Consider the following 72,089-nt stretch of genomic DNA (forward strand, 5'->3'; position numbering starts at 1 on the left):
CAGTTCTTCATGTCAACTGGGTTCCGCAATTGCGATCATCATTACTTTAATCGCCCTCGTAAGTGATCCTTGACCTCAGCCCGCCTTTTAAGGGTTATTTTGTTTTAGCTCCTCCCTTATTCCACTTCTGATTTCACCCAATCTTGCAGCCATCTACGCGAGGACCGAAAAATCTGCGACCCTCGGGGGTCAATACGAAACACTGGCGAGCTTGCCCCCAAGTGAGAAAGACTATCGCGCACTCGTGACGGACGAGACGATGGTATACTGCAAGCTGATTTTCCCAAATCAGATTTTGAACTTGAAGAGGCCCCGGGGGCCGCCCCCAGCTCGCGACAACTGACCGACCGTCGTGGAGGAGATTGCCGACGACGAAGGTGAGGAGGAGGGCGACGGGGTTCCTCTCGTGATGAACAGGAAGAGGACCTTTGAGGTTGCCCAGAGGATGGGCGAGGAGAGGGTCCAATCCGGAGCAGCCGCGGGTCCTTTCGGCCAAGGTAATCCTTACTTATTTAAGAATGTAGATAGGGCCACTGCAGACCCCCGGCTAGTTAGGTTCAATCCTAGGCAGATCATCCATCGTCACGGGAGGAACTCGGACCTGGACACACTCCTCCTCCATTGTGTTGACCGGCTCGTGCTGGATCACCAAGAGAGTTGGCGTAGGGGTACCGTAGTAGTAGATAACACCCTAGCTTTTAGGTCGATCATTTTTTAGGAGTATGGGACCAACTTACGCACGTGGCCGTCGCTCCAGAGGGGCATCTATGCTCCGGGGCTTAGGCAGTATGTAGAGGAGTCCAGCCCCGAGTCAGAACCGGACCTAGAACCTGCGCCAGTTCGTGAGATAATCGCCTTAGGTTCTTCCAGCTCGGGGGGTAGGGCTCCCTTAGCATTCATTTACTTGTTGCTTTTAAACTTTCGCTTCTATTTCTGTATGATTGGATCCCTGTAATAACCATGTTTTTTGTCCTTGGCAGAAGAGATGTCTCAGCTCGGAGGTAATCTGCGGGGCGTGGTCTTCGGCGGGAACCCCCCAGCGGGGCCAAGGTTGAAAAGGCTTCGAGAGTCCAAGAGCTCGGCTGGGACCTCCACCAAATCCCCGGCTAAGGAGAAGGAAAAGACCCCGCCATCCCAGGTCGAGGGGGCGATCCTCCCTGTTGCCTGAGCAGGGCACATGCCCCCACCGCCCCAGCGGTCTCCACCAGCCACCCAGAACGTGGTACTGGAGGTCGGGACTCCAGACGTACGCATCCCGGTCGATCCCCAGGATCTTGGAAGGATCCCAGAAGCATTCCGGGGGACGGTGTATGAGTCGGCGAGCTATGTCATCGGCCGCTTCTACAAACTCAAAGAGAAGGATCTCCGGGCTATCGAAGCAACGAGCCCGGTCCGAGTCATAGAGTCTTCGCTGGACATGACCCTAACGGTAATCTGCCCCACTCTTTTAAAGCTGTAACACTTGCACAATTCCTTGTTTCTCCGCTTAGCCAACTTATCATTCCTTTCTCACAGGGCATTGCTGCCGCTCATCGAGGTATCGCTAGGACCAAGGCTAAGCTCGAGGAGATGGAGGTTGAGCGCCAGGCCGCCCTCCAGGAAGCTCAGGCGGCGAAAGATGCGCTGGCGGCTTCGAAGGCCGAGCTAGAGAGGAGCCGCTCTGAGAACCGAGAACTTAAAACCTCCCTTGCCACTTCACGAGCAGATCTCGAGGCAGCGAAGACCGAGGCCCAGACTGCCCGGAGGCCGCCTTGGAAGCCGAGCGGGCCATCTCGGAGCAGTCCATGCAGGACCTGTTCTATCACTGCTGGGCCCATAACCCGGATGCGGACTTTTCTTTCATGCCGCCGGACCTCTGGGCCTTTTTGCTGCCGAAGCTCCAAGCCCGACTAAACAAAGAGGTACCTCCCTCGGAGACTGGAGAGGCCTCCGTCGTGGCGGAGCAGGGCGAGACCGTGACCTCCAAAGGGCCAACTGATGGGGCTTAGGACACTTCTCTTTGAGCATTTTGAACTATTTTATTTTGTCTTTGTAATTTTTTCATGAGGTGTTTCCACCTCGAGACGATTTTCCTTGCAATTTCAACTTATATATTTTTTCATGCCTTTGGCTACGCTTCATCTCTTTATTTTTATAAAGTTAGTTCGGGTTAACCGTTATTTATATCCCGAGCTCTTTAAAGAAGAACCACGGTCAATACATTTTAGTTATCTTCTAAGTTTTATGACCTGGTTAAAACCAGGAACTTATTTTGAAAACTTAGTCCGTGTCAACTTTTATTCATATCCCGAGCTCTTTAAAGAAGAACCACGGTCAATAAATTTTAGTTAACTTCTAAGTTTTATGACCTGGTTAAAACCAGGAACTTATTTTGAAAACTTAGTCCGCGTCAACTTTTATCCATATCCCGAGCTCTTTAAAGAAGAACCACGGTCAATAAATTTTAGTTAACTTCTAAGTTTTATGACCTGGTTAAAACCAGGAACTTATTTTGAAAACTTAGTCTGCGTCAACTTTTATCCATATCCCGAGCTCTTTAAAGAAGAACCACGGTCAATAAATTTTAGTTAACTTCTAAGTTTTATGACCTGGTTAAAACCAGGAACTTATTTTGAAAACTTAGTCCGCGTCAACTTTTATCCATATCCCTAGCTCTTTAAAGAAGAACCACGATCAATAAATTTTAGTTAACTTCTAAGTTTTATGACCTGGTTAAAACCAGGATAGGACTTAGTTCGTGTTAACCCTTATCCATAGATAAGAATCAACATCCAAGTCGTTAAGGAGACCTGGTTATATCCAGGTACCATATGCCCCCCAAGTAACTGGGAAAGGGTCTTTCGTGGTTACTTTAAAATCACACATGCAAATAAAGAGAAACATTTGATTTTTATTTATACATAGAAAGTGGCCTTCCAGGCCTTACAAGTGAATCATTGATAGTATTTCTTTAGGTGGATGGCATTCCAAGTTCGCGGGATCGCCCCTCCATCAAGTCGAGATAACTTATAAGTTCCCTCCTTGATGACTTCGATGACCTGGTATGGTCCTTCCCAGCTCGGTCCTAAAACCCCCTCTCTGGGATCTTTCCCGGCCAGGAAAACTCTTCTTAAGACCAGATCGTCGACGCTAAAGGCACGTTTTTTGACTTTAGTGTTGAAGTAGCGAGTGATCTTTTGTTGGTAATGGGCGAGTTGGAGTTGTGAATCTTCTTGCCTTTCATCGATAAGGTCTAGCGAATGACATAGGAGCTCATGGTTCCTATCTTGGTCGTAAGACCAGGCTCTATGCGACAGGACTTTAACTTCCACGGGGAGGACTGCTTCACTCCCAAAGGTTAGGGAGAAAGGAGTGTGACCTGTAGAAGTCCGATGCGAGGTCCGGTATGCCCACAAGACTTGGGGGAGTTGTTCTGGCCAGACCCCCTTTGCCTCATCCAGCCTTTTCTTGAGGCTTGCCTTTAGAGTTTTGTTGACAGCCTCGACCTGGCCGTTCGCCTGAGGATAGGCCACGGACGAGAAGCTTTTCACGATCCCGTGCCTTTCGCAAAATTCGGTGAACAGGTCGCTGTCAAATTGAGTGCCGTTATCGGAGACGATCTTCTTAGGTAGGCCAAATCGACAGATGATGCTTTTAACCACGAAGTCTAGCACTTTTTTCGATGTTATTGTCGCCAACGGCTCTGCCTCGGCCCACTTGGTGAAGTAGTCAATGGCTACCACGGCGTAACGGACCCCGCCCTTTCCGGTGGGCAGGGCGCCTACTAAATCTATTCCCCAGTCGGCGAATGGCCAAGGGGACGAAATCATTTTTAGCTCGACCGGAGGAGCTCGGGCAACCACAGCGAATCGCTGGCACTTGTCGCACTTTTTCACATACGAGATTGAGTCTTTGGACAGAGTCGGCCAATAATAACCTTGCCTGAGAACCTTTACGGCCAGGCTCTGCCCCCCAGTGTGGTCCCCGCAGAATCCTTCATGAACTTCCTGCAGGATGGCCTTCGCTTCACTTGGAAGAATGCACCGGAGGAGAGGTAGGGAATGCCCACGTCGGTATAACACTCCCTCGACTATAGTATATCTAGGAGCTTGATAAAGGACTCGTCGTGCGTCATTACGCCCTTCGGGTAACTTGCCCTCGACGAGATACTCAAGAATGGGAGTCATCCATGTCGGCCTAATGTCAATCATTTCAATCTCTGCCCAATCTCCTTCTATACTTGGTCTTTCCAAGAATTCTACAAGCACCAACCTCAGGGTTTCTGTCTCCCCCGAGGTGGCGAGTTTGGCGAGAGCATCTGCGTTGGCGTTCTGCTCCCGAGGTATCTGTTCGACCGACCCTCGCCTAAACGCAGACAGCTCGGACTTTACCTTTGCCAAATAGGCGGCCATCTTGGGTCCCCGCGCCTGGTATTCGCCCAGAACCTGATTCACCACGAGCTGGGAATCGCTGAAGCACTGGACAGAGCTCGCCTTTAGCTCATTAGCTATCCTAAGTCCGGCCAACAAAGCCTCGTACTCTGCCTCGTTGTTAGACGCCTTGAACCCGAACCTTAGCGCCGAGTGGAATCTATGTCCCTTGGGGGATATCAGAATGATTCCGGCCCCGGAGCCGCTCTCGTTAGATGAACCATCAACGAAGATCTTCCACGACGAACGCGGGGGGGCGACCTGAGGTAATTCTTCCGATGGATTCTCCTGGAATCCCGTGCATTCCGCCACGAAGTCGGCCAAGGCCTGACTTTTTATGGTAGTTCGGGGAGTATAGAAAATCTCGAATTGACTGAGTTCGACCGCCCACTTTAGCAAACATCCCGATGCTTCAGGCTTTTGCAAAACCTGCCTTAAAGGCTGATCGGTCATGACATGCACAGAATGGGACTGGAAATACGGCCTGAGCTTTCGTGAGGCCGTGATTAGGCAGAACGCCAGTTTTTCCATCACTGGGTATCTTGATTCAGCTCCGAGGAGTCTCTTGCTGATGTAGTAGACTGGTTTCTGACCCTGATCCTCTTCTCGTACCAGCACAGCACTAGCTGCGTCCTCAGTGACGGCCATGTAGAGGAAAAGAGGTTCTTCTGCCTTGGGTTTGGATAGCACAGGTGGTTCAGCCAAATGCGCTTTCAGGTCGAGGAATGCGCTTTCGCATTCCACTGTCCACTCAAATTTCTTGTTTCCCCGGAGCAGGTTGTAGAAGGGCAGACACTTGTCGGTTGACTTGGAAATGAACCGGTTAAGCGCTGCCACCCTTCCTGTGAGGCCTTGGACATATTTTCGCGACCTGGGGGAAGGAAGCTCGAGCAGTGACCTGATCTTGTCGGGGTTTGCCTCGATCCCTCGGGTATTTACTATGAAACCCAGGAATTTCCCCGATGCGACGCCGAAAGTGCATTTCTGAGGATTGAGCCTCATGCCATATTCTCGCAGTATGTTAAAACATTCTTCCAGGTCGGCAACGTGGTTGTCGACAGTCTTTGACTTGACAAGCATGTCATCTACGTACACTTCCATGTTTTTTCCGATCTGGTCCGCGAACATTCTGTTTACTAGCCTTTGGTAGGTCGCTCCGGCATTCTTCAGGCCAAACGGCATGACCTTATAGCAATAGACGTTAGTCGGGGTCATGAAGCTGGTATGCTCCTGGTCTGCCGGATTCATCGCGATCTGATTGTAGCCTGAGTACGCGTCCATGAAGGACATTAGCTCGTGCCCCACCGTGGCATCCACCAGCTGATCGATCCTCGGCAATGGAAAGCAATCCTTGGGGCAGGCTTTATTCAGGTCGGAGAAGTCGATACAGGTCCGCCACTTCCCGTTTGGCTTCGGAACTAACACGGGATTGGCAACCCAAATGGGAAATTTGGCTTCGCGGATGAAGCCACACTTTTTGAGCCGGGCTACTTCTTCTTCAAGGGCTTCGGCTCGGGTCGTCCCTAAACGCCTCTGCTTTTGAGACTTGGCAGGGACGCTTTTATCTAGGTGGAGCGTGTGCATGATGACACTCGAATGGATCCCTATCATGTCTTCGTGCGACCATGCGAATACGTCTAGGTTTCTCTGCAGAAATGTAGTCAGCTCCTCTTTTCTTTTGTCATAGAGGTTCTTTCCGAGCTTAACCGTTAGTGATGGGTTTTTTTTATCAATATTCACCTCCTCGAGCTCCTCAATAGCATGGAGCTCGGACCTGTCCTCGCGTATCCGGGGGTCAACGTCCTCACTTATGGCGAGCTTTTCTTCTCCGGGAACCTGAGGTTTTTCAATCTCAGGGGCCGCTTTGGGTCCCTGGGATTCCTCTTGGCCCTGAATGGCCATTGTTAGCTGCCCGGGTTTAGATTTTCCCTTCATAGAAATGTTGTAGCACTCCCTGGCAGCGAGCTGATCGCCCTTGATAGTACAGACCCCTGTTGAAGTAGGGAACTTCATGGCGAGGTGCCGGATGGAAGTAATAGCCTCAAAAGCTATGAGCGTAGGTCGGCCCAAGATGGCATTGTAGGCAGCGGAGCAGTCAATGACCACGAAATTGAGTAGTCTGGACACTGTTCGAGATTCTTCTCCTAGGGTGATCACCAGCTCGATCGTCCCTATCGCTGCTGATCCTTCTCCCGAAAAGCCATACAGCATCACCGAGGTCGCTTTTAGCTCGGCGACGGTCAGGCCCATCTTTTCTAAGGTGGATCGGAATAGGAGGTTCACCGAGCTCCCATTGTCCACCAACACTCTCCTTACTTTCCGGTTAGCGAGCTGGACTGCTACAACCAAAGGATCGTTATGAGGGAATTGGACATGGCATGCATCTTCTTCTGTGAAAGTTATCGGCTGTTTCTCTAATCGTTGATGTTTCGACTGACGCTGCTCTGGGGCGAACTCCGCTCCGTTGTGAGCTTTTAATTCATTCACATACCTCTTCTAGGTGCCTCTACTCGTGCCAGCCATGTGTGGCCCTACAGAAATGGTGGATATCTCTCCCTCGACCACGGGGGGAAGGATGTCCTGATCTACCCGAGGCCCAGGCTGGATGGCCGGGACCTCCGGAACGGGTCGACTTGCCGGGACCCTGTTCCGCGAGTACTGCGCCAAGGGGCCTGCTCGGATGAGAGTCTCGATTTCATCTTTGAGATGCCTACAGCCGTCGGTGTTGTGCCCGACGTCGTTATGAAAACGACAGAATTTGGAAGCGTCTCTCTTTCCCTTGTGGTGTTTCAATGGCTCCGGCCTCTTCCAGGGGACCTGAGTAGCGTTGGCCAGGAAAATATTTTCCCTGGACTGGGTGAGCTCGGTATAAGTTGTGAACACGGGCTTGAATTTATCCACAGACTTATTCTTCTTCTGGCCGTGTTGGCTATTTTCACCATGCCCTTTTCTTTTGCCACCACCAGGCTGGTTATTCTGCGCGACGTCGGGAGTCGTCACTATGATCTCCGTCCCCGTCCCAGCGGGCTTCTCAGGGACCTGGCTGGTCCCTGCGGCTGAAGCTTCAGCTTCTTCTAAGTTTATCCACTCTTGGGCTCTGTTAAGGAATTCGCTAACCGAGCTGACTCCCCTCCTTTGAATATCTTTCCACAGGTCTCCGCCGACCAGGATTCCGGTCCTCATGGCCATGAGCTTGGAGCTATCGTCAGCGTCCCTTGCTCGAGCAGCTACATTTGCAAATCTGCTCAAGTAGGCTTTCAGCGTCTCACCGGGCTGCTGCCTCACGTTAGCTAGGGAATCGGCCTGGACTCGGGCGGCCTGAGAGGCACGGAATGCCCTCTTGAAGTCAGCCGAAAAGGTCTTCCAGGAGCTGATTGACTGCCTTTTACTCTGCTTGAACCATTGCCTGGCAGGCCCAGTCAGTGTGGAAGGAAAGATCAAGCAACGCAGCTCCGGCCCGATGTTATGGGCCATCATTAGGGTGTTGAACATCCCTAAATGGTCAGACGGGTCTCCGTCCCCGTTGAACTTTGACAAGTGGGGCATACGAAAGCCAGAAGGGTATGCCGTTGCCGCTATATTGGGGGCGAAGAGTTCCATCTCGTCCCCTGAATCATATTCGTATTTTTCTTTTTCCGATAGGAGCTTCTTCATCAGTTCCTCCATTTGAGTTAGGCGCTCTAGGGTTTTGTCCTGAGATCCTGGGTTATTCCGGTGTTGTTCAACAGCTCCGGACCCGTTGTACATATTAGGTGGGTTGTTGCCCCTCCTATCTTGAGACAGGTTATTTGGGACATTCCCTCCGTTACGTACTTCGGATCGGGCTCCCACTGAGCGGGCCTGGCTACCATCCCTAACTCGATCTTCTCTGTGAGAATTGAGGCGGTCTCGAAGGTCGCCCCCCTGAGTAGTCTGGTGACTCTGTGCCGAACTTAGTTGTTGACACAGGTCTCCTCCCGAGAGATTACTCCGTCGACTACCGGTCCAGTGACTCCTGCTGGACAGGCTCGGGGTGCGTCTTTGGCGGCTACGACCTGATCCTTCCCCTGGCACCCTGCTGCGCCGGGAAAACCCAGCTGACGGCGGGTCTCCCCTATTACCCCCGTAGGCCGGGATGTCCCGGACGGGCTGAGGAGACGGATGTCTGATTGGAGAAGGAGGATGCCTGACTGGGGAAGCGATCCTAGTTCCATCTGGACGAATCAAATTTGGTGGGGGCCTCTCGGCCCTGCCAGCTTGCTGATCTCGTTCTGGGCGAGCTGGATGAGGTGCATGACGGTCTTCGGGGACGGGCTGTCGTCACTGGCCCTCCCCGGCTCTTCTTCGGGAATTTCCTCGATCTCTCCTGGGCATCCTCGAGGAAGGCTGAGAGCTAGGAGTTGACGTCCTAACCGAACGGCTGTATTTGTGCTGTCCGGTTCTAGGCACTTCCCTGAAGTTTGCCTCCTGATGGTGTGATGAAGGGGTGGAGTTGGCTGCAGGGAGCCTATCCGAACGGCTATGCCTGGATCGATTACCTCGGCGAGACTTAGGAGCCTCACCTTGCCTCTCTCCAACGTTAACGTTGGTTGCGAGAGGGGGTAGTCGGTCCAGAATATCCCGGATTTGCTGACCAGCGGCTGCTAACTGGCTCCTCAGCTGAGCATTCTCCATCTCCACCGCAGTATAATAACATGGGTCCGGATTAGGCGGCCGGGGCGCTGAACTACCCGTGTCGTCTTGGCCTGCCGGCTGCTTTCCTGGTCTCTGCTGGACTTCAGGAATTTGCTCATCAGGAATGGCAACATGGTGGGCCTCCTGCCCATCCTGCTGTTCGGCCTCGTTGCCATGTCTGGATCGGGTAGTCACCATAGTTGGATGTTGGTGGTAGTACTAATCGAACTTGCTCTCAATGAAAGCACCAAACTGTTGACGTGGTTCTTCGCCAACAGGTAATTAAGAGAAGAGAAAGGGATTAGTACTGAAAGTAGAACCGTCACAGATATGAAATCTTATAGGATGAACTAGGTGACTCGAGACACTTTTTTTAAGTGGTTCGAAGGTTAAAATCCTCCTACTCCACTAGTCAATATTATTGATATCTTCTGGGTATTTGGTTTACACAGTATATAGTTCTTCAAAGACTTTTTTTTCCAACCCCTATCAACTCCCAGGGTCTCCATATTTATAGGAGAAGGCACCTGGAAGTTGGTAGGGAGGTCATCCCGTGACCTTACCATTTGTCATATCAACTCTGTGACACTCATGATTAATTCCTAAACCTGACACATAAGTGTGGTCTAATCAGCATGGAAGGAGAGAATGGGCCGCACGGCCCAACCCAGCTGTGGGTGTCTGATACGCACGTTCTTGCTGCGTATCCGAGAAGTCAGGGGGATATCGGACATGTGATGTCAGATATATGCACGTTTATCTTGCGTGTGTTGACTTCGTAGAGGGTCAGAGCTTCGTGGGCAGCCCGTGCCATGAGAAGCTCGTAATACGAGCTTCTCCCCTGATCTGACCTTCGGCCTTCTGATTCTGGGCAATTTCGGCGAGCTAATATCCTCGGTCTGTGGCGCCTCGGACTAAACTTGACTAATCCGAGGCACGACCTTCTAATCAGTCCGTGGGAAAACCAGGGCGTACACTAATTATTCTATAGTTTTTAATATTTAAATTATTTGAAATTTGAAATTTGTTAGCTAGATATTTTTATGGATATTTGAATTTGTTTCACTGTTTTAAGATATTTTAGGATTGTTATAACTATTATTATTTATTTTTTTTAATAATTTGTTAAAATATTTGCTTATAGTTGTAACAACACAATATATTTTTTTGAAAAACATTTAAGATATTGATTTTAAAATTGGTTAAATTTTGAAAAATATCACATTTTTTAAATAATGAATAAAATACTATTTTTTTTAATAAATGTGATTTAAATTAAATTTTGTTAATTGTTGATAAATCCTATTTAAATTAAATTAATATTTTTCAAATTAACCTAAACCAAGTTGATTGTTGATAAATGAAATTTAAATTAACTTTTGTTAATTGTTGATAAATTTCATTTAAATTGACTTATTTTTGCAAAATATTAATTAATTCGAATTTTGGATCAATTCTAGAAAATTAATTGTGGTATTTCTGCAAATGAAATAAATTGTGGTGTTTTTGCATAAATTCATAGATTTGCTCATATAGTAACATGATTAGGCCCATCCAATTATAACACATCTATTTGCACTATATGTGGTATTTTTGCAATTGGGCTTAAATTCATATAGTGGCCCATATATTTGTTTAATATATGGATTTTGCCAAATAAAATATTCATAAAATGATAGGTTTTATTTGGACCCATTAGAAAATGTAAAGTTTAAATTCCTCTCTTGTGGGTGATTCCACTTGTGAAGACTCATTTGCTTTGCATGACTATAGTGGGTCTAATCAATTAATAAAAATTAATAAAACGAAGGTTTAAATTCCTGTCTTTTGGACCTTTTGTGGAAGTTAGGGGGCCTTAGTAATGGGAACGACATACTGGACCCAACCCTCCTCCATGCAAGCTCAATTGTTTTGGCTCATTTGCCTTAGTTTGACTTAATTGTATAGGTTCATTATATTAGTTAAACCAAAATCTTGATTAGCAAAAAATTAATTCAAAATTAATTGAATTTGTTTCAATGTGACACTTTAGAATTAATAGGAAATTATAGGACTTTGTTTTTTAAAATTTTTAATCTTATAATTTTTTGGGGAATCATAGTCATTAATTTTCGAAAAATAATAATAAAATACTCAACTTAATAAAATAATGAGCTTGTTTTAAGAATTGTATTCGATCTCTACCGTTGGTTTAACAAGGTCGATAGCTTAATGGGGCCTCGAGACACTTTGATTCGTCCCCCTACGGAAGGTGTTCATTAGAAATTTTGACAAGGTTAGATTTTGAAAGATAGATAATTATAGGTTAAATTCTACTAGGCTCACCCCTACGGTGACTACTAGGATTAAATCTATGATTATCGAAACCGTGGGTCTAGCTCACAAAATAAGAAATTTGGTTTTCCTATTTTGATCGAATAGTAGATTGTTAATAATGGTGTCCAATATTAAATAATTTTACAACTTTATTTAACAAGTGGTATTTTTTTACTCTCGCCAACCGGACAAGGATATCATAGATTAGTTAAAAACCTAAAGAAATAGAGATATGATTATTTTTGGTATTTTTTTTTTCTCATATCTTACATATTTTTGGTATATGTTGTGCTATTTCTTGAAATTTGTGTGTAGAAGTTTTATTGAGCAAATGTGATTGATTTCTGTTTTATTGATAATTTGTAGTATCATTACAGCTGCGTCTACTCCCATCTTTTCTTAACTTTCTATGGAGAAACTCACTGAAGAAAACTTCGTTAAATGGAAACAAAACATCAACATTGTGTTGAATGGTGACAACTCCAAGTTCATCATTGTAATGACCCAAATTTTCTAATAAGGTTTAGGACCTAGATTAGGAGGCCGGGAGGGCCATAATTGATTTATTATGCCATTAAATGATCATATGCATGAAAATGTGAATTATATCATTATATGATGATAAATGCATGCATATGGGTCCACTTTTCATTATTAGGGCATTTTGGTAATTTGGCCCGTTGAGGGCATCTTTGTATATTTTCATGCATGTTGGTGAATTATGAATGAGGCCACATTATAATGTGGATTTGTTCGAGCTACTTAGCATGAGACAATCTTTGAATGCAAGTTAGCAGTTTGGTCATAACGAGGTTAATTTTGGGGCTCGGGGTGAGTCTTGAGGTAATTTGATGATTAGTATATTACCGGTAATTAAAGGGTAATGGGATATGATTTATTAGTATTTGAGAATCTTGGGAATAACAGGAATTGAAGGACGTTAATTATAATTAACGCGATAGACGGGAAATGACGATTTTTGCCCTTGGTGGCTTAAAAAGGAAATAAATAGGCTTGGGGGCATTTAGGTCATTTGACCTTAGGATATGTTTAAAATAAGTTGTCTGTAGAAACCTTAGAACCAAAAACAGAGCTTCTTTCCCTCTCCCGTGATTATCCTCTTCTCTCCTTCTTCCTTTGAAATTTTGAAGCTCCTTTTGAGGATTCAAGCTAGGGAATCAAGCCTTGAGGGTTTAGGATTGTGTTCAACCATTGAAGAGGGTTTAACCTTGAGCTTGAGGTAAGATTTATAGCCATGGAAACTCTGGTTTTTACTCTATTTTCATTTGATTTTCAGTTGGAATTTTGAAGTGGATAGTTGGGAATTCATGGAAGTTTTTGGCAAAGTTTGGTTGGGTTTTGATGCCTAGGACTTGTAAAATGGGTTTTTGGGTTCATTTGTGATTTTGGTTGAGGTTTGGAATTAGTTCTTACAGATTGGAAATTTGAGAAGTCGAAGGGGAAAAACTAGGCCTGAATCACCATGGTTCTAGCGCTACAGCGCCCAAGGGAGGGCGCTACAGCGCTGTCCAGGGCAAGTCAGCCCTGCTTGTAGCACCTAGGTGTCAAGGGACAGCGTTGTAGCACTACCCTATTTTTCCAGGGTCCTATTTTTTGTACTTGTGTGGGTTTTTGGCTCGGGGTTTCAATCCCTAACGCTCGGGATCGAATCTACTAACCGTTTGAGTATGATTCGGGGTCTCGGTAGTGAGGTTTAGACCATGAACCTTTTATTATTGATTTTATTGATGGATTTTCATATTTGGTTATGACTAGGTGACCGCTAAGGGACAAAAGTATTGATCATTCGCAAGGGTCGTTCTTTTATTGTTTCACGCTCGAACCAGAGGTAAGAAAACTGCACTCCGTATGTGACATGCATGGTTATTAATGAGGCATGTTGAGTGCTCTATATTTGGACATTGATTGCATATTAAATGCTTAGCAATCTTGCTTATCTATGAATGGTATTGACTTATTAGTCAGAATCGGCAATGGTTTCAGTATTGACTATGAAGCTGTGACTCATTAGTCAAGTTCGGCAATAGTACTGAGCACTGGTCGTATGGTATTGACTTATGAGTCAAAAATGGTATTAGCGTGTTTAACGCAAGCCAAAAAGATTAGATCTAATCGACATAAGCATTATCATCAGAAGCATGAAATGCTTGACCGACCTTAAGTTTGATGAAAAACAAAAGCGCTTGTCTAGTCTAAAGGCTAGTTATTTAGAGCCAGAGCCAAAAGGCTAAGGTGACCTACACGTCACATGGCTAGGAGGGTATGGGACCTCAGAGATAGACTTATCAGTCATCTACACAGAGATATACTTATCAGTCATCTAAACAGAGATAGACTTATCAGTCATCTATTTAGAGAGTGACTTATTAGTCAACTATTCACAAATAGACTTATCAGTCATCTACACAAAGATAGACTTATCAGTCATCTACATAGAGATAGACTTATCAGTCATCTACAAAGAGATAGACTTATCAGTCTTCTATACAGAGATAGACTTATCAGTCATCTATTTTGAGAGTGACTCATTAGTCTCCTATACAAAGTTTGACTCATTATTCACCTATCCAGAGTGTGACTCATTAGTCACTTATTTAGAGTGTGACTCATTAGTCACCTATGTCAGAGAGCGACTTATTAGTCAACTATTCGGAGAGACTTATTAGTTGTTTACTTCAGAGAGACTTATTAGTCATCTACCTCAGAGCGAGAGACTTATTAGTCATCTACTCAGGGCGCAGGACTCCACAAACATTTATTTGTACCTGCTTGCATGCATGAGTAAGGTTATTACTGTTAGGCATGCATATTATGACTTAGTAACATGTTATTACTTGTTCATGAGCATATTAAGTTTTCTTGCTGAGCTTCGGCTCACGGGTGCTATGTGGTGCAGGTAAAGGAAAAAGAAAGCTGGACCATCCTTGAGTTGGAGAGCTTAGGTGACGATGTGTACAAATGCGGCTGCTCGACCACCACGGCTGAGGGTTTAATGGGGAACTAGGGTTAAACCCTATTTTGTCGCTTAGGTCGGCTGGTTGTAAATATTTTACTATAATTAACCTTTAAATTATATTTTGGGATCCCAATGTATACAGTAAATGTTTTAGTGAAACGTTGTATCTTAACAAAAAAAAAATTAATCCTAAACCGTTAATCATACTTAGTTACACGATTATGACCAAATGACTTAATTAGCGAGTATGGAACTGTTTAAATGCACACCGTAATGGTCCCTGGATAGTAGGACGTTATAAGTTGGTATCAGAGCGAGCCAAGGTTAAGGGTTCCTGAAGACAAGTTGGGCATGTACACTCGTCACTAAAGATAGCATCACTTAGGGAATGGTAACTATTTATGTAGTTATGTGTTTAACTGCTTAAATTGAACGTGAATACTTTACCTGCACATTGTACTAAGGAGCATGAGATTCTGATAGAGCCTGACTCTTGACTATTAATATGATTATATGATTACATGCTTCGTGAATATATATGAATGTGATATTTTCATGCTGGAGTTGGAAGCATGGTGTGTATGTTGAAAGAGCAGGGGCTATGAATTGATGAACGAATGATAGGGGCGTGTTTTTAGCACTATAGTGGTTTGTGATTGTAGTATGGTATAATTGTTCCCGTGGGGAAGGCTTTTGAATATGCTCATCATGTTTAATGGGTCAAGTTATTGACTGCAGATTCAATCAGCAGGTATGTATCCGAAGCAGATAATGAGACCTGGTGGTGGTTATACCGGGGCTAGGGATTACAGCCAGGGTTTGAGTTCTTCACCTGCCCCTCAAAATTTCTAACAGGTGTTTACAGATATGCAATTAAGATTGTAGAGGCAAGAGGAAGATATTAGGTGTTTGAAGCAACAACAGAATCTGTTAGGGAACACCTCTTCCTTTGTTATGCCAGGAGTGGCACCAGTTTTGGCTCAGCCTAGGGTTGAGAACAGGTGGGAATTTCTTTGTGGAAGATTCCAGGAGTATTACCCTCCAGTCTATGAGGGAGGCCTAGATCCATTCAGAGCTGAGCAATGGATGGCCATGATCAGGTCCATTCTCAATAGTATGGGGGTGGTAGGTCACGATAGGGTGATCTATGCTACATATGTATTGTGGGAAGATTTCCGGTCGTGGTGGGAAGTGGTATCCCAGACACGAGATACAGCTGTGATGGACTGGAAAGAATTTAGGCAACTGTTTAGTGAAAGATATTATTGTGATGCAGCCAAGACTGCTAAGTTGAATGAGTTTCTGAACCTGGTTTAGGGAAATGCAACAGTAACCGGATATGTTAACAGATTTGATGGGTTGGCCAAGTTTGCTTTTGATATGGTACCCACAGATGTAGCTTGAAAGGAAAAGTTTATCCAGGGATTGAATCCCAGAATAGCTCAGGGCGTTAGAGCCGCCCCAGTGCATGAAATCTCTACCTATGCTTAGGTGGTAGGTAAGGCTCTTGTTATTGAGAGCACAAGAAATCAGATTGAGAAGGAGAGTGTCAGAGAGCACAGAGCTTAGACAGTGACACCTCCGTTTATTGGAGCGAGTAAGAATAAGAACTATAGGACTTATCCAAAATGCGCTCAGTGTAAGAGACTTCATCTGGGAGAATGCCGAGCAAAGGCATGTTTCTTATGTGGAATAATTGGGCCTTTCATGAGGGATTGCCCAAGGCGAGGGACAGATGAGCAAAAGGGGATGGCCAGCTCGACTCCAACTCGAGTGTTTGTTCTGAATTAGTCAGAGTTGGAGACTAAGACTGAGGCTGGTTCCTCAGGAGTGGCAGGTCAGCTTTTAGTTCTGATTTTTTTTCATATTATGCTGACTAATTTTGGTGCCATGTTGTTCCTTGCTTTGTTGCATATAGAGAGGCATAGAGTTGTTATGCAGATTGCATGGTTATGTTGTGATAAGAATGTGATACTCTATTGGTAATTTTAAGAGATGGGTTAGGTTATGGTGGAAAGGACTCATCAATTGTTTTTGATAGAGTTGGTTATGACTGACTTCAGTATGATCCCGGATATGGATTGGTTAACCAAGTGTGGGGCAATGCTAGATTGCAAGGAAAGGATAGTAAATCTTGGGTTTGAAAGTGGGAAACCCTTGTGGTAGTTGGCACCGTGCATGGATTTTGTATGCTTATGACATCTGTATTTAGAGCTAGAGATCTATTGCAAAAGGATTCATAGAACTTTTAGCTAGTGTGGTGGATACCACTTAGGTTGTGCCACTGGGATCAAGACAGACTGGATTAGTCTGTGAGCTTTTGGATGTATTTCCAAGGAATTTGTCAGGATTACATTTACACAAAGAGATAAATGGTGATTGGATTGGTGTCGGGGACGGAATCAGGTCTAGGGCTCTGTATTGAACAGCTTCAGTAAAGCTGTAAGAACTAAAGGCTCAGTTATTGAGTAAGATGGTATTCTGCAAGGTGGATCTTTGATCTGGTTATTACCAGCTAGAGATCAGGGAGAAGGATATGCAGAGGACTACTTTTTTATATCAAGGGCACTGGGAGTGTTGAGTTATGTTTTGAGGATTTGGTTAATACCAAGTTGTTTTTATGAATTAGATGAACAGAGTATGCAAGGATTATCTTAATTGGATTTGTGATCGTCTTGATCGATGGTATTGTGGTATACTCTCTGTGGAGATTTGCCAAGTTCAAGGAACGCCTTAGAGGGCAGGAGTTTCCTTGGATGAACAGGATATTACATGTGCTTTCGAAAAGAGTTATGAGTCTTCTTACAGATCAGAATCGGTTTGTAGGTTATTAGGACACCTCAATGATAGGAAAAGATGATTGCCTATGCATCATGTTATTTGAAGGATATGACCAGAACTAGAGTAGAGTTACTGGTGGGCCAGGTGGCCAACATTATGTTTGAGTTACTCTAGTGGAGAGGATCAAAAGAAAAGCAGTTAAGTGACCCACATATGGGGAAATTGAGGGGAATGTCTTAGCTGGATTAGCTAAGGATTATACAGTGCCAGGTATGAGTTTATTGTGGTATAACGATCAGATTTGGAATCTGATGGACACTGGGATTAAATGAATCTCATACTACTCTCTTATTCTCTTCATCCAGACATCATGAAAGATGTATTAGTATATGAAATATTTATAGTGGTGGCCTGGGATGGAGAGGGACACAATGGAATACATGACAAAATTCTTAATCTGTTAGCAGGTCAAGACAGAGTATCAGAAACCAGTAAGGCTATTGTAGCCTTTGAGTATTCCATAGTGGAAATAAGGAAACATCGCGATAGGTTTCGCGGTGGGGCTGCCCAGCATGAGTTGGTTTTGGTCATTATGGACTAGGTTTAAAGTGATCCCACTTCTATCAGTAAGGATGAGTAATACAGTTGATCAGTATACAGATCTCTATGTGAGAGAGGTAGTACGCCTTCATGGAATTTGAGGTCTATCTTATCAGATGAAGACTCTATTATTACTTCCAAGTTTTGGGAAAGGTTGCAGAAGGCGATGGGTATATAGTTGGAATTTAATACAGTTTATTATCGTCAGACTGATTGTAAATCAGAGAGAGAATTATCCAGTTATTGGAAGGGCATCTTATGAGATGGGTGAGATATTATATCTGGATCCTGAGGTAGTTCAGAGGATCATTGAGGATTTTGAAAAGGTTAGAGCATGGATGCTGACTTCTCAGAGTAAATGGAAAAGTTATGATGATTTGAAAAGCAGGAACATGGAGTTCCAAGTGGAAGACTGTATCTTCCTTAAAGTATCACCATGGAAATGGGTGAGGAGGTAAAGGCAAGTTAAGCCCTAGATTAATATGACCGTTTGAATCCTAGATAGGATCGATCAGTTTGCCTTTGGATTGGCCTTATCTTTGGCACTGTTGGGCGTATACAGTGTATTTTACATTTCCATGTTGAGGACATGGGTTAGAAGAGACTCATGTGTTGAGTTATGAGAATCTGGGGATTGAGGCTAAGTTATCCTATGAGGAATAGCCACCTCATATTTTAACAGAAAGAACAAGGTTCTGAGAAGCAAAGCTATACCTTTAGTTGAGGTATAATACAAAAATAGTGAGGTCGAGGGAACGACCTGGGAACTGGAATCAGATATGCGGAATTTATATTCCGGGCTGTTCAGATAAATTTTGAGGGCGAACTTTCTATAAGAAGGGGATAGTTGTAATGACCTAAATTTCCTAATAAGGTTTAGGACCTAAATTAGGAGGCCAGGAGGGCCATAATTGATTTATTATGTCATTAAATGATTATATGCATGAATATGTGAATTATATTATTATATGATGATAAATGCATGCATATGGGTCCACTTTTCATTATAAGGGCATTTTGGTAATTTGGCCCATTGAGGGCATATTTGTATATTTTCATGCATGTTGGTGAATTATGAATGAGGCCACATTATAATGTGGATTTTTTCGAGCTACTCGGCATGAGATGATCTTTGAATGCAAGTTAGCGGTTTGGTCATAACGGGGTTAATTTCGGGGCTCGGGGTGAGTCTCGAGGTAATTTGATGATTAGTATGTTACCGAGAATTAAAGGGTAATGGGATATGATTTATTAGTATTTGAGAATATTGAGAATAACAGGAATTGGAGGACGTTAATTATAATTATTGAGATAGAAGGGAAATAACGATTTTGCCCTTGGTGGCTTAAAAAGGAAATAAATAGGCTTGGGGGCATTTAGGTCATTTGACCTTAGGATATGTTTAAAATTAGATGGTTGTAGAAACCTTAGAACCAAAAACAGAGCTTCTTTCCCTCCCCCACGATCATCCTCTTCTCTCCTTCTTCCTTTGAAATTTTGAAGCTCCTTTTGAGGATTCAAGCTAGGGAATCAAGCCTTGAGGGTTTAGGATTGTGTTCAGCCATTGAAGAGGGTTTAACCTTGAGCTTGAGGTAAGATTTCTAGCCATGTAAACTCTAGTTTTTACTCTGTTTTCATTTGATTTTCAGTTGGAATTTTGAAGTGGATAGTTGAGAATTCATGGAAGTTTTTGGCAAAGTTTGGTTGGGTTTTGATGCCTAGGACTTGTAGAATGGGTTTTTGGGTTCATTTGTGATTTTGGTTGAGGTTTGGAATCAATTCTTGAAGATTGGAAATTGGAGAAGTCGAAGGGGAAAAACCAGGGCAAAATCACCATGGTTCTAGCGCTACAGCGCCCAAGGGAGGGCGCTACAACGTTGTCCAAGGCAAGTCAGGCCTGCTTGTAGCGCCTAGGCGCCAGGGGGAATCGCTGCAGCACTACCCTGTTTTTCCAGGGTCCTATTTTTTGTACTTTTGAGGGTTTTTGGCTCGGGGTTTCAATTCCTAAGGCTTGGGATCGAATCTACTAACCGTTTGAGTATGATTCGAGGTCATGGGAGTGCAGTTTAGACCATGAACCTTTTATTATTGATTTTATTGATGGAGTTCCATATTTGGTTATGACTAGGTGACCTCTAAGGGACCAAAGGATCGATCGTTCTCAAGGGTTGTTCTTTTATTGTTTCAAGCTCGAACCAGAGGTAAGAAAACTCCACCCCGTATGTGACATGCGTGGTTATTAATGAGGCATGTTGAGTGCTCTATATGTGGACATTGATTGCATATTAAATTCTTAGCAATCTTGCTTATCTGTGAATGGTACTGACTTATTAGTCATAATCGGCAATGGTGTCAGTATTGACTATGAAGTTGTGACTCATTAGTCAAGTTCATCACTAGTACTGAGCATTGGTCGTATGGTATTGACTTATGAGTCAAGAACGGTATTAGCGTGTTTAACGCAAGCCGAAAAGATTAAATCTAATCGACATAAGCATTATAATCAGAAGCATGAAATGCTTGACTGACCTTAAGTTCGATGAAAAACAAAAGCGTTTGTCTACTCTAAAGACTAGTTATTTAGAGCCAGAGCCAAAAGGCTAAGGTGACCTACACGTCACATGGATAGGAGGGTATGGGACCTCAGAGATAGACTTATCAGTCATCTACACAGAGATAGACTTATCAATCATCTACACAGAGATAGACTTATCAGTTATCTACCCAGAGATAGACTTATCAGTCATCTACAAAGAGAAAGACTTATCAGTAATCTATACAGAGATAGACTTATCAGTCATCTAAACAGAGATATACTTATTAGTCATCTATTTAAAGAGTGACTTATTAGTCAACTATTCAGAGATAGACTTATCAGTCATCTACACAGAGATAGACTTATCAGTCATCTACACAGAGATAGACTTATCAGTCATCTAAACAGAGATATACTTATTAGTCGTCTATTTAAAGAGTGACTTATTAGTCAACTATTCAGAGATAGACTTATCAGTCATCTACACAGAGATAGACTTATCAGTCATCTACGTAGAGATAGACTTATCAGTCATCTACGCAGAGATAGACTTATCAGTCATCTAAACAGAGATAGACTTATTAGTCATCTACACAGAGACAGACTTATCAGTCATCTACACAGAGATAGACTCATCAGTCATCTACACAGAGATAGACTTATCAGTCATCTATATAGAGATAGACTTATCAATCATCTATTTTGAGAGTGACTCATTAGTCACCTATACAAACTGTGACTCATTAGTCACCTATCAAGAGAGTGACTCATTAGTCACTTACTCAGAATGTGACTCATTAGTAACCTATTCAGAGTGTGACTCATTAGTCACCTATCTTAGAGAGTGACTTATTAGTTAACTATTCAGAGAGACTTATTAGTCATTTACTTCAGAGAGACTTATTAGTCATCCACCTCAGAGCGAGAGACTTATTAGTCATCTACTCAGAGTGCATAACTCCACAAACATTTATTTTTACCTGCTTGCATGCATGAGTAGGGAAATTACTGCTAGGCATGTCTATTATGACTTAGTAACATATTATTACTTGTTCATGAGCATATTAATTCTTTTGGCTGAGCTTCGGCTCACGGGTGCTATGTGGTGCAGGTAAAGGCAAAAGAAAGATGGACCATCCTTGAGTTGGAGAGCTTATGTGACGATGTGTACATATGCAGCTGCTCGACCGCCACGGCCGAGGGTTTAAAGAGGAATTAGGGTTAAACCCTATTTTGTCGCTTAGGTCGGCTGGTTTTAAATATTTTATTGTAATTAACCTTTAAATTATATTTTGGGATCCCAATGTATACAATAAACGTTTTAGTGAAACATTGTATCTTAACCAAAAATTTTAATCCTAAACCGTTAATCATACTTAGTTACACAATTTTAGCCAAATGACTCGATTAGCGAGTATATCACTGTTTAAATGCACACCGTAACGGTCCCTGGGTAGTAGGGCATTACATTCATGACTAAGGAATCCCCAAAAGTTCCAGCTGAAGGAGCTACCAAGTCTGTGAGGGATAAGTATGAGCGTTGGCAGGCGGCTAACAACAAGGCATAGACTACATGTTGACTAGTATGGTCGACACTCTCAAGACAAAGAAGGAGAAGGTCGAGATGGCCTACGAAATCATGGATCAGCTCTAAGACATGTTTGGTGCCAAGTCAGCACAGCCTCATTTTGAGGCCACCAAGGAATATGCCAATGCTCATAGATGGCACCGTCTCAACATGTTCGCGATCATCTGATCAAAATGACAAACTACTTTCAGGAAGTTGAACTGCATGGAGCAATAATAGATGAGGAAAATCATGTTGCCTTAATCCTCAACAGTCTCTACCACTTTCCTGCCATTCACCACCAACTATGTGTTGAATAAACTCAACTATGGTCTGACACAACTCATGAACGAGCTTTAGACTTTCAAGCCTATCATGGGTGGAACAAGAAAGGGAGGAGAAAAGAAGACAACTACTACTACTGCTGCTGATCCAGCTAAGGATGAAGTTAACCTAGCTTCATCTTTGAAAGCAGGAAACAAGAGGAAAGGTGGACAAAAAGACAACCCCAAGCCTGCAAAGACTACAAAGACGAGTGCACAACCAAATGCATAGACACCTAAGGGGAAGAAAAAGAACAAGAAAGGTAAAGGTAAATGCTTTCATTGCAAAGAGATGGGGCATTGGAAACAAGATTGCCCCAAGTTTCTAGCAGCGAAAAACAAAGGTAATGATTATAGTTCATTTATCTTGAAAGCATGTGTTTTAGAGAATAAAAAAACTGTTTGGATTATTGATTTTGGATCTACTAACCATGTTTGTAATTCTTTACAGCTTCTTGAATCATGGGAGGAAGTGGACGAAGGCGGCTTAAAGCTTAGAGTTGGGAATGGAGCGTTCGTTGCGGTCTAAGCTAGAGGAAAAGCTCGCTTGAAGTTTGGAAATAAATTTTTAATTTTGAATGATGTATTTTTTATTCTGAATTTTAGTATAAATTTAATTTCAATTTCCATGTTGCAATCAGAACGATTTGTTATGACTTTCACCAGTTTTAATATATATATTTCTTTCAATTGATCACAACTGTGTATTTCATGTTTGGAAAACGAACTTTATATTTTGCGACCTAACGAACCCCTCGCACTTAATAATGAATTATTCAAAGTAACTAAACCTAGGACCAATAAACATCAAAAGATCGATAATGATAACATGACATATTTATGGCATTTGAGATTAGGTCACATTGGCTATGATAGGAATCAAAGACTTACAAAGGACGACCTTTGAGGGAACTCACCTTAGGTGAATTACCTGTCTGTGAATCTTGTCTAGAAGGCAAACCGACCAAGCGTCCATTATCTACAAAGGGTGATAGGGCCAAATAACCACTTGGACTTAAGCATTAAGATGTTTGTGTACCATTGAATGTAAAAGCCAGGGGTGGTTTTGAGTATTTCGTCACTTTCATTGGTGATTACCCTAGATACTCACATCTTTACCTAATGCATAAGAAATCATAAACATTTTCAAACTTTCAAGAATTCTTAGCTATGGATCAGAACCAATTAGGTAAAACGTTAAAGATCTTACGATCTTAAAAGGGTGGAGAATATTTGGATATGTAGTTCCAAGATCATTTAACTAAACTTGGGATTTTATCACAATTTACTGCCCTGGGTACTCCACAACAAAGTGGTGTAGCGGAACGCCAGAACAGAACTTTATTTGAAATGGTTAGATGCATGCTTAGTTACTCAACTCTACCAACTTCGTTATGGAGATATGCAATTGAAACCGCGAATGACATTCTCAATGTCGTGTCGTCTAAATCAATCCCCAAAACACCTTTAGAACGCTAGAATGGTCGTGAACCTAGTTTACGCCATTATAGAATTTGGGGTTGTCCCGCTCACACCTTGAGGAAAAAGGAAGGAAAGCTAGAACCGCGAACTGAATTTTGCATGTTTGTTGGCTATCCTAAAGGTACTCGGGGTGGACTTTTCGATAGTCATTAAGAAAATAAAGTGTTTACTTCTATGAATGCTATTTTTCTGGAAAATGACTATGTCCAAAACTTCAAACCATGCAGCAAAGTAGTTTTAGAGGAGATGGTTGAAGAATTGACTTCATCCAATGTTCCATCGTCATCAACGAAAGTTGATGATGAAATTCCCACTCTTCATGTCCAACTGACGCAAGTCGATTTAAATGAAGAAAGTACCACTGTTCCTCAGCAAACAGTCACAGAGCCTCGTCATAGTGAGATGGTTTCTAGGAACCCAATTCGCTATGGTTTGGATGGTGAAACCAATATGATTGTTGGTGATACTAGTGATGATGATCCATTGTCTTTCAAACAGGCAATGGCTAGCCCTGAAAAGGAATTATGGCTCGAAGCCATGATATAGGAAATAGAGTCCATCAACTCAAATTCCGCCTGGGATCTTGTGGAAGCACCTAGTGACTTTAGGGCCATTGGGTGCAAGTGGATATACAAGAAGAAATGAGGTGTTGATGGAAAGATCGAAACTTATAAAGCTCGTTAGTGGCAAAGGGTTATACCCAAAGAGAAGGCGTGGACTATGAGGAAACTTTTAGTCCAGCAGCCATGCTCAAGTCCATTTGCATCCTCCTATCCATAACAGCCGCTCTCGACTATGAGATATGGAAAATGAACGTCAAGACAACTTTTTTTAATGGGAAGCTTGACGAAGTCATTTATATGGATCGACCAGAATGATTTAAAGTAGCTGGACAAGAAAGAAAAGTTTGCAAGTTGAATAGGTCCATTTATGGACTTAAGAAAGCTTCTCGTTCTTGGAACCTTAGGTTTGATGAAATAATCAAAACCTATGGCTTTGAACAAAATATTGACGAGCCTTATATTTACCAACTGAAGGCAAATTAAATAGTAGTATTCCTAGTTCTTTATGTAGATGGTATCTTACTCATTGGAAACAATGTTAAGAAATTATCAGATGTGAAGAATTAACTGAGCACTCAATTCCAGATGAAGGATTTGGGTGAAGCTAGTTATGTTCTAGGTATCCAGATCATTAGGGATAGAAAGAATAAACTTCTAGCTCTATCTCAAGCAGCTTACATAGATAAAGTGCTTGAACGTTTCTCAATGACAAATTCCAAGAAAGGACGTCTACCGTCTCACCATGGAATTCATCTTTCAAAGAAGCAGTCTCCCTAGACTCTTGAAGAGGAAGATGCAATGAGAAAATTTCCTTACGTATCTACAGTTGGAAGTCTGATGTATGCTATGTTGTGTACTAGACCAGATATCTGCTATGCAGTGGGAGTAGTGAGCAGGTATCAGTCAAACCCAGGACCGGAACAATTGATAGTAATTAAGCATATCCTGAAGTATTTAAGGTGGACTAGGGATTATATGTTAGTCTACAAGGGTGGTATTCTGAACCTTGTAGGCTACACCGATTTAGAATTTCAGATTGATGTCGATGATAGGAAGTCTACTTCTGGAATGGTGTTTACTCTTAGGGGTGGAGCTGTGATATGGAGAAGCGTAAAGATGTCTGTGATCTTAGATTCCACCATAGAGGCTGAGTACATAATTGCGTCTGAAGCATCTAAGGAAATAGTTTGGCTAAAGAAGTCCTATTCAGATCTTGGTGTTATTCCAAATATGGATAAACCACTTGTGTCGTTTTTTGACAACACATGAATGATAGCCAACTCGAAAGAACCTCGAAGTCACAAGAGGAGTAAGCTTGATTTCATAGGCCCATGGTCCCCACTATACCTTGGATAAAATCATCTAGATGGTCTCAATTAATTAATTTAATTATCAATTAGAATTATCAAAGTTGACCACATCAATTTTGGATAGTTTCACAGAGTTGTATAATTTAGAGAAGAAAAGAGATTTTATGGAAGATTTATTAATGAAGATAAATTGGTGTCTAAATTAATAAATAAGTTTAAATCAAGGTTCAAATTATAAATAATTAATTTGATAAAGGATTTAAATAATTATTTAATTAATTAATCAATAGAAAATAATACGAGTTTTGATTTTAAGTCCAACGGGCTGATAATTAAAAGGGAAATTTCACGGGCCTATGGCCCATGGGAATTTCGACCTAGGGCTGATAATTGGATATTATTTTATTGATTTTTAATTAAATAAGTAACCTAATTGAGCCTATAAAAGGAATGTTAAGTGAGGGTTAAAGAAAGATGATAAAAAAAGATCTAGTTTTGATGCTTTAAGGTTTTAGACTCTCTTTATAGCATAAGTTTTTTTCTAAGCCTCAATATTCTCTTCTCTTCTTCTTATTGTATCTATCTCATGTGTTGAGAATTACCCACTCTAGTCTAGGTGATTCTAATAATACTTTGGAAGGCTGTGAAGAAAATTGAAGATCAGTTCAGTTTCTTGGTGATACCCTACGACATAAAGGATACAAAGATTAGAGAAATTGAAGGAATGCCTTAATCATTCCACTGCACAATAATGTAAGTGTTCTTATCATTATCTCTATATGAATTCAATTTTAGAAATATGTTCTTGGTTTCCTTATATTAATATGTTTAATATATGATTTACATGAAAATAAACAAGATCTTGAATAAGTTTTCCCAACATATGCTTCATTGTAAGACTTAGAGAAAATAGCCCCATTTGCTGAAGCATCCAAAACCATTCGTGTGGAGGCATTGAGATCATTATAAAAAGTCTTCATTTGAATACAATGCGGAATACCATGATATGGGCACTTCCTCAATAACTCTTTAAACCTCTCACAAGCATCACACACCGACTCATACTCCAACAGTTGAAAAGAAATAATCTCATTCCGAAACTTGACATTTTTTTGTTGGACGGAAATACTTCATCAAAAATTTCTCAGCTAGCTCATGCCAAGTAGTAACTGAGTCAGAAGGAAGTGTACTGAGCCAAGCTCTAGCTCTGTCCCTTAGATAAAAAGGGAACAATTTCAACCTCAAGGCCTCTTCAGTAACGCCTTACAACTTAAAAGAATCGCTCACCTCCAAAAATGAATGACGATGGAGATGAGGATCCTTTGTAGGCAACCCACTAAATTAACCCACTGTCTGGAACATTTGGAACACCACGGGCTTCAACTCAAATTGAGCTGCTTGAATTTCAGGCCTAACAATATGAGGATTCAGCTCATTAAACATTGGGGCAGCGTCCCCCCTGCCCTTTCTCTATCATCAGCCATAACAATTGCATTAGCGGCATTCAAAGCATTGGCTGCATCATTGATAACTCCCACAGTCACATTAAACATGGGTTGAGCTCTAATCTCCTCAACCCCTTCACCTTCTAAAGCCATAGCAAGGTGAAGTTGAGCCCGTTGTTCCCTTAACCTTCTTCTAAATGTGCTTAGTCTCAAAGTCAATATGGGCTAGCTCAAAATCTTGATGCTTGTTAATGTAATGGAATCAATCTAGCAAAACACAAGATCAAGCAAACAAGATTAGTGCAAAATAAGAAGATCAAATTGCAAAATAATTAATAACACACAAAATTTTAATTTCAATCCCCGACAACGACGCAAAAAACTTGTTGTGATTTAATTTGATTAATTATGTGCAAGTGTACATAGTCACAAAACTAGTAATATGATGATAAGTTGAGTATCGTCTCCACATGAATTGAAATAACAAATAATTGTGTGCAAATCAATTGCCAAAAAAATTAAGAGTTGTGAAAAATAAATTGAAAACACTTGAAATAAACTAAGATGGCAATCTAAAAGAAAGAGAAATCAATTGGTTGAAATGTGCTTGAATTATTAAATCCTTCTATGTCAAATGACCTATACGTTTTGCTGCAGCAAAATCTCAACAAATTGCCCAGAGTTAACAAGAATTCAAAATAAGTTCATGAAACTTTTTCAAGACCCATGGTATTAATTCTTTCACCTAATTTAACATATTACTATGCCAATCAAGTTTAAGAACCCATAACACAAAAAGGAAAGAAAATATGGTGTTCTTTGGACAAATTCATGCATAAACTCCTTATTTGCTACATTCAGCTCTAAAACACCAAAAAAGACACAAGAACACAAAAAGGAAAGAAAATAACTAGAAAATACACAAGCATCACTCAACCTAATTCTAAATTAATAAGCTTAAAAGTATGAAAAATAACTCTTTATCCAAGAGTTATTAGTCGGGTAATGGGAATTTATTTGGTAATTATTTGGAGATATTAGAATTAATTGGGAAATATGGTGTTAATTGTGGATTAGTGGGAAATGGTGGAAAAAGACAATTTTTCCCTTGAGTGCATTAAAGAGAAAACTTTTGGGCAAGGGGCATTTTAGTCTTTTCATGCCCATGGATGGACTTAGTCACTAGAAGCCTTTAGAATTAGGCAAATCAAAGAGGAAACATAACACAACTCCCTCAATTTCTCTCTCACGGTTTTTTTTCTCTCTCTCTCTCTCCCTTAGTTTGTTTGAATTCTTTGAATTTTGGAGGAGTTTAGCTTGGGATTGGAGGCTTGAAGCTGAGAATTGGGTTAGGTCCAACTTGGGGTCATGATTACATAGCCGAGGTAAGATTTCCTTGCTCTGTTTTTGCTAAGATTTCTCGTGGTTTAAGTTTTTCTTGAGTTTTAGGCTTATGGTTGGGTTTTGAATTGGAGTAGGGTTTTGGTTTAGTTTTTGGTGTATTTGTGTTGCCTTAAGTGTATTATTGAGGTTTTGGGACTCAATTCTGGATTTGGTTGTTAATTGGGATGAATTTTGAGGGATTTGGCTCAGAGAAAAATGTTGGAAATCTTTCGCAGGGTTGCGCTGTTCTTGGAGCATTGCGGCCCGTATGAACTCAGGGTCGTTGGGCTTCTTCTGAACCGCCTTAGCTCCGCAGCATGTGTCCAGTGAAAACAGGACCAGGGTTCTCTGCTTTGGGGCGCGCCGCGATCCTTCAAGGGTGCGTTGCGACGCTAATTGGAAAGAATAGCCAGGTGAGGTTTCGAGTTGCGAGGACTCAAACTTAAGGGCTTGGGAAAGATTCAACTACCTAGTTTAGTAGAATTCGAGGTCTCGTAGGCTAGGTTTCGGTCCGGAAGCCTTTATCTACTCGATATTGATGGATATCCTCTATTATGGTTATGACTAGGGTACTGCTAGGGCTTAGAAGAGGAACGTGCTCAAGGGTCGTTTCTATTTATCCAGTGCCTGGACCATAGGTAAAAAAACTGCACCCTGGGTTATGATTAGGGCTTGAGCCCCTGTGAAGGAGCATGATTATGATTATGCCTGTGATTATGTGATCAAGCATGCTTGAGGGCTCTGTATCTAGATAATTGTTAAATGATTTATGCTTGTCTGTACTATCTGATTGAAATTCTTGATTTATATGCCAAGGGCGGCAATAGTGCGCTGAGCGCAGGTCGAAAGGCTTGACTTATAAGTCAAATGTGGCAATAGCGTGCTAAGCCCTGGCCAATATGGTTAGGCCTATCTAGAAGCGTGGTATATGCTTGATCGACCCTATGGTCGCTTGGAAAATAAAGCGTCTGATACGCTTGGCCAGCCCTAAGGTTGGTTATATAGAGAATAGGGCAATGAGCCCTAGTGTAACTCTATAGTCACTTATCTGGATTGAATGCATGCACGAGTAGGGTTATTCCTACTAGGGATGCTATTTATGATTTTGTAATAGGTTATTAAATGCTAATGAACATGTTTAAGTTTTCTTGCTGAGCCTTGGCTCACGGGTGCTATGTGGTGTAGGTAAAGGAAAAAGGAAGCTGGACCAGCCATGAGTTGGAAAGCTTCGGTGGTGGCGTGTACATATGCAATTTGCTTGACCACCATGGTCGGGGTATCACAAAGGAACTAGGATCGAACCCTAATTTTTTCGCTTAGGTCGGCTTGTTGTATTCTTTTGAATTGTAAATGACTTTTTAATGTTTATTTGTGATCTCGTGTACGAACTTAAACTTTTTAATGAAATAATTACTTCTTTTGACCAAAATTTTAACCCTAACCTGTTAATTACCTTTAGTTACACGTTTATGCCCAAATGACTTGATTAGAGAGTCTAGCACTATTTAAAAGTACATAGTGTAATGGCCTTGGCTAACCAGGGTGTTACAGTAAGTGTTGTTTATTAGTGGCAAAAACAATGCAAGAACAGGGCATAAACTGTATGACAAATTCTTTAAAACTTTAAAAACTAACTATAAGTCTCGAGGAGCACTTGCAAACAACTGTAAATGATTGTAAGATAATAATATAATATTTAGAAAATGGAATTGCATGATGCAAATAAAGAGAGAGATAAAACTATTTCAAAAAAAAAAAGTAGGAGATAGGTGGTACAATTGAAAAGTATTATTAATATTTTCTTATTTCAATAAAAAAAAGCTCCACAAAGTTTGTGAGACATTTATGAAATTTTGACATCTTGTGATGTTTTTTTTTTACTTTTGACTTTATTTTCTTTTTATCTTTTTTTTTCTTCCTTTTTCGATGCTTTAGGACCCGTTATCTTTCTTTTTTTATTTTCTTGTGACCAACATCTCTCTCTCCATTTCTTTCTTTCATTTTTTTTTTAAATTTTCTTCTTCAGATTTTATCAGCAACACCACTATCCAAGACCACGGTTGATTTAGTGGTGATCTTGCAACACAAAAACAATATGACATCAGAGATCACAACACTAAAATAATACTACATCAGAGACCGCAACACAAAAACAATATGGCATCAAAGACTAATACTGATTTATCGTTGCTTTTTGTGGTGAGTTTATGTTGGTTGCACATCAACAAACAAAAATATAAATGAAATCAAATCGAAAACGAATGTTGCTGTCGTGTTGTTTCTTGTCGAGATTAGCCGTAGACGGAGACGTAGATCACTTGAGAATGAGTGGCCTTGCCTTATGTGAAGGAAAGAGCGAGTCATATTTGAGTAAATAAAACTTTTGCTCCGTACAAAAGTTATAAATGCAGTGCTACAGTAGAAACGTGGTTTTTTTTAATAGTTTTTGGTTATTTGAGAAAAAATCCCTTTAATAAATGTAATGGTAAGGTTCTTATTTTGAGTGCAGTTTCTCATAAAAATAAAAAGTCTCTAGTCTTGACTTGATCCAAGCCGAGCCGTTCTAGAAAAGCTTGTGTGGTGTTGTCCCAAGCACATCGTTGCCTTTTCTTCCAATGCAGAATTGAATATTCATATTTTTTTCTCTCACTATGTCTCCACCTCTCTAGACTGCAATTCTAAACTCTCCATTTTTCTTATCGAAACAACCTACCATCTAAACTCATCCATGGCTCTTCTGTTATATCTCAACCTTTTCTAGCTTCTTCTGCTTTTGTATTTTTTTTTTGACCTTTGATAGTCTTATCGAGAGGAGAACAGAAAAGAAGAGAAGAAGCTTTGATTGATGGGTATTTTTCCTAGCCAAAGAGGGTCAAGAACAGAGACGACCCAGGATGGGTTACCTGTCTCTAATGGGGTTTCTACGGCGAACAGGAAGAAGTGGTCCAATTTCCTCCCTCTTTTTGTCGCCCTTGTTGTTATATCAGAGATCGCCTTCTTGGGTCGTCTCGACATGGCCAAGAACGTTGCTCGGGTGGATTCCTGGGCCGACTTGTTCTCTCTGGCTCCGCCTGCTCATGAAGCAAGGTTTGAGATCGAGGGCTCTGGTCTGGATTTGCTACACCCCGATCGGAGTTTGGACTTAGAGGGTTGTGAGGCCTGGCTCGAAAGAGAAGATGCCGTTGACTATTCCAGGGATTTTTCAAAGCAACCTGTTTTGGTTTCCGGTGGCGAGCAGGTATTACGTGCTTCTCTCTCTCTCTCTCTCTCTCTCTTTTATGGATATGTTTTTGTTAGTGTAATTGAAATTGCATTTTCTTGCTTGTATGTTCGAATAGTGTTATTAAATTTATCTGTTTTTTTCCCTGTAAAATTTGCATGTCTTCATTTTGTGTAACCTTTGTATGTTAAATTCATACAATTTTTTTACGGGTTTTTATGATAAGAGTTTTAAATATACTGTGTGTCATGATCAGATAATTTTGCTCATAAAATGTCCAACGATATATTGTTTTGAAAGAATTGATAGTAGTAAATCATTGGCGTTCTATATTTGAATGTTCTCTCTCTTTTTCCTCTTTGCGTATGAACTAAGTATCCTTTAAATGTTCTCAGAGCTCCGAAGATTTTTGTGTAGCTGAAGATTTAAAAGCAATCTGATTTGTTATTGTCATACACATACATAAATAAATGTTTCTCTTAAGTGAATAAAAATTTCTCTTCAGGACTGGAACTCATGCAATGTAGGATGTCATTTTGGATTTGATTCTAGTATGAAACCTGATGCTGCTTTTGGTACACCTCAAGAAGCTGGAACAGCTAGTGTTCTACGATCTATGGAATCTGCTCAATACTATTCAGAGAATGATCTTGATCAGGCACGACGGTGGGTAAGCACAATCTAATGTAGCTTCTTTGGAGTCTAGAGGATCTCGTTTAGTTGATTTTCCCCCTATACTCTTGTTCGTAGCAACACTTTGGCACGTACATGCATTATTATGTCTTGCTTTTGTGTATTCTCGTAGTATTGAATTAACTGAGGTGCTGCTCTGCGTTTCTAATATTCTTGTTTATATATATATATATATATATATATATATATTTATACACACGCACATACTCTTTTGTGTTCCTTTTTCAGTTTTAGAGTATTCTTTGCATAATTTATTTTCTTTCATTTCTTTTCCTTAACCGAACAAAATTTTAATTATGTACTACGAATTAATGCAACAGACCACATATATCATGCTCTGTCTGTCTATCTGCATCCCCGTAGTAGGTTGTAAAATTTAGTTCATATTAAATTCATTAGTGAAGCTAATTTTTTAACTTTTTATGTGTTTTAGGAAGGGATATAATATTGTTATGACAACTAGTCTCTCATCAGATGTTCCTGTTGGATACTTTTCCTGGGCTGAGTATGATATCATGGCACCAGTGAAACCAAAGACTGAGAAGGCCCTTGCAGCCGCATTTATTTCCAATTGTGGTGCTCGCAACTTCCGGTTGCAAGCTCTTGAAACCCTTGAAAAGTTAGATATGGCAATAGATTCTTATGGGGGCTGCCATAGAAACCGTGATGGAAGAGGTGCAGTTCTTATTTAAAGTGCTACATATTAACTACTGTCCTTTTCAATTCTTATCTAATGAATCTGGATTTGGTAAAGTTTTGTTTGAGTGCAATTTATACGTGCTCCAGGTACCATATAAGGATATGTTTTCTGAAATCACAATATCAGTGCTGTTTAACTTTAACTTTAAATTTATGATTTTGTTAATTGTCTGTATTGATTTCTGCTTATAGTGATAGCACATGTTTTCAGATTGTATGATTTCCTAGCTCTGCTATGTGTCTGGTTTCATGGGCTGATGTAATATACTTTGGTTCCTTTAAATTGATGCTGATCCCACCCTTTTCCCTCTAAAGATGATATACACTCTTACAGAAAATCTGTGTTGAATAATTTTTTGTTCCTGACATTCTTGCAGTGGACAAAGTAGAAACTCTGAGGCGCTACAAATTTAGTTTTGCTTTTGAGAATTCCAATGAGGAGGATTATGTTACAGAGAAATTTTTTCAATCTCTTGTCGCTGGTATGAAAACTTTTTTGCTTCCCACTCTTTCTCTATTGGTTTTGTCTTTCGAAAATATAGTTGCAAAACATATGATTTGAAGCTGTATTATTTGGCCAGTTGGAGCCTTTAGCATTTATGAAACTGTTATCACTCTTCCACTTCGATAATAATCGAACAAATTTGGTGACGTGATATGATGACAATGATGATATTGACATCTTTTCCTTTTTATGTTCTAATTTTACAGGGTCTGTGCCGGTTGTAATTGGTGCTCCAAATATTCAAGATTTTGCTCCTGCTCCTGGTTCAATATTGCATATTAAGGAGCTTAGTGATGTGGAGTCGGTTGCAAAGAGTATGAAATTCCTTTCACAAAATCCTGAAGCATATAATCAGACCCTGAGGTAAACAATATGGTGGCCATTTAGTATGATCATTGTTTTTTCCCTTTAGAACATAATTTGAATTTCAATTTGAGCCCTGTTAGTCTAACTAACAATGATGTTTCAATTGGTTAGGTGGAAATATGAAGGTCCATCTGATTCTTTCAAGGCCCTTGTTGATATGGCAGCAGTTCATTCATCATGCCGACTTTGCATTCACCTGGCAACAAAAATTCGAGAAGAAGAAGAAAAGGGCCCAAGGTTCAAGAGACGACCTTGCAAGTGCACCAGAGGATCAGAAACTGTGTATCACTTGTATGTACGAGAAAGAGGAAGGTTCGAGATGGAATCTGTCTTCTTAAGGTAACCTTTCATCTGTTTTCCTTTCCTGAATGGGTGTATGTGCTGTATGGTTAAAGGTTCAAAACTGCAGTAACTTTAAAATGAGGAGTATCTTAGCAAAATTGGGTGATTTCATCGCTCCTAACGAAATGAAAATTTAATGGATTGCATTTGTGCTTTCCCTTAAGCTGGGAAGTAAAGAATTTGCTCATCTGTGTGGTTTTTTTTTTTTTTTCTTTTTTCTTTTTGCAACTTAAATCAGCTTGAAGATTATGTTCAGTGGCCACTAAATGTTGAGATTTTGTCATGTAAGCACATGCATCTAGAGATATAATCAAATATTATGGATTCATATAAGAACTTTTTTGGGCAGGGCTGGGAATTTGACTTTGGAGGCCTTGGAATCTGCAGTGCTCACAAAGTTTTACTCTCTAAAGCATGTTCCGGTTTGGAAACAGGAAAGACCCAAAATCTTAAGAGGAGGAAATAAACTTAAAGTATACAGAATACATCCTGTTGGTATGACGCAGAGGCAAGCTTTGTATACCTTCAAGTTTAAAGGAGATGCCGATTTCAAAAGTTATGTGGAAAACAAACCTTGCGCCAAGTTTGAAGTAATCTTTGTCTAGGATTGACTAGTCTCTGCATTTTTGCTTAAAACTTTGAGCATTTTTCAGATGCTGATTTTTCAGCAGTTGTCTACTAAACTTGTAGCAGAGTAGTGAGTGATTTTTTCTTGTTTTGACCCACTTTGTAACACACGTTTGTTCCCTCTGATCAGACTCGTAAAATTTTAGTGAAGTAAAATTATTTATGAGAATAAACCCGTTGATGTATTTTTATTGTGGATCGTTCACTGCAGAAAATATTTAACCTCAGGTTCCATTCTCTACGGTTTCTGTTTTTCCTGCTCGCTGCATCATTTTTCCCTTGATGGAGTATATTAGCATCAAAGTTTTTACGATTTCTCTACTTCCATTTTAGATTGCTTAGTTCATTCTAACTATGGTTATTAAAGAAAATTTCTATCTAAAACCCTCCAACTTGCCTGTTCTATGTCTAGGGGTTATCTGGGTAAGTCACCATCTCCTCTTAGAAAAGAAAAAGAAAAAAAAAAGAGAAAAAAGACTTGGTAGATAGTTGATGGATTGCTTGAAAACTGGTTATCTTTCAAACCGTCCATCTGCTTAGCTCTATGTTATTATCTTTTAATAAAATGCTTATAATTTGATTACTATTCTATTTTTTACTTTCAAGAAAATTTCAATTTGCAAGGAAAGCTGAGCTCCTTCAATTTTAATGGCCAACGGGATATTTTTCACCTTTTAAAAAGTACAATATTAACAATAATTTGTTTTGAATAAGATAAACAGTGAATAGCCTACCCCAAGTTGACATCATTGAATTGAAATATTGTAATATTGTAGTTGTAAAAAATTGTAAAGGGCAGAATATGTACATTATGAGAAGAATAATATAATATATATATATATATATACAAGGTAGTTCAAGATAGTTTATTTTTAAAGTTGTAAATATTGTTTATAATTTTAATGAAAATTAGTTCAGTATTTTTTTAAAAAATATATATATAATAAAATGAATTATAATTCTATAGTATATATAAATATTTATATCAATAATTTCTACATATATGACATCTAAGCACAACGTTGACATATGTATATATTTACATGACTAAATGACATATATATAAAATACAATAATAATTAAAAAGAAATTAATGATAAAAATAAAATAAGAATAGAAAAAATCATAGTGTAGACAGTAGTATACATGCATAAACTCTAATGTATCTAACAATGTCCTTTGGTGAATTTGATAAAAAAAAAAAGTTTCAATCATTTGATAAAAAAAAATTATCACATAATTTTATAAGATAAAAAAATAATATATATGTCTTTATTATTTTTAAATAAATATGATTTAATTATTTAAATTATCATAAAATATCTTTAAAATATTCTATTTTAATTAATTTATTTTTGTTTAAGTTTATGTTTGTTCTAATTTTTTAATTTGGCAATGACAAAAAAAAATTATATATTATATGTTTAATATAATATTAAGTTTAAGTTTAATTAAATTTTATTTTATTTAAGTTATTAAATATATGGTTTTATTATTTTTAAATATCTCAAAAATATCATATTTTTATTTGTTTAATTATTTATTTATTTAATTTTATTTAAATTTAAATCATGTTTACAATCTACGGTTAAATATCAAAATATTATGTTAAATATAAGAATATTTTGTTAAAATTAACAGAAAAAAATAAAATACCGTTAAAACTAAGAATTTATATTATCTACACACTTTTTATATAAAAGAGATATAGATGATACTTCATTCGTGAGGGCGTAAATGCCCGCACCCCTATGATTTTTTAATTTTTTTTTTAAGTTCTTCATATTGAAAGCTTTTTCATTTAATACTATACATAATAAATTTTAAAATTATGTAACGTTGTCCGTGACAACTTTTTTCATTTGAATCATTTTTTTTTGTTTTTTATTTCTAATTACAATTTTGGACGATATGTGTCTAAATTTGAGTGGATTATTCTTTTGGGCCGTACGGGCCTAGTGGGTCTTTGGCTAAATTTTTTGGGTTTTGGATTAAAAAAATGCTAACTTATATATTTTGGCTCTCAAATTTATCATTTTCTTTATTTCTTTTTAAGCTTTGTTTCTTTTCTTTTTCTTATTTTTAATGCACTATTTCTCAATAAAATAGTCATAATTTAAATGAAAATTAAATATTTCTTTTTATAAATATTAATACATATTTATTATTATTATTATTTTGTGTTTATTACTCTAAGTTGTTTTGTTTTTGTTGACCCTGATTTTGGCCAACTGACACGGAGTCAAATTTGCTTGATGTGGATAAACACGTTGGAAAGAATGTGATGACGAAATAATAAAGAACACAATAGTTTATAGTCGGCCCCATAATCTGGTAATAACCTACGTCCACTTGGATTGTTATTGATATATGATTCAAAGGAGTGATCAAAGAACTAGGGTTCAATCAGTTTCACCAACCCCTCTGAAGAACAAGACAATATATCTGATGATCATAAAGCAAAAATGAATCAGATCCCTTTCGCTTGAGCCCTCCTTCTCTATTTATAGGCTCTGGAGGATTTACATTAATTTGTTACAGATATTATTTCCTAAATAATCAGATACTCAGGAAATCATGGGAGATAATTTCGGATACTATCATAACTGCATAAGATTTTCTCCCGCGTATAGCATGCGTACGACCAGTCTGGTCGTATGAAAAGATCGAACGTTGCGACAATAGATGTCTTTCTGGTCGATAGTCGATCACAAATTCTGCTAGATGTTAGCCACGTGTACTAAATGTTTGCCATGTCATCCATGCTTGTTTTTTGGATAACATTTTCCCCCCAAGTTTGTATAGTGCGACCAGCAATAAAGAAACTTTAAGGAAACAACCGTTCATATCCCCACGATGTCTGTCAGGATCCCCGTGCGTTTTTGAAAACCGTGACATAATTATGTCTAATCAAGCCTTTTCAGTTTTTAAGAAACAAATTGATGGCTTATACACTTCCCCACGCTTCGAGAATTAAAAATAATGATTGCGACTTTTTGGCCATACCTCGGCCCCCATAAATACCTTCTTTTTCTTCTCAAACAAGTTTTTTCTTACCGTCTTTGCCAAGAGCTTCAAGAACCTTGCCTTCAGAGTACAGAGCTTCGAAACCAATCAGTCGCCTATCCGAAGATTTTTCCGACTCGAACTTCTTTCTCCTCCGAATCTCCATCTTCGCCCAGGTAATCACTTTGCCTTTTTAAACTTTTCATTATACCATGCATGTCGTTTCTAGGTTCTGTAATTTCTGTGTTCTTGAGTAGGGTTTTATGAGGATCTTTTTGTATAAACCTTCCATTGCTTGGTAAGAGGGCGTCTTTATGCTTTGTATAGGTTAGGACTTAGTTTGATAGTAACGATCATAGGGTTAGGGCGTAAGATCGACGTAAAAATTCAATCTTTAAGCTAGGTGAAAAAACTGAGTTTTTCCCGCCCTTTAGGAGTCAAAACAGTTCTCTTTCAGAAAACATTTTTTTTTCCTTTTTGATCCGTTTTTCAAACCATTAGTGCCAAATCGTAGTGTAGGAGTAGGATGCTGCTGGTTTTTTAGATGCGAGCAACGTTATCCCAATCTTCCACACTACTTCGCAGATTGTGTCTTATCTCCTCCATTGTCTGTTTGCAGTTCATATGCAAGACCCTTGGGGAGGAGAAAGACCTATTGAAGATGACCTCTTGGCCCAAATCCTTGAAGGCGAAGAGAACCCATTTACTTTAATACCTGAAATCCCTTTTTCTCGCCCTAGCTCGAACCGTCCTCCAGTCCCCAGTCCAAGAATGGCCCGAAAAAGGAACAACCCTAACTCTCCAGGCCAGCCTTGGCTGATGCCCCCTCGACCACTGGTCGAGGGGAGTTCGTTCTAGAGACCAATGTTCAAGGGCGTGCCCGTCCTCGCCATGTCGACCAGCCAGCCGTTGCGTGGCACATCGTCCCTCAAATTACGGTGACACTGCGGATGATTGCCAAATATTTAAACAGATACAATCTGACGGATGTGACCTTAGTCAAACCATCTATCGACCAGCGCGCCAACTTTCCAAGCAAGGCTTATAGTGCCTGGTCGAGATTCCACATTGAGGCAGGTGCCACCCTGCCTTTTCACTCCTTTTTTCAGGGGGTGGCTAATTACTTCGGAGTAGCCCCCTTTCAAATCACCCCGAACGGATATAGAATGCTGGCCGCGCTCTATATCCTTTATAAGCTCAAAAAATGTCCAGTACCTTCCCCCCACGAGGTCAATTTTCTTTTTGATCTTAAGTCCAACCCCAACCAAGATGGTACGGGGTTTTTTCACTTCTGCCATTAGGAGTCCGGACGCATTTTTTTGTCCGACACCACCCATATCTCTAATGTGGGGAAGTATCACCATGAATACTTCCTCACTCCTGACCTTGCTGCGGACAACCTGGCCTTCACCCGAGGAGGTAAAAAATTCTTACACGAGCAGCTTCTTTACTTAGTGCTTTTCTGTCATATCTTGACATCCATTGTGTTCCAAGTCCATGGTTACGTCCAGTCCCTACTCCAGGGATGGAGTCAAGGGCAACACTCTTAGCCAGCATGCCAAAAATGATAAGAGTGTAAAAAACTTAGTCAACGAGGCCAACCTTAGGCTGGTCGGCCTTTGGGGCTCCCCATCCGCGACGAATGAACCCTCGGCGGGCGGTGTCCAAGCCGACGCGGAACCTGAGCAGGAACCTAAGCAGCAACCTCAGGCGCCGCCTCCTCGGAGGCGGCCAACTGGGGTTACGATCAGGGAACCTGCCGTCCCCCCTCGAGCGGAGGAACCTTTAGTCCCCAAGGGCAAGGGAAAACAAAAGGTTGTCGAGCCTACCGAACTTTCTGACGATTCGTTGGATGTAAACAGTACAATAATCTCGCTTTTAAATAATTTTCCAATCCCATCTCGTCTATTTGATGGGGATGGAAACTTTAGGAATGCTCCCTCTTAAAACTCAGATTTCTTCCAGGAACTAGGCAGTTCAGTAAATAATGCTACGACCAGTAGTTGTAGCCCGGGTACTTTACTTGTAATCCTTTTACTTTTATCCCTGTTCCCCCTATGACCATTTATTCTTACTGCTCGAGTTGTTTCCTTTGGTGCAGGTATGGACTCTGAGGACATCTTCGCTCATTACGAGGCTGCCGCTGCCTCTTCTGTCCTGAAGAAGGATAGAAAGAGGGCTCGAGGGGAAAGCAGCAAGACCCCCTCGAAGAAGGCTTGACCAGACAATGCTCCAGCTGCCGTCCCCTTCGAGGAGAACACGACACCTTCGCCCCCACCGAGTAGTCGACCCCCACACCTATGAATCCACAGCCCTCCTCTAGGGCCGCGGACAAGGAGGCATTGGAAAACTTGCCCGAAGGCTCCCTGTCCAGCCTCGTGGTTGGGTCGGCCAGGGAGAGGATATATAAGCTCTCGAAGCACAGACGCAGCCAGGCCGCCATCAATGAAACTGCCTCAATGGAGGTCGACCAGATCATCAACAGAGGGTTGAATGATATAGTCAGCGTAAGTCATCTTCTGCTACTTCATCATTTATGTCTGACTTCTTTTCCTTACTTTATCTCATTATGTCTTTAGGGGCTGCTGTCTTTAACTGCTAGCTGGCGCCGTGCTGGGGCGTTGGTTTTTCAGGAAAAGAACTTCGACTCTAGGCTTGCCCAGGCTAAGCAAGCTCTTGAGGATGAGAACAACAAGCTGCTCGAGGAGAACAAGGAGCTGTCCAAGCTGAATGAGAAACTGTGCGAGGACCAAGCCACTCTCACCAAGGAGCTTCAGGACAGCCAAGGGGCCTTGAAGAAAGCCAACGACGACTGACAGAAATGGAGGGAAAGTTCTGTACTTGTTACCCAAGAGTGTAAGCAGCTTAGACTCGATCAGACCGCCAGCAGGGATGAGGAGAAGAACCTCGGAGAGCGGGTGCGGGAGCTCGAGGGGCGAGTGCAGGAGGTTGAGGAGGAAGGGGCCATGAACTTGAAGAAGTATAAGGAGGCCACCCTCCTCTGCTTTTACGACTTCTGGAAACACAACCGCGAGGCCAACTTCAACTATCTTTCCGAGCGGTTGAAGAGAACTCTGATGGCGTAGTGCACCACCCGGTTGGAGGCAGAGGAGAAGGCTAAGGCTAAGGCTCCTGCTGCCAATGCTGAAGCTGGTCCTCCTGCCAACCAGGGCACTCCCCCTAATCCTCAAGACCTTCCTGCTCAGTAGAATTTTTTTCTTTTATTTTGTTTTGATGGCCCACGGGTCTGTTTGTAAAGACAATTTATTTTTATTGATGCAAGGGCAGCTTTTTTACTTATAACTGAACAATTACATCCAAGCAATACTGCTCGCGGTGTAAAAGATTGCCTTATTGATATTATAATGTTTTTATCTATTATAACATCTGTTCGCATGATCGAACTTAGCATAGTACTTTGGTTTGATTTAACAAAACATAAATTTTGAAAAATACTCTAAGTACCGTAGCATGCTTTCACTCATTTTGTTCATGTGTTTACAAACCCTTAGGTATGCTTTGCTATCGATGTACCTTGTATGCCCCCCAAGTGATCGAGGAGCTTTAGGTCCTTGGTCACTTGCCTTGACCACGACCTGTGCGAACATTACTGCTCGATAGTAAACATAACACTTATAATACAGCAAAACAACACACGTAATGAACAAATACTTGTAAAAATAAATTTACAATGGTTGGCAAGAATGACTGGCTGCGCACAGTCCCTTATAATCTCGTATTAAAATGGACTAAACATGTCTGTACGAGTGATCTTTAAAAGGATCGTACACTTATAAGTGATTAGCCATACAACGTGGCTAACTCTTTTTCGAAACTTGTAAAAAGTAAAAATTAATACAAGCCAGTCCTTTAAGAAGGATTGTTCATTGATAATACTTGCGCATGTGTTCTCCATTCCAATAGCGTGGAACGAGATCTCCATTTAAGCGTGCAAGTTTGTAGGTGCCCAGATGAAGGACTTCTTCAATCTGGTAAGGTCCTTCCCAGTTTGGTCCGAGCACTCCAGTAGTGGGGTAGCGGGTATTCAAGAAAACTCGTCGTAGCACTAGGTCACCGACGTTGAATTTTCTTTCTTTTACTTTTGAGTTAAAATACCAGGCGACCTTTTGCTGGTATGCAGCAACTCGGAGTTGGGCTCATTCTCGTATTTCCTCAATTGAATCTAGGGACTCCATCATTAGTTGGCTATTCTGGCTCTGGTTGTATGTAGTGCGTCGATGTGAGGGGGGATCTAATTCGACAGGTAACATAGCCTCATACCCGTATGCCAAGGAAAACGGGGTATGACCTGTCGCTGTTCGATGAGAAGTTCTATACGACCAGAGGACTTCAGGCAGTTGTTCTGGCCATGCTCCTTTAGTGTCTTCAAGCCTTTTCTTCAGAGTGTCCTTAAGCGTTTTATTCACTGCTTCGACCTGCCCATTTTCTTGAGGATGCGCGACTGAAGAAAAGCTTTTGATAATCCCGTGCCTTTCGCAGAAGTCTGTGAATAAGTCACTGTCAAATTGGGTGTCGTTGTCTGAGACAATCTTTCGAGGCAAACCATATCGGTAAACAATGTTCTTGATGACAAAGTCAAGAACTTTCTTGGTCGTTATGGTAGCGAGTGGTTCAGCTTCGGCCCATTTGGTGAAGTATTCGAATGCTACAACTATGTACTTCACTCCGCCTTTTCTCGTTGGTAGGGATCCAATCAAGTCTATGCCCCACACTGCAAAAGGCCAAGGACTCTGCATCTTCTTTAACTCGTTTGGAGCTGCGCGTGGGATTTTTGGAAAATCTCTGACATTTATCGCACTTTCGCACAAACTCCATTGAATCTTCGTTCATAGTCGGCCAGAAATAGCCTTGCCTTAGAATTTTTTTCGCCAAACTTTGCCCCCCAGTGTGATCCCCACAGAAGCCTTCATGTACTTCCTTCATTAGCTCCTTAGCTTTCTCTAGTGTAATACATCTGAGCAGTGGCATGGAATATCCTCTTCGGTATAGAACACCATCGACCAGTATATACCTAGCAGCCTGCCTTTGAAGAGTTCTGGCCTTGTTTTCATCTGCTGGTAGTACACCATTTGTAAGATACTCTAAGTAAGGCGCCATCCATGTATCTTCTATTCGGATTTCCATACTGGTTTCACTTGCTCGTATACTTGGCTCGCTCAATCTTTCCACTGGCACAATATTCAAAGTGCCAGCATCTTTCGTGCTCGCGAGTTTGGCTAAGGCATCTGCATTCGAATTCTAATCCCGAGGTATTTGCTGGAGGGTATACTTCTCGAACTGGGCCAACAGATCTTTTGTTTTGTTCAAGTAGGGCACCATTTTTAGGCCTCGTGCTTAATATTCCCCTAGAACTTGATTCACTACCAGCTGTGAATCACTGTAAATATCGAGCACCTTTATACTCATGTCTTTTTCCATTCTTAATCTAGCGAGGAGTGCTTCGTATTCAGCTTCATTATTTGACACTGCGAAGTCGAACCTAATGGCGTAGTGAAATCGATGCCCTTCTGGCGTTATCAAGATCACCCCTGCTCCCGCGTGAGATTCGTTGGACAACCCATCTGCGAATAACTTCCACGAAGGAGCTTCATCTTGAGGCTCAGGCGCACTAGGCTTTTCGCACTGCTCGTTATCTGGGAGTTCGGTGAACTCTGCAATAAGATCGGCCAAGACTTGTCCCTTTACTGCTGCTCGCGGTGAATATGTAATATCGAATTGCCCTAGTTCGACTGCCCATTTTAATAAACGCCCAGCCTCCTCTGGTTTTTGGAGGACTTGCCGAAGGGGCTGGTCAGTTAAAACTGTAATAGGATGGGCTTGGAAGTAGGGACGTATCTTCCTTGAGGCCAAGATTAAACAATACGCTAACCTCTCGATGGGAGGATACCTCAGTTCTGCTCCGATTAGCCTCTTGCTTACATAGTAAACCGCTTTTTGTATGCCTTCTTCTTCTCGTACTAGTATCGCACTAGCCGCAACTTCAGTGATTGCCAGGTAAATGAACAAAGTTTCTCCTTCGATAGGCTTTGATAAAATAGGAGGCTGTGCCATATGGGCTTTTAGGGCCTGAAAAGCTTGCTCGTAGTCTCCTGTCCATTCAAACTTTTTGTTGTCCCTAAGTAGATTAAAGAAAGGGACGCATTTATCCGTTGATTTGGAAATAAATCTACTTAGGGTTGCAATTCTTCCAGTTAAACTTTGTACATCCTTGATCTTCTCTAGCGATTTCATGCGATCAGGGCTTTTATCTTGTCGGGGTTGGCCTCGATTCCTCTTGAATTGACAATAAACCCTAAGAACTTTTCTGACCCGACTCCGAAGGAACATTTGAGAGGATTTAGTTTCATTTGGTATTTGTTCAGTACATCGAAACACTCTTGTAAATCCTTCACATGTCCTTCTGCTTTTTTCGACTTTACCAGCATGTCGTCCACGTACACCTCCATGTTTACGCCGGTCAATTCTTTAAACATGTGGTTAACCAATCGCTGGTAAGTCGCACCTGCGTTTTTCAGTCCGAAGGGCATTACTTTATAACAGTATAATCCCGTATCGGTCCGAAAGCTGGTGTGATCCTCGTCAGGGGGATGCATGTTGATCTGATTGTAGCCTGAGTATGCATCCATGAAGGAGAGGATCTCATGTCCTGCAGTAGCATTGACCAATTGGTCGATCCTTGGGAGTGGGAAGAAATCCTTCGGGCAGGCTTTATTGAGGTCTGTAAAATCCACACAGGTTCGCCATTTGCCGTTAGGCTTGGGAATAAGTACTGGATTAGAGACCCACGATGGATAAAACACCACCCTGATGAACCCATTCTCCTTTAATCTTTCAACTTCTTCTTTTAAGGCTCTCGACCGATCCTTATCGAGCAGCCTTCTCTTTTGTTGCACGGGTGGAAAACTCTTGTCTATGTTCAGGACATGGCTGATAACTGCAGGATCTATCCCAGCCATGTCTTTGTGCGACCAGGCAAAGACTTCCTGTTTTTTCTGCAAAAACTCCACCAGTGCATGCTTCGTGGTTGGTTCTAAGTTCTTCCCGACCTTCACGACTTTGGTCGGGTCTTTCTCGTCAAGTTGGACCTCCTCTAGGTCCTCGACGGGTCCAACATTTTCTTCAAAATCCCCAAAGTGAGGATCTAAATCTCTATCCTCACTTTGGGCAACACCCTATTTGGTGACTTCATCATCGGATTGGGCTTGTGTATTAATCGCCATTTGCAACCTATCTGGGGGAGTGCTCTTTGCCGTTCCCTTCTTCACCTTTGTGACTGAGGCATTGTAGCACTCTCTGGCCTCCCTCTGGTTTCCCAACACGCGTCCTACCCCTGCGTCTGTCGAGAATTTCATGGCTAAGTGCCATACAGAGGTGACGACCCGTAGATCAACCAGTATAGGCCTCCCAATGACGGCATTGTACGCTAAAGGACAATCGACTACTATGAAAGTAGTGAGTAATGTCCTGGTAGCAGGCGCTGTACATGCTGGGGCGAGTCCCTCACCAGAGAAGCCGTATATTGTTTGGTTGCAGGGCTCTGGGTCCTTAACGGACAACTTCATGCGTTCCAGCGAAGACTTATACAGGATCTTCATTGAACTTCCTGTATCAACTGGCACTCTCTTCACCATCATATTGGCCATTTGGATATCCACGACTAGCGGATCGAAATGTGGGAACCGGACATGTTGGGCGTCGCTACCAGAGAAGGTTATTTCGCCCTCTTCTGACCGAGCCTTTTTTGGCGCGAGGTCGTCCACAGTCATCATCTCGATGTCCTGGTCGTAGCGCAGAGTCCGAGCATATCGTTCTCTGGCTTTTCTGTTGTTTCCTGCGAGGTGCGGGCCTCCACAGATGGTTAACAATGTGCCAGTTACGGAGTCAGGCTGCAAAGGTGGCGAGCGTTGGTGTGTGGGCACGTGGGCGCTTGCTCGTTGCCACCTGGAGCTTCTCGTTGGGAATTTCCCGAGGCCCGCATATATCTTCTCAAGTGTCCTTGTCTAATAAGGAACTCGATCTCATCCTTCAGCTGGTTGCATTCATTGGTATCATGCTCGTAGTCCTTGTTATAACGATAGAACTTGGTAGTGTCTCTTCTCGAAATATCCTTTCGAATGGGAGCAGGTTTCTTATAAGGCACACTGGAACTCGTGGCCTGAGAAACCTCTTCGCGGGACTCAATAAGGGCAGTATAGTTAGTGAACCGAGTTTCATAACGATTACCCTTGGATCGTTTATTGTCAGAGGTGGAAGGCTCATTGTGTGGTCGTTTCCCCCCGTTCTTGCCATTGCCGTTGCCGTTGCCATTGGGCTTGGACCCATTGGCGGCTTTGGCGGGCTCGGTAGTCCCCTTATCCTTGCCTGGGGGCTTCCCTTCATTGGCAATGGCATCTTCGAGCTTGATGTACCGATCAGCTCAATCCAAGAATTCCTGGGTAGTTCTGACCCCATGCTTTCTGAGGCTGTCCCAGAGAGGTGTGCGACGCTTAACCCCTGCGGTTATGGCCATCAGTTTACCTTCGTCTCCCACTGTTTTTGCTCCAGCAGCTGCTCGCATAAAGCGCTGGACGTAGTCCTTCAGTGGTTCTCCATCTTGCTGGCGTATTTCGACCAGCTGGTTTGCCTCAGTCGGGTGCACACGACCCACGTAGAACTGTCCGTAAAACTCCTTCACGAACATTTCCCAGGAAACTATACTTGCAGGAGGGAATTTGAAAAACCACTCCTGTGCGACATCAGAAAGTGTTGCAGGGAAGATCCTGCACCGAGCGTCTTCAGACACTTTCTGAATGTCCATTTGTATCTCAAACTTGTTGACGTGAGATACCGGGTCACCATACCCGTCAAAGTTTGGAAGCGTAGGCATCTTAAACTTGCTAGGAGTTTCTGCCATAGCTATCCTCTGGACGAAAGGAGTGCCTTTTCTCCTATCATGGTCGATATAAGATGTTCTTCCCCCGACCAGCTATTGCACTGCCTGGTTGAGGGCATCTATTTGGGCCTGTACGGCGCCAGGAATCGCCGTGGCCTCCAGTGCTGGGGGGACGTACTCGTCGTGCCGCTCATAGCGATCGTTGAGTACATCTCTCAAATCTTCGTCTCTCCTCTGCTGCTCGCTAGCTCCGAGCCGGTTGAAGACGTTATTTTTCCTGGGCTGCCCCCCAGCGTCCCGTCTATCGGGTTGGTCATCCCTAGGTGGCTGGATTCTGCCTCCACCTTTTTATTCATTCCTCCGACCGGCATTTCCTCTGCCTGAGTCGGCCTCATTATAACCATGGCCATCTCTGAATCTTGACTGGCTATGGTGGGACCGACTGTTCCCTTGGTTGCCTTCCCGGGCTGGGAACTCTCGACCGTTAGAGGGTGGCCTGCGTTGGTCGGTAGGTTCCCGTGCATTATCATGCCATGGGGGGCCTCGGACCGCAGAACCTAACTCTGAGTTCCTCCTGTTACCAGGTGGACGCTGTCCTCTGCTCGGAGGGTTTGGCTCGTCGCCCCTGTGGCGTCTAGGACTGCGAGGCGGCTGCCCGGCCCTATTCTGCCTCTGTTGTGGGGGATTACCGCGACCAGCTTGGGATAGAGGCTGTGCCTCAGGGTACATCTGCGGGACATCGTCCTGAGGTGTCGGTGGATGCTCGGGCCTTTGTGGGCTCGAGGGTTGGATAGGCGGGCTAGGATTGGGACCCCTGTGGGGTGGCCCATTCGCAGGTTGATTAAGCTGCGAGGCAGGAGCAGCCTGATTCCTAGCCAGTTGTAGGGCTACCTTGAGGGCTGCCATGGCCTCCCTCTGGCGACGGTCCATCTCCGCCTGTCTTTCACTCAGCTCCAGGCGCTGCCGTTCAATTTTTTGTTGCTGCCGCGCCATGATTTCGGCAGCACTTTCCTAGCTGGCCCTCAGATTGGCTAGCTCATCCTGCAATACCCCTAGGGTATTCTTCAGCGTTTCGGAGTCCATTTCTTCCTCATCAAATTCCAAATGTGGCTCGTCCTCAGCCACGTTTGGAGGAGGAGGAGGCGAGTGAGATGGTGCAGCGCCGGTCGCCTGTCCAATTTTCTTGGTAGTTTTCGCCCTTGATATTTCAACGATTATGTATCAAGCTCTCAATGAAAACACCAGAATGTTGACCCTGATTTTGGCCAACTGACACGGAGTCAAATTTGCTTGATGTGGATAAACACGTTGGAAAGAATGTGATGAAGAAATAATAAAGAACACAATAGTTTATAGTGGTTCGGCCCCAGAATCTGGTAATGACCTACGTCCACTTAGATTGTTATTGATATAAGATTCAAAGGAGTGATCAAAGAACTAGGGTTCAATCAGTTTCACCAACCTCTGAAGAACAAGACAATATAACAAATGATCATAAAGCAAAAAAGAATCAGATCCCTTTCGCTTGAGCCCTCCTTCTCTATTTATAGGCTCAAGGAGGATTTACATTAATTTGTTACATATATTATTTCCTAAATAATCGGATACTCAGGAAGTCATGGGAGATAATTTCGGATACTATCATAATTGCATAAGATTTTCTCCTGCGTATAGCATGCGTACGACCAGTCTGGTCGTATGAAAAGATCGAATGTTGCGACAATATATGTCTTTCTGGTCGATAGTCGAGCACAAATTCTGCCAGATGTTAGCCACGTGTACTAAATGTTTGCCATGTCATCCATGCTTGTTTTTTGGATAACAGTTTTTATTCACTAAGACTACAAACATTTGAAATTGAAGATTTTTTTTAATAGTATTATTAAGATCTTAATAATTTAGCTTTGTTTCTCACCATATTGTAGTCATATTTATTTTTATTTAATGAGGTTCATGGAAGAACATCTATCTTTTTTAACATTGTATTGATTGTGACAACATTACTATTGTTCTACTTTGACAAGGTTAATAGATTTTATCTTTTTTGTTACTGTATTTAAGTATATTCATTGGTAAACGATTTTTTAACTATAGTGTTAGCTTATGTTTTTCTTCAAGGAGAATATATCTATCTTGTAATTAAACTAATAATTTTGATAACTACCTCTAATCTCAGTAACGTATGTTAAAAATACCCTATAATTTTTATTTATTATTATTATTATAGAAGTTCTGTATTGAGAATATCACTAGTGAATCAATTTGTTTTTTTTTTTTGCCATAAATTTGTTATAAAAAACAAATATAATAACATTAGGCTATAGTTATATATCTATGTGTTACTTACTATTATTAGCATATGAATATGTGTTTCTGATTTATATATGTGTGTTTATAAATAGTAATAGCATAATTAAACTTTTGGTTTGCTTTATTTTGAGTTTCCAAACTGTGAGGACTGTGTCTAATTATAAGGTCATGCCATGTACTTTTGCATATTTCATTGTTTTTATTTTTATAGTGAAATTAATTTGATTGTGAGTGTGACAATATACTATGACAACTTCTTTTTATTTTTTGTTTATTCCAATAATTTTACTCACATTAAAATGGTGTTGTTTCTACAAAATCCCAATAATGATTTCACTACACCAAAAAAAGAAAAACATAAAACATAAGAATTACATAAAAAAAAAATCATCCAAAACTCTCTAGATAAACAAACAATAATCAACCAAAGCAATTAAAATACTAATATGATCAAATTCACCATTCATCATGATTTTTGGAGTATTATATTTATAAACATTGACATGTGGTGGACCAAAAGTTGTACGTGTTTTAAAATTTGTCAACTCGCAAGCGCACAAGTTCTATAATATAGTATAGATTTGTGTGAGAATGAGATCGAACCCAAGGGAGGTGTGTGAAAATCAAAAGAAACTATTTTTTTTTTACCAAAGTTAATTTAATTCTAACCCAGCTCCAAAGATTTGATGATGTTTTGTTTGAAATAAAGATTCAAGATTAATAAAAGAAAATTTGAAAGAAAGTAAATGAATTGAAATATTTGTATTCAAGTTGAGAAAGAAAGATTATTAAGATTTTTGAATCCAAAAAATATAAATAATAATGTTTAGAAGTATATTGATTCCTGTTGTACCTTAAAATTAGCACGAGTTCTATTACTTGGCTCGGGTATAGCTGACAAATGAATATGTGGAAAAATAACCAAGTAGAACATTTGATCTGAGCAGCTCGAGACTCAATCCAGTTCGTACACAACGTACAGGTTGCTATCAAACCGCCTCATAGGATAACATTCCAGTTCGAGACTTATAGTGGCTAGACCGACATTTGGGTGCTCTGAGCTTAATACGAACTAAGGTTCAGATAGTCTTTAAACACCAGCTCGGGCTGAGATATCCAACTCATGGAAACCTGGTTAGAATGCATACTTAAGGATCCCAAGAGATTCAGAGGCTCCTTATACGCTCATTAATGCCCAGACTATATTGCATAACTATCATTTATTATTCTAGATAGCAGGAGTATATTCTATTTTGTTATTAAATCAGATCCCAATGTAAAAGGGAATAGTCTGTATTAAATGCATACCTTATTTATTCACGCAGTTACCCAAACATGTCCAGGAAATTCCCCTATAAATATTAGGAATAATGAACAGGGAAAGGAGAGGCTTTTTTTTTTTTTGTATTACTAAACCTTTGCAGAAATTGTGAGAGAAAAGCAATAATACTGTCTCGTGGACTAGGTGGTTTTTAACCATTGAACCACGTAAAAGTTGTGTGTGTACGAGAGGGTTCTTATCTTTTCGTTACGGTTTACAATTTAGCACTAATATCCCCATTAGATTTCTTAATCTACCGTTGGCGAAAAATCGCGTCAACAATTTGGTGCTTTCATTGAGAGGAAATTAGTGCTTCACAAGTTTTGGTCGACATTCATCATGGTGCTCACTCGATCGATGCATGACAATGAGATGGAACTATTGGTATTAAATGATCAAATCAAAGGTACGTAGTGAAATATATGGACCCATTTTAATAAATATTAATATTAGTCAGGATCATATACATTCATAAATATTAAATCACATACAAATAGGTCAGGGATTACCTCTTGTAGCCTATCAAGTGTCATTGAGTCTTTTTGTATAAATCAACGATCTTCCTATCAAGTGTTCTGAGATCTCACACCTTGATCTTCAGACCAATCCTCAAACACACAAGGACGTGTGTGGGCACGTATGATTCAAAAGGTAGATTTATGTGACTCCCTAGATGTACTCAACATATGAGATCTAGAGAGTTTTGACAGAGAGAAGGTTTAGAATAATTTTCAGGTTTAGAGAAAACTATCGCTTTAGGAAGAGAGTCTGATATCCATCATGCTTCTGAATATCACGTATATCAGATTTATAAAGATATTTAATATAATTAAATAATCTTTATTTAATTAAAATATAATTCAAATTAAAACTAATTAGATATTTTCATTTTATTGTCTATTTGAATCATATTTAAAAAAAAATTATTTGAAGTTCAAAATTCAAATCCCAGGGATAAAATCCCTAATGCTAGGCACCACACACTGTACTGTACAGTGTGTGTCGCCCAGCCCTATTAGGGTTGCCCTAATAAACATAAACATGAGTTCATGAATACTCATGATTTAGACTGATCTACAAATGATCATTTATTATAACGAGAATTAAATCTTTACTTCTAACGACAAGTTTATAAACATAATTAATTCTCATCGGTCCTATCACATATAATCTCTATTATATACAACACATTTACAAAGATGTATATCAACATCAGTAATCCGAATCTAGATTACTTGCATCTCGTATGCTTAGCAAACCATACTAGTAACAATTCATTAAAGATTCCTTACTTTAATATGTTACTGACTATTTTATTCATTATATATGATCTTAATTCTCTCGTACTAATACAAGATCATATTATCATGAATGAATAGGGAATTTTCTTGATATTATTATATAATTAATAAAAACAACAATTATAACATTCAAATATAATAAAATTGTACTTTTATTTAAAACGAATAAAATGTCTTTACATGCTTTTAGAGCATTAATTCTAACAATCTCCCACTTGCCTACAAAGCAAGGGGGACATTTCCCTTAATCCCATATTGCGCACGTGACCCATGAACGACTTTGCAGGAAGTGTCTTGGTTAACGGGTTAACCAGGTTCTGTTCTGACGTTATCTTCATAATAGTCACATCACCTTGGTGTACAATCTCTCTTACCAGATGGTATTTCCTTTCTATATGCTTCCCTCTCTTGTGGCTTCTAGGTTCTTTGAAACTAGCTACTGCTCCAGTGTTGTCACGGTACAAGATTAGTGGTTTATTCATATCTGGAATAACTTCCAGATCAGTGTAGAACTTCCTCAACCAAACCGCTTCCTTAGCTGCTTCACAAGCCACTATGTATTCGGCTTCCATGGTTGAATCAACTATGCTGGATTGCTTAATGCTTCTCCAGACCACAACTCCTCCACCAAGAGTGAACACTGACCCAGATGTCGATTTTCGACTGTCATTATTTGATTGGAAATCAGAATCAGTGTATGCAGTAGGGTTTAGCTCACCCCCTGAATATACCAGCATATAGTCTCTCGTTCTCCTAAGATACATAAGAATATGCTTTACTACAATCCAGTGTTCCAAACCAGGATTTGATTGATGGTGACTTACAATCTCAACTGCATAACAAATGTCGGGCCTAGTATACATCAGACTCCCAACTGCTGAAGCATAGGGATACTTTCTCGTATCCTCTTCCTCTTGAGGTGTCTTGGGACATTATTCTTTGGAGAGAGCAATTCCATGTCTGGTCGGTAATTGACCTTTCTTGGAATTCTCCATAGAGAATCTTTCAAGCACCTTATCTATATAATTAGTCCGAGAAAGTGTCAAGAGCTTGTTCTTCTGATCCCGTAGGATTTGGATTCCCATAACGTAGTTCGCCTCGCCCAAATCTTTCATTTGGAACTTTTCAGCTAACCATTTCTTTACGTTTGACAATGTCTCTACATTGTTCCCAATGAGCAAAATGTCATCAACGTAAAGAACTAAGAAAACCACCACTTTTCCTTTGATGTATTTATACACATATGCTTCGTCGACATTCTGTTCGAAGCCATATATTTTAATTGTTTCATCAAAAGTGATATTCCAAGATCTAGATGCTTGCTTTAATCCATAAATGAATTGTAGCAACTTGCACACCTTTTGATATTCCCTTTTCTTTATGAACCCCTCTGGTTGTACCATATAGATACTTTCATCAAGATAGCCATTCAGAAATGTCGTCTTGACGTCCATTTGCCATATCTCATAATCATTGGCAACCGCTATGGATAAGAGGATACAAATGGATTTGAGCATGGCCTTAGGAGAAAATGGTTCTTCATAATCAACACCCTCTCTCTGAGTGTAACCTTTGGCTACAAGCCTCGCTTTGAAAGTCTCTACTTTCCCATCTACACCTCTTTTCTTCTTATAATTTCACTTACACCATATGGGCCTAACATCTTTAGGTGGATCTACAAGTTCCCAGACAGAATTGGAATACATTGACTCCATTTCTTGGTTCATGGATTCTAGCCATTTCTCCTTTTCAGGATCATCCATTGCCTCTTTAAAGGTTAATGGATCATCCTTGTCTGTATCAGAAACAAGGACATGTGCCTCATGTTCATAGCGAACAGGTTGTCTCACAATCCTCCCACTACGATGTTGCACCGGGGTTTCTTTTCCAGGAATCATAGTTTCATTGGTTTATCATTTATCATTTAATGATGAAGATGATTGTGATGGAATCTTATCAGCTGTGAGTTCCTCCAATACTACCTTGCTCCAAGGTTTATAGTTATTCATATAGTCATGTTCAAGGAAGGTCACATTTGTGGAAACAAATACCTTTTGATCCTTGGGACTATAGAAATAACCACCTCTTATTTCTGGAGCGTAGAAAAAAAAATGAACACTTCCGACCTTTATTCAAGATTCCCTGATTTAGGTCTAAGAACATGAGCAGGACAGCCCCAAATGCGAAAATAGTGCAAACTAGGTTTGTTTCCATTCCACAGTTCAAGTGGCATTTCGCTAATGGTCTTAGATGAGATTACATTTAAAATGTACGTCGCTATTTGAAGTGTATATCCCTAGAATGAGAGAGGAAGTGAAGAGTAGCTTAACATAGATCTGACCATGTCCAACAAGGTCTTGTTTCTTCTTTAAGAAACACCATTTTGCTGTGGCGTTCCTGGTGTTGTGAGTTAGGATAGAATACCGTACTCCATCAAGAAATCTTTGAATTCTAAATCCAAATTTTCTCCACCTCGATTAGATCGAAGTGTCTTTAGAGTCTTACCTAACTGCTTCTCAACCTCAGCTTTGAATTCTTGAAACTTACCAAATGTTTCAGATTTTCTAAGCATTAGGTAAGTATGACCATGTCTTGAGTAATCGTTAATAAAAGTGAGGAAATACTCATACCCACCTCTTACTTGTACATTTATTGGACCATAAACATCGCTGTATACAAGCTCCAAAGGTTCTTTGGCTCTATTACCTTTCGCTGAGAAAAGACGTTTGATCATTTTTCCTTCTAGACAAGATTCACAAACTGGAAGAGTTCCAACTCTTAGTTATCTCAAAGGTCCATATTTTGTTAACCAATTTATCATATCTAGACCTATATGACCAATTCTAAGATGCTAAAGATATGTGTCATCCTTGTTTGAAACTTTTTATCTTTTGTTACCTTGCGGTTTTGCTACTTTAAATAATTATGAATTATTGAACATTCATTCATTTTAATGAAAGTGATAAAGTCCAAATATTCAATTGCATGTCTAAAGAATTTTTTTTAAGAATAATCAAATTATAAATAAAATATTCTAAAGTCATTACATGCAATAAAATTCCAAATTATCTAAAAAATGAACTAAACATTGTTCAAACAACAAGAAAGTTTTCTATTAATAAAACTAAAGAATTTTAAATAAATGGACTTTCTTTAACGCTTTCTTGAACTAGACGCTTTTCCTCTTTTTCACTTCATGATCTTCATCACCAACCTTCTTGAACCGTTAGATTCATCCATCTACACATAAGAATAAACATCGTTAGTGGACCCTGAGTTAAGAGCTCAGAATGACAAATCTCTTTCCACTTAGTTATAAGAACAAATAAATCATATTTACTGATATCACCCAATAACTCCTAAACGGTCGCAGTAGTAATCGAGCTATGTCGTATCCACGGAGAGGTAAAATACAAGTAAAAAGAAATATTAGTAAATTAGAAATAATAAACTTTGAAATAATGTAACTTTGAAAAAGAATATATTTTTTTTAAACATTAAATAAACAAAATCGAGGAATTAGAATCAGAAAGAAAATGTGGAAGGCATAAGTTTCATTCATGCAAACATATATATATATTAATAAAATTGATTCCTTCTACTAAACTATAATTAATTATAGTTGGAAATTATATATAATAAAGCTCACCTTAAAATATGTTCTTAATTAAATTATACTAACTTCTAATTTTAAAACCTATCATATTATATACCTTAGAGCAAAAAAATACCAATGGCAAGATGCAGTAAAAAACATATAATATAACAAATATCCTAAATTAAATTAAGAGCCTAAATTACATAAGAAGAGCATGACTAGACTTATGTAAAAGACACTAATAAATTAGAATAAAAATTAGAAGAAAATAAATTTAATTGTAACAAAGATATAGAAATAAAGAACAAAATAAAGAATCAATATATTAAAAATATAATGTAAAATATGAAATTCACTCTAGCCTTTCCACAAGAGAATTTAGCCTAAAATAGGCATTGTTTTCACTCTAAAAAGTATATAAGAAATGAAAGAAAATTAAGAAATAAGTGTTTTTCTCTCCAACAATACTCTCTACACTTCCTTCCACCATCTGATGCTTTTTTACTCCATTTGGTTCTCTATTTATAGTGGAAATAGGACCCAAAAATGTGTTAAAATCATGTACAAAAGAGTGGGGAAATGGCTACAAAAACTTATGGAAGTGGGGCAAATGGTGTTGGGTCGTGGGGGACAAGGCGGGCATGTGGCATGCTCCGGTTGGCTCGGCAGAATGGTGGCAGCTGCTTTGTTGGGGCGTGGGGAGCAGCCTGGCGACGTGGCGCGCATTGGTTGGCTCGGGTGTGGAGTGTGGCAGAACGTGGCAGCGTGTCAGGCGGCTCGGCTGGAGGCGTGCGGCTCAGTTAGAGTGGCTCCGTGGCTCAGCTTGGACATGGCTGGGCTGCTGAAAGTTTGGGCCTGGGCTCCATTTTGGGCCTAATCTTGTCAAAAATGTCATTTTCTTCATGATTTTTTCAATTTTAATTCTTTCTTTCTTCTTTCTTTTTCTTTGTGTCAAAATACATTTTATTTCCTGAAAATTAAACACAAATTAAATTAAAATTAATATTGTCAAATATAAAATATATGACAATAAATCCATGAAAATATTAATTAAAATTTAATTAATTTTAAACTTTAAGACTAATAAAATTATATTTTTGAGCACTAATCATTTACCTTTCTTATTCTTCATAAATTCAACGATCATTTCAAGCTTGGCCGATAAGATTCATTCTCATAAAACCACTTATCATATATGTGTACATACGTAGCATGGATGGGCTCCCATATGTCATATGCATATTTAAGGCTTTGTAGAGTATTTTTTGTCTCTATATTCACTGATTGGAGTAAATAATACCTAGGAATATGATTTATTCTTACCCACTTGGCGTACTCAAATGATCAATCAGTGAAGCATCTATTGGTGGTGTTTTAAGAGCCTCCATCAAATTCTCTCTTAACAATAATATATCTATATCATGTCTCCAAAATACTATATTTTCATCATTAAGTTTAACCACTACATTGCAGTTGTTTTGAGATATTTTAACTGAAATAAAATAATAAAAAAACAATAATATCATCATTTTAAATGATATCAATGTTTTGGAAAGTAAACATGATGCATGAATGTAACAATTAAAACACATAAATTAGCATTTACTTTTCCACGATAAAACTACCTAACAAATAAAGTGCTGCCTTAGGGTCGGTCAAGTTAAATTCAGATAGCTTATAAGACAATCTTATCTTTATAAATTTAAAACTTAAAATAACTCTTTATTTTCTCTTTTAAATATAAAGTACCGCTGGATTGGTCAAGATGCAATTATCCACCGTAAAAACTTAATTACATCTTTGTAAGTGTAACCCAATATTTCGGATTTCATGAATTAACTTAGAGAGTGCCGCCTTAGGGTCGGTCAAGCCTAAAATACATCACTTCCTCCTATCTTCTTAAGAAGCCAACCTTGGTATTGATATGTTTAGAAACCTTCCTTAAGGGGACGGAAACAAAGCCGCCTCGAGGCCCTATTCATACCTCACGGTGTTGTATTAATAATGGAAACCATAGGTCACATTGAGATGTTCACCTTCTCCCACTTACTATTTTAGATTTAATGTATTTTATTAAGCTAATCAATTAATTCCAAATTAATTACTAATTTATTAATAACCCTATGAATGTAATTAATTACGAAAAACATAATTATAAAAGAGTCTGATTCTATAATTAAAGTGATCTATATAATTACCCATTACATTCATCTAACTTTACTAAAATACTTTTTACATAAAGTTGGTTATCTTAAAGGTCTATAAAAACTATTGTCTTTATTATGGTGTGAGTTACCAGGTTTTAACTAATTTAATACTTAGTAGTTTACATGCAATTGATTTCACCAAAAACAATTCATATAAACAAATAGGACAATCCTAGATAATCATGTTTCTAAAAGATGCATGATTAATGAGAAACTGTGTGGGGTTTCATGAATGGCATGTAATTGACTAATGCATGATCATGTTATCAATCAAACATCAATGAACATTTATTTAAATAAATAAAATAAATAAATAAAAAATAAATGGGGAACCTAGTTCTAATGGGTATTTCTAAGATTTATAACCCTTTGAAAAAAATTAGAAATAAAATTGCAATCTAAGCCTATGTAGCTTTCAAGACTCTCCAAGAATGCTCATCCTCTCCTTTAGGGTTTCTTGCTAATCTTTATGAACTTTGTTTTGTCCAACTTATTAATTAAAAATAAATTTTCTAACTAATTCTTTTGATTAAAACAAACTTTTAATTAAATAACTATTTTTGTCATATTTTTAATTTACTTGAATTTAAATAATTAAAGAATCAAATTCAAATAATTATTTAAACTCAAGACATTAAAATATCTTAACTAACTAAAGATATTTTATTTTCTAATAAAATAAAACAAGATAATTAAACTTTTAAATTCAAATAATTTAAAAAATTAATTAAATAAAAGATATTTTTATAACAACTTAGGAATTAGGGTTTCGGGCACCAAAATGGTGCCCTAGGGCCGACGGCACAAGGAGCTAAGGGCTCCAGTGGGTGGCAGGCTGGCGTGCAAGGGCTTGGCCAGGGGCCTGGCGCACGCAGAGGCAGGCGGGTGCGTGTGCGCATGGGCGCTGGGTGCACGTTGGAAGCCACGGGACTGCACGCTAGGAGCCGTGAGGCTGAGGTGCGTCTGGCATGTGGCAGTAGGTGGAGGCTCGGGCCTAGGCGTGCACGAGGGTGAGCAGGGGCTCGAGCCGTGTGCCTCTTAGGTCCATGGCTTGGGTTCCTCCTCATCTTTGTGTACAAATTTTTTAAAATAAATTTACAAAAAAAAAACTTATGCCCTTTATCGCTTACACAAGATCTAGAAAAAACAATAAAATCCTAACCCAATAGCACCATATAATTAACGATACATCATTCAACCATACATTCAAAAAACATATCCATCCATTCAATATACATATAACAAATGCAAGAAACCCACACAGTATTTAATATATATATATATATGTATAGACTGCTCTAGTACTAATTGTTGGTATTAAATGATCATATCAAAGGTATGCAACAAAATATATGGACCCATTTTAATAAATATTAATACCTGCCAGGATCATACACATATATAAATATTAAATCGCATACAAATAGACCAGGGATTACATCTTGTAGCCTATCAAGTGTCATTGAGTCTTTTTGTATAAATCAACGATCTTCCTATCCAGTGTTCTGAGATCTCCCACCCCGATCTTCCAGACCAATCCTCAAACACACAAGGATGTGTGTGGGCACGTAGGATTCGAAAGGTTGATTTATGTGACTCCCTAGATGTACTCAATACATGAGTTCTAGAGAGTTTTGACATAGAGAAGGTTTAGAGAAAACTATCGCTTTAGAGAGAGAGAGTCTGATATCCATCATGCTTCTGAATATCACGTATATCAGATTTATAAAGATACCACTTAGGTCGTGCCAGTGGGACCAGAACAGACCCGATTAATCTGTGAGCTTCTGGACGTGTTTCCAGAGGATCTGCCAGGGTTACCTCCACATAGGGAGATTGAGTTTGTGATTGAATTGGCACGAGGGACAGAGCCAGTGTCTAGGGAACCTTATAGGATGGCTCTAGCTGAGCTAAAGGAACTAAAGGTTCAACTACATTAGTTGCCTTACTTGGGTTTTATCAGGCCCAGTTTCTCACCATGGGGCGCACCAGTTCTCTTTATGAAGAAAAATCTTTGAGGATGCGTATCGATTACAGAGAACTAAACAAGTTGACTATCAAGAATAGATATCCCCTACCAAGGATTGATGATTTGTTTGACCAGTTGCAGGGTAGAACTGTATTCTCCAAAATAGATCTTCAATTCGGTTATCACCAGCTGAGGATCAGGGAGGAGGATATACCGAAGACCGCTTTTCGCACCAGGTACGGGCATTATGAGTTTTTGGTGATGTCATTTGGATTAACTAATGCCCCAACAACATTTATGGATTTGATGAACAGGGTGTTCAAAGATTACATGGATTGGTTTGTGATCATTTTTATTGACGATACATTGATATTGTAACGCCCTGGACAACCAAGACCGCTACACTGTGTACTTATAAGGTGCAGGACTTGCTAATCAAGTCATTTAGTTAAAAACGTGTCACTAACCATGAAAGTGCTAGGGTTAAAAAGGTTTTGGTCTCAAGAGTTACACTTTATATAATTTAACAGTTTTACACATGGGATCCCAAAAAGAAACAACGTTTAAAAGTTGGTTTATAGAATCTCCAAAATACAGACAACCATTAGCCACACTAAGGCAAAATAGACATTTCTGGTTCTCATGTTCCTGCCTTTCCTCCAACCGTGGCGGCTGAGCAGCTGGTCATGTACATTCAGCTCACAGAGCTCTCCAAGTCAGGGCTGGTCAAGTTTGCCCTTGCCTTTACCTGCACCACGTAGCACCCGTGATCCAAGGCCCAGCAAGAAAACATAATATGCAACGCAAACAAAAATAACAGATAGTCAATTCTTTAAGCATGACCAAACACTTAATACACCACATTAACCACTCAGCACTTATTCAGAACCAATGACGCAACTAATCATAAATAACAATTAGGTCACATAATAGTCAAGGTCGACATCTTAGGCCGCACCCTCTATTTACCCCACTGACTTCGGCCTGCTTAAACCGAGCTCGGTGCATAATAAGCTGTCCTCGGCTACCAGTGGCCAAGCCGCGCCCTGTGCCCTAGTGTAAACCTTGGCACTCTTAGGCCGTTGGTTCACTGTTTACATGGCATAATACCATCCTTTCAAGCATACATATTAGGGAACCCTTAGTCCCATTACAAGTACACAATCGGGTGCAGTTTTCTTACCTTTAATTTCTACGTTCACTGATTATGAGTGACGTTCCTCGAGCACGATCCGTTTCCCGAGCCCTAGCTTTAACACCTAGTCACAACCAAGGTATTGGATTCCATTAATATTCAAATAAAGGTTTCCGGGTACAATACTAGCTTCTGGGACATCGAATTCCACCAAGCACGGTGGTGAAATCGATCCCGAGTACCCTAGGCTAGATTCCCGCGCTTAAAATCCCCAAATGATCAAGAATGCACCTAAGGGCTGCGGCCCTTGAAACCTAGCTGCGGCCCACACCTAAAACAGAGCCTAAGGCCCCCAGCAAGCAGACACGCACCGCGGCGCTCTCCCCTGGCCGAGCCTCCCTCGCTCTCTTGCTTTATAGGGCGTAATGCTCTAGAACAGAGTCGCGGCCCTCCCCTTCGTGCCCAGAAAATCCACCATTTCTAGCATCCTAACCCCATCCAAAAGCATCCCAAAGCACCCTAACTCAAAACCCATTAATAAAAAAAAAATTAACATGACTCTAACTAGGGGTGAACATTTGACCTGAAAAACCCGCAAACCCGCCCGACCTGCAGCCCAAAAACCCGTTTTTTGGGAAAACCCTTCGAAATCGGGTGAAATCCGACCCGAACCCGAAAAAAGTCGGGTCGGGTTCGGGTTTGAAAAGTTGTTAGCTCGGGTTCGGGTTCAAACCCGAAATCCGAAAAAAAATGGTATTTTAGAAAAAAATGGTATTTTTGAAAAAAAGTGTAAAAAAATGGTATTTTTGCAAAATTTAGCTTTTCGGCCCAAAACCCAATAGCTCAGCCCAACCCAAAATCAAACCTGAAATCTGAAAAAAAAAATGGTATATTTGAAAAAAAATGGTATTTTTGAAAAAAAAAAGTGTAAAAAATGGCATTTTTGCAAATCTGGGATTTTCGGCCCAAAATCACAAATGGCCCAGCAAACCCGAAATTACACCCGAACCCGAACCCAAGTGAACCCGAACCCGAACCCGAAAAAACCCGAAAATTTCGGATCGGTTTCGGTACCATTTTTCATAACCCGAAACCCGCAAAACCCGAACCCGATGAGCCCGAAACCCGAAAATCCGACCCGTGTGCACCCCTAACTCTAACAACATAATCCAACAGAAATCCAGCCTAAAAACCTACTAAAGTTCCATTTTTGATTTCTGAAACCCAGCAACTCAAACACCAAAACCAGTCATGCAATACTCAAATTTAAACCTCTAAATTATGAGTTGAAGCTCACCTCATTTGTTGAACCACTTTCTTGACAAATTCCTGAGCTAAAATCCAAGCTTCTCAGCTTAATTCAACCCTTAAACATCAAAACCATAAACACCCTCAATACCCAGTCAAAACTCAAAATTCAAATGCTCATAGGTATGATTCAGCCCTTACCTTAATCTTGGTTGAGTTCCCTTAGCTGAGCACTAGATTCAACCTACAGGTTTCCAGCCCAAATCACTAAATTCCCAGCTGGTTTTCCTTGAATTTTCTGTAGTTTCTTGAAAGTGAGAAAAGAAGGAAGAGAAGAGAAGAGAGAAGAAGAGCTGAGGTCGGTTTTTGTTTTATTCCTCTGTTTTTTATTAACTTAGTCTAATCCCAGCCAGTTAAATCAATCTCGAGGCTCGAGGTATCGGAAACGTCCTCGAGGGAAAAACTGTAAATTTCCCCAATATTCCTGCCTAAAATTCCTACCTTAAAATATATCTCCATATATTTATTTCCATAACCCGATAGTATAAATAACTAACCGATACCTAAAATACCCCTGACTTATCCAAAGTCAAATATTAAGCCCCGTTGTGACTTTTCCCGCTATCTAGCTCCCTAGGATCGCCTCAAGTCGCACTCTGCAAATCTGCCCACATAATAATGTGGTTCTCACAGATATAACATTTAACCACATTTACATTCATATAATCATACAAGCATGCATTTAAATCAATATACTCACACATAAACCAATTATGCCTTCCCGACGCACTAATCAAGGCCCTTAAGCCATATTAGTGATTTTGGGTCGTTATAACTATCCCCTTCTACTGAGAATTTCGTCCTCGAAATTTACCTGAATAGCTCGGGATACTGATCCCGCATCGCTGTCTCTAACTCCCAGGTCGCTTCCTCGACCTTGCTATTTCTCCACAACACCTTGACTAAACAGAATTGTCTTATTCTGTAAAACTTTGTCATTCCGGTCCAAAATCTGAACCGGTCGCTCTTCATAGGACAAATCTGTCTGTAACTACAAATCCTCATACTTCAGTACATGTGTTGTATCTGAAACATACTTCCGTAACATGGAGACATGGAATACGTCAGGAACTCCTGACAGTGAGGCAAGGCCAACCTAGAAGCCACATGTACAATCCTCTCCAGGATCTTGAAAGGTCCAACAAACCGAGGGCTCAGCTTGCCCTTTACTCCAAATCTCCTTACCCCTGTCAATGGTGAGACTCGCGGAAACACGTGGTCCCCAACCTGGAACTCCACATTCCTACGCTTAGGATCATCGTAGCTTTTCTGTCTACTCTGCGAAGCAAGCATTCTGGCTCGAATCTTCTCAATAGCCTTATTAGCCTTCTGAACCATATCTGGCCCTAAGTACCTCCTCTCACCCATCTCATCCCAATGAATGGGTGATCTACATTTTCTCCCATATAGCATTTCATAAGGAGCCACTCCAATCGTGGATTGATAACTGTTGTTATACGAGAACTCAATCAATGGTAGATACTTACTCCAAGACCCCTCGAAATCAATCACACATGCCCTAAGCATGTCCTCTAACACCTGAATCGTCCTCTCAGTCTGTCCATCAGTTTGAGGATGAAAAGTTGTGCTAAACTTCAGCTGGGTCCTCATAGCTCTCTACAGAGCTCCCCAAAACTTAGAGGTAAATATAGGATCTCGATCAGACACAATAGACTTTGGAACCCCATGGAGACGAACTATCTCCCTCACATACAACTCTGCATACTGTTCCACTATATAGGTCGATTTCACTGGCAGAAAATGAGCTGACTTGGTGTATCTGTCTACTACCACCCACACCGAGTCACAAAGTCCCACCGTCTTGGGCAGTCCTCCCACTTACATTCTGGGATACCCAAAGGCTGAAGCAATCCCGCTGGTCGTTGATGCTCAGCCTTTACCTCTGTAAAACCTGTCGAAGATGTTGCTCATGCTCTGCCTTTGAACTGGAGTATACTAGAATGTTGTCGATGAAGACATTGACGAATTGATCTAAGAAGTCCTTGAACACCCTTTTCATCAAATCCATAAAAGCTGTCGGGGCATTGGTCAAACCGAAAGACATGACCAAGAACTCATAGTGCCCATATCGCGTCTGGAAGGCTGTCTTCGGTATATCCTCATTTTTGATCCTCAGCTGGTGATAACCAGATCGTAGATCAATCTTTGAGAACACCATATTTCCCTATAGCTGATCGAACAAGTCATCAATCCTTGGTAAAGGGTACTTATTCTTTATGGTCAACATGTTCAATTCTCGATAGTCTATACACATCCTCAACGTCCCGTCCTTCTTCTTAACAAATAACACTGGTGCGCCCCATGGTGAGTAACTAGGTCTGATGAAACCCAGATCCAGAAGCTCCTGCAACTGTATCTTTAATTCCTTCAATTCAGCTGGTGCCATTCTTTATGGTGTCCTTGATACTGGTTCTGTCCCAAGTGCTAACTCAATCTCAAACTGAATCTCCCTGCGCGGCGACAACCCTGGTAGATCCTCAGGAAATACGTCCAAAAAGTCACACACCAATCTGGTCTCTCCTGGCCCTGCTGGCATAACCCTAGTAGTATCCACTACACTGGCCAGAAAACCTATGCATCCTCCCTGCAACAAGTCTTTAGCTCTCAACGCTGAAATCATGGGTACGCGGGGTCCACATACTGCACCCACAAAAACAAAAGGATCCTTGCCCTCAAGCTCAAAAGTCACCATCTTCTTCCTGCAGTCAATAGTAGCCCCATATCTGACCAACCAGTCCATCCCCAAAATCATGTCAAAATCCTCCATGTCTAACTCAATCAAATCCACTGAAAGTTCCATGTTATCAACCATCACTGGCAGTGCCCTAATCCATCTCCTAGAAATTACCAGTTCCCCTGTAGACAATAAAGTCCCAAACCCCGCAGTCTGATATTCACTAGGTCTACACAATCTATTAATCACTTTACTAGAAACAAAGGAATGTGTAGCACCAGAATCAATCAATATAGTAAAAGGAGAGCCAGCACTAGAAAGCTGACATGTCACTACCAAGGGACTAGCCTCTGCCTCTGCCTCTGCCTGCGTCAAAGTGAATACTTGAGCTGGAGTAAAGCTATCCACTTTCCCTACTTCACCCTTCTTCACTGTTGGGCAGTCTTTTCCTGAGATGCCCCACTGTTCCACACACAAAACAAGCTTTGGCCCGACATTCGCCCATGTGACGCCTTCTACACCTCGGGCACTCTGGATAGGTCCGTCATGCCTCGCTGCCACCCTGACGGCCTCGACCCCTCCTGTCAGGACCAGTAGCAGTCGAAGTGTCAGGAGTCTTTCTCTTGAAGTCACTAGGGCCTCCGCCCCTACTTGTCCCTGAATAAGGAGGCACTACTCTGCGGCCCTCGCGCTTCACCGCACTTTCCCTCCAAATCTTATTCTCCGCTTCCTCAGCGGTAAGAGCCTTCTCAATGGCCTGGGCATAAGTTGTTCCTCCAGGTACCGTTGTAATCCTGACATCCCGGGCTATCATAGCATTAAGCCCCCTGATGAATCTATCTTGCCTAGCAGCATCAGTAGGCACAAGATCTGGTGCAAACTTCACAAGCCTGTCAAATTTTAGGGCATACTCAGTAACAGTCATATTGCCCTGTACCAAACCCACAAACTCATTAACTTTTGCTGCCCTAACAGCAACATTATAGTATTTTTGGCTAAACAAGTCTCTGAAGCCTTCCCAACTCAGAGTGGTGACATACCTAGTCTGTGAAGCCACCTCCCACCAGATGCGGGCATCTTCTCTCAACATATATGTGGCACAGGCCACTCTGTCATGTCCCTCTATCCTCATAAAATCCAGGATAGTAGTAATCATAGTCAGCCATTGTTCGGCCTTCAATGGATCAGGTGCCCCTTCAAAGATTGGAGCTTGCTGCTTCCTAAACCGCTCATATAACGACTCCCACCTATTCCCAACCTCCCCAGACTGTACAGCTGGTACCACTGCAGGTGGTACAATAGGGGCAGCGCTCCCTGATGGAGCCTGCTGTCGCAGTAAGCGAATCTGTTCATCCTGGCTCTGTAATCGAGCCTACATATCTGCCATGAGTTGCTGCCAGTTTTCATGGACTGGCGGAGGAATCGGGCCCTGGTCATCACCCCCGGTCTCAGACCTAGTGCCGGCTAGTCGCGTAGATTTTCTTGGACGCATGGCTATCCAAGTCAATCTGCAATCAACTACTCGGCAGTCAGACCATGATGACAGGGCAAAAGCTTCTCCAAAACCCATCAAAGGAACAAAACCAATCATAATCATTCAAAATATAGGCATTCATCCGCATGCACCGGCTGCTGATAAGCATGCCCCAACATTACCACACCACAGGTAAGATAAGAGCATTCACCAATGCACAATATACAGTTAATCATTCAAATATTCATTTACATGCACTGCGATGCTGATAAGCATGCCTTAATATTTTCACACAGCAGTCAAGGGCAAGGCCCTATTAGTATCTCATGCTTCATATTAATCCAATAAACAACAACATTCATAACTCATTTCAGGCATATAAGCATATAAGCATCTATACACATTACCAAACCCTGAAATGAGCTTGTCTCTAGCAGCGAATGTACATGTCCAGCCGGTCTTCAGGAACCCTTAAACCTAGGACGCTCTGATACCAAGTTATGACGCCCTTGATAGCCGAGACCGCTACACTGTGTACTTATAAGGTGCAGGACTTTCTAACCATGAAAGTCATTTGGTTAAAAACGTGTCACTAACCATGAAAGTGCTAGGGTTAAAAAGGTTTTGGTCTCAAGAGTTACACTTTATATAATTTAACAGTTTTACACATGGGATCCCAAAAAGAAACAACGTTTAAAAGTTTGTTTACAGAATCTCCAAAATACAGACAACCATCAGCCACACTAAGGCAAAATAGACATTTCTGGTTCCCTGTTCCTGCCTTTCCTCCAACCATGGCGGCTGAGCAGCTGGTCATGTACATTCAGCACACAGAGCTCTCCAAGTCAGGGCTGGTCAAGTTTACCCTTGCCTTTACCTGCACCACGTAGCACCCGTGAGCCAAGGCCCAGCAAGAAAACATAATATGCAACGCAAACAACAATAACAGATAGTTAATTCTTTAAGCATTTCCAAACACTTAATACACCACATTAACCACTCAGCACTTATTCAGAATCAATGACACAACTAATCACAAATAACAATTAGGTCACATAATAGTCAGGTCCGACATCTTAGGTCGCACCCTCTGTTTACCCCACTGACTCCGGCCTGCTTAAACCGAGCTCGGTGCATAATAAGCTGTCCTCGGCTACCAGTGGCCAAGCTGCGCCCTATGCGCTAGTGTAACCCTTGGCACTCTTAGGCCATTGGTTCATTGTTTACATGGCATAATACCATACTTTCAAGCATACATATTAGGGAACCCTTAGTCCCATTACAAGTACACAATCGGGTGCAGTTTTCTTACCTTTAATTTCTACGTTCAATGATTATGAGCGACGTTCCTCGAGAACGATCCGTTTCTCGAGCCCTAGCTTTAACACCTAGTCACAACCAAAGTATTGGATTCCATTAATATTCAAATAAAGGTTTCCGGGTATAATACTAGCTTCCGGGACATCGAATTCCACTAAGCACGGTGGTGAAATCGATCCCGAGCACCCTAGGCTAGATTCCCGCGCTTAAAATCCCCAAATGATCAAGAATGCACCTAAGGGCTGCGGCCCTTGAAACCTAGCCACGGCCCACACCTAAAACAGAGCCCAAGGCCCCCAGCAAGCAGACACGCGTCGCGGCCCTGCCCAAGGGCGCCGTGGCGCTCTCCCCTGGCCGAGCCTTCCTGGCTCTCTTGCTTCGTAGGGCCGCAACGCTCTAGAACAGAGCCGCAACCCTCCCCTTCGTGCCCAAAAAATTACCATTTCTAGCATCCTAACCCCATCCAAAAGCATCCCAAAGCACCCTAACTCAAAACCCATTAATCACAAAACCTTTAACATGACTCTAACAACATAATCCAACAAAAATCCAGCCTAAAAACCTACTAAAGTTCCATTTTTGATTTCTGAAACCCAGCAACTCAAACAGCAAAACCAGTCATGCAATACTCAAATTTAAACCTCTAAATTACGAGTTAAAGCTTACGTCATTTTCTAAACCACTTTCTTGACAAATTCCTGAGCTAAAATCCAAGCTTCTCAGCTTAATTCAACCCTTAAACATCAAAACCATAAACTCCCTTAATACCCAGCCAAAACTCAAAATTCAAATGCTCAGTGGTATGATTCAGCCCTTACCTTAATCTTGGTTGAGTTCCCTTTGCTGAGCACTAGATTCAACCTACAGTTTTCCTGCCCAAATCACTAAATTCCCAGTTGGTTTTCCTTGAATTTTCTGTAGTTTCTTCCAAGTGAGAGGAGAAGGAAGAGAAGAGAAGAGAGAAGAAGAGCTGAGGTCGGTTTGTGTTTTATTCCTCTGTTTTTTATTAACTTAGTCTAATCCTAGCCAGTTAAATCAATCTCGAGGCTCGAGGTATCGGTAACGTCCCCGAGGGCAAAACGGTAAATTTCCCCAATATTCTCGCCTTAAATTCCTACCTTAAAATATATCTCCATATATTTATTTCCATAATCCGATACCTAAAATACCCATGACTTATCCAAAGTCAAATATTAAGCCCCGTTGTGACTTTTCCCGCTATCTAGCTCCCTAGGATCGCCTCAAGTCGCACTCTGCAAATCTACCCACATAATAATGTGGTTATCACAGATATAACATTTAACCACATTTACATTCATATAATCATACAAGCATGCATTTAAATCAATATACTCACACATAAACCAATTATGCCTTCCCGGCGCACTAATCAACGCCCTTAAGCCATATTAGTTATTTTGGGTCGTTACAGATATACTCTCAGATAGAGACAGAACATGAGCAACTCCTCATATTGGTACTACAGAGGTTGAGAGAACACATGCTGTATGCGAAGTTCAAGAAATGTGAGTTTTGGTTGCCACAAGTGACTTTCTTAGGTCACATAGTCAGTAAGGATGGAATTAAGGTGGATCCAGCAAAGATTGAGGCGGTCAGAGATTAGACAAGACTTAAGAATGCTTCAGAGATAAGAAGTTTCTTGGGATTGGCAAGGTATTACAGATGCTTTGTGGAGGGGTTTTCCAAGATTTCTTCATCACTGACAAATTTAACACGCAAGAATAAAAAATTCATATGGTCAGACAATTGTGAAGACAGCATCCAAAAGATCAAGAATAGCTTGATCACCGCTCCGGTTTTGAGCCTTCCTATAGACCGGGACAAGTTTGTAGTTTATTGTGACGCCTCGAGGCAGGGTTATGGTTGTGTTCTTATGCAAACGGGTAAAGTGATTGCCTATGCACCACGTTAGTTGAAGGAATATGAGAAAAAATACCCCTACACATGAATTAGAACTTGCAGCAGTGGTTTTTGCACTAAAGGTGTGGTGACACTACTTGTATGGTGATAAGTGTGAGATATACACTGACCATAAGAGTTTAAAATACTTCTTCACCCAGAAGGATTTGAACATGAGGCAAAGACGTTGGTTAGAGCTGGTAAAGGATTATGATTGTGAGATCCTTTATCACCCTGGGAAGGCCAACATGGTAGTGGATGCCTTAAGCCAGAAGAGTCCGGGATAGTTATATAGTGACAGGCAGATATCAAGGGAATTGGCTGATGATATGGTTAGGGCAGGAATTGAGTTAGTAGTGGGCCAGCTAGCCAACATCACCCTACAGTCTACTCTTTTGGAGAGGATTAAGGAGAAGCAGTTAGATGACCCACAGTTGGGGCAGATTAGAGGGGACGTCCTAGCTGGAATAGCTAAGGACTATACGGTGTCAAGCATGGGCTTGTTGAGATACAAGGATCGGATCTGCGTTCCGAAGGACACCGGGATCAGATGGGAGATTCTAGATGAATCTCATACTACCTCTTATTCTCTACATCCAGGCACCACGAAGATGTACTATGATCTAAAAGTTTTATATTGGTGGCCTGGGATGAAGAGGGACGTGACTGAGTATGTGGCAAGGTGCTTGACCTATCAACAGGTTAAGGCTGAGCATCAGAGGCCAACAAGGCTATTACAGCCTCTGGATATCCCAGAGTGGAAGTGGGAGGACATCACGATGGATTTCGTGGTAGGGTTGCCCAAGATAGTGGGCCAACATGATTCTATTTGGGTCATCGTGGATTGATACATGAAATCAACTCATTTTCTACCAGTGAGGATGAATTACACGGTTGACCAGTATGAATATCTCTATGTGAGAGAGATAGTTCGCCTTCATGGGACTCCGAGGTCTATAGTATCTGATAGGGACCCTATCTTTACTTCCAAGTTTTGGGGAAGTTTCCAGAGAGCTATGGGTACACAGCTGAAGTTCAGTACAACTTATCATCCTCAGACTGATGGCCAGTCTGAGAGGACTATTCAGGTATTGGAGAACATGCTGAGAGAATGTGTGTTGGACTGTTAAGGGTGCTGGAGTAAATATTTTCCTCTGATAGAGTTTTCCTACAACAACAGCTACCAGGTGGGAGACTTTGTCTTCCTTAGGGTTTCACCTCTGAAAAGGGTGAAGAGGTTTAGGAAGAAGGGCAAGTTGAGCCCTAGGTTTGTGGGTCCATTTGAGATCTTAGAGAGGATCGATCAGGTGGCCTACAGGTTAGCCTTACCCCTACACTGTCTAGTGTGCATAATGTATTCCATATTTCCATGCTGAGGAAGTATGTGTCAGATGGAACTCATGCACTGAGTTATGATGATCTGGAACTGGAGGTAGACTTGTCTTATGAAGAGCAGCCAATTCAAATTTTAGATAGGAATGACAAGGTCCTGAGGAACAAGACTATACCTTTGGTTAAGGTATTATGGAGGAACAACAAGGTCGAGGAAGTGACCTTGGAGCTGGAAGCAGATATGCAGACTTAATATCCCGAGCTGTTCAGGTAAAATTTTGAGGACGAAATTTCTGTAAGGAGGGGATAGTTGTAACGTCCCAAAATTACCTAATAAGGCTTAGGGCCTTGATTAGGGGGCCAAGATGGCAATATATGGAATTATATGTTTATTTGATATATTTGATTGTGATTGTGTGAGTTATATGATAATATAACTAGTTATGCATGTTTAGGGGTATTAAATATGCATGTGGGCCAGTTTCTTATTAGAAGGGCAACTTTCGTAATTTGGCCCATTATGGGCATAATTGTATATATGTGCATATATGTGATCTATGTGATAGACCACATTATTATGTGGGTTTATTTGGGTTACTCAGCACGAGACGATCCTAGGGAGCAAGTTAGCGGGAAAGTTACAACAGGACCCAATACCCGACTCGGGGCGAGTCAAGGGTTATTTTAGGTATTTGGCATTAAATTGGGTTATTAGGTAATGGGAATGAATAATTGGGGATATATTTGAAGTTAGCGAGATTAGGAGGGAATACTGGGGATTTTGACCATTTTTCCCTCGGGGACGTTTTTGGTACCCCGAGCCTCGAGGGATTAACTTAAGTGAAAATTAAGCCTTAGGAAACATAAAGAACCACAGAGAAACACTTCACTAGAAGACTCACTCCCTCTCTCTCACTCTCGTTCTCTCTAAGCTTCCTTAAGCTAGTTTCTTGAAGAATTAAGAGGATTGTGGCTGGAAACCAAAGAATTGAAGGCTCGGGATTAGAATTTGGATAGCTTGTGGCTAGGGGATCATCGTTCACAACTAAGGTAATGTTTTAATCTTTGTTGTAACTGAATTTGATTAGAATTCATAGCTGTTCTTGAGGTGTTCTTGAACCTTATAGCTCAAGAGTTTAATTTGGTATTGTTTATCCATAAATCAGTTGCTAATGACGTGGCAAGGATTTTTGACACGTGGCGGACACGTAGCAGAGATATGGCTTGCCTATCGACCAGCATTATTTCTGCACGAAGAGATCAAGTTCTATATACGACCAGCCTGGTCGTATATTCGCTCATTTATGTAAAAATCTGTACAGTTGTGATGATATCCGAGAATATCTCTTCATTATGACCTACAGATCCGATCATTAAGGATAGATATTATTTCCTAATTCATGTAACTCTTCCTGAGTCTATAAATACACAAGAGATAGCTCAAGGAAGGGGATCGATCTTTTTTGCTTAGAGAATTATATTACTATTATCCATCGTTGTATT

At 40.7% G+C, this 72,089-nt stretch overlaps 1 protein-coding gene across 1 annotated transcript; it reads left to right on the forward strand.

Annotated features, from left to right (window-relative positions):
- The first annotated feature begins 30,869 nt into the window (after positions 1-30,869).
- LOC133797408 (glycoprotein 3-alpha-L-fucosyltransferase A-like) lies at positions 30,870-34,986 on the forward strand. The gene is made up of 7 exons (XM_062235301.1): positions 30,870-31,583; positions 32,071-32,231; positions 32,692-32,933; positions 33,335-33,439; positions 33,669-33,825; positions 33,940-34,167; positions 34,520-34,986. Exons 1-7 carry the CDS (start codon positions 31,191-31,193, stop codon positions 34,773-34,775), a joined length of 1,542 nt encoding a protein of 513 aa, XP_062091285.1. The 5' UTR covers positions 30,870-31,190; the 3' UTR covers positions 34,776-34,986.
- Positions 34,987-72,089: the final 37,103 nt, after the last annotated feature.

This window comes from Humulus lupulus, chromosome 1 (assembly GCF_963169125.1).
Source record: "Humulus lupulus chromosome 1, drHumLupu1.1, whole genome shotgun sequence".
In the NCBI taxonomy this organism is placed as follows: Eukaryota; Viridiplantae; Streptophyta; class Magnoliopsida; order Rosales; family Cannabaceae; genus Humulus; species Humulus lupulus.

Coding starts and splice junctions, on each gene's coding strand:
- LOC133797408 (XM_062235301.1), top strand. CDS start 31,191: ATGGGTATTTTTCCTAGCCAAAGAGGGTCAAGAACAGAGACGACCCAG. Junction 31,584..32,070: donor TGGTTTCCGGTGGCGAGCAG/GTATTACGTGCT, acceptor ATTTCTCTTCAG/GACTGGAACTCATGCAATGT. Junction 34,168..34,519: donor ATGGAATCTGTCTTCTTAAG/GTAACCTTTCAT, acceptor TTTTTTGGGCAG/GGCTGGGAATTTGACTTTGG.